The following is a 72,089-nucleotide window of genomic DNA, read 5'->3' on the forward strand; positions in this document are numbered from 1 at the left end:
TTTGATTTTATTTAAAGGGGTGGTCCAGGCTGAAAATATTTATGTCTGAATACACAGAGTAGGATTCACTTAGCAAAACGTTGAAAATTTCATCAAATTTGGATAACAAATAATAAAGTGATTGAAGATTAAATTTTAGCAATATTTTGTGAAAACAGTCATAATGAATATTCAGTAGGCGAGCTGATGATGTCACATCTCCACTTTCCGGTTTCCTATGTTATTACATAAAATCATATTTTTTCATTATTTCATACTTGTGTGAATAATATGTCTCCCTTGTAATGAAATAAGTTGCAGCGATAAATATCTATTGCACTAAATCAGTTGTCAATCCAATTTTTCTAGTTCTTGGAGGAAAAAAATTGAATAAACCTAATTTCATATAATAAAATACAAAAGAATAAGTGGAGATGTGACATCATCAGCCCACCTAATGAATATTCATGACGACTGTTTTTAAAAAATATTACTAAACTTTAGATTTCAATAACTTTGATATTTGTTGTCCGATTTTGACGATTTTGCTCAGTGAATTCTACTCTATATAAATGCTTTCAGCCTGGACCACCCCTTTAATATATTCACCAATCGATATCTTTATCATTTACAGTGTATCAATGGGATCTGTTTTTGTCAATATGGTACAGCGGTAGACCTTTTAGCCAAATAGTTCTAGTTTGATAGTAGTTTGGTGTATTATAGTTGAATTTATTTCAAATAATTTTCCATAACCATGCAAATATTTTTCTTCTTCTTTCTTGTGGATGAAATAATACACCGTTGTATGTATATGTAATTCGAGGTGAGCATTTTTTCAATAAGTGCCATCCATTGGATAGTAAAAATTGCTCATTTGATGAATAATAAGCACAACACTGAAAATTTCATCAAAATCGGATGGAAAATAAAAAAATATGACAATTTTAAGTTTTGCTTAATTTCACAAGTTATATTCACATCCTGGTCGGTATGCAAATGAGGAAACTGACGACATCACACACTCACTATTTCTTTCGTATTTCATTATATGAAATATGAAATATTCTAGTTTTCTTCTCATTGTTCTGTGAAACAAAGATTTATTTTACCCTGAACATGTGGCATTACTATTGTTTAACATTTTATGTTTCAGTCAAGTTGGTCTTTATTTTCAAATCTTACAAAATGAAATATTGTACGATTCAAACAATAAAAAAACAAAGGAAATCGTGAGGGACATCATCGATTCTCTCATTTGCATTTGACTAAATTGTGCATATAAAATAAGCAAAACTTTAAAATGTCATAACTTTCTTTTATTTTACATCCGATTTTGATGAAATTTTCAGCATTATGCTTGTCTGGGTCTTGACCTTTTTAATGAACACGCAAGATTTGACACCGTATCCCCCATGACTTTGATTATTTTCTGTCATACATGCCAGGATTCTGATGTACAATGATATCACACGGCTCAGTCAAGGGATGTTCGAGGGTCTTAGCAACCTTGAAGACATGTGAGTATGATAGATGGTACCCATACTACTACTACTACTGCTGCTACTACTACTACTACTACCACCATGACTACTACTACTACTACTACTACTACTACTACTACTACTACTACTACTACTACTACTACTACTACTACTACTACTACTACTACTACTACTACTACTACTACTACCATGACTACTACTACTACTACTACTAGGCCTACTACTACTACTACTGCTGCTACTACTACTACTACCATGACTACTACTACTAGGCCTACTACTATACTGCTGCTGCTATTACTATTACTACTACTACCATGACTACTACTACTACTACTACTCCTATTACTACTACTACTCCCCCTCTCTCCCTCTCTGCCACTCTCTCTCTCTAGTGTGGTCTTGGCGTCCGCAAAATCATTTTTCCCATCGAAGTTCTGGAAGCCCATATGAATAAGAGTACGCATGTGCGTGGACGACCACTGACAATCAATTTCGAAGACGCAAGTCATGAATAGTCATTAGCTTCCAGAACTAAGATGGGAAAAAATAATTTCGCGGGCCGTCCCGGCCCTCTTTTATTCTCCCCTTCATGTGTCCAGTCGAGTGCTAAGAATATGTCCAATCCATTTCTAGAGGCGTCGATCCGGGGGATGGGGGGGGGGGGCAATCGCCCCACTAATGAAAATATAGGCAAACATATGGTTTTGCCCCCCCCCCCCCAATAATTCCACATGTGCAAATAAAAAATTAAATAAGATTGTAATGTTACACTGAAATCAGCAAGCGAGATTGGGATATCAGCTCTTTCTTGATTTAAAATAATGCTCAAAATGTCCGCTTTTCAGATTAGAATATAAAAATTTTCACCTCCCGCTTCGCGCTCGCATCATCTCTGTAGCAAAACCCATACTTTTCATCATTAAATTGTTTTTGATGATGATCCTTAAATGTCAGGATTTGATAACAATAAACTTTTTGAATTGATTAGATAGGTGAATAGAATGTCCCGTTTTCAGTTCTAAACCTCAAAAGAACTTCCGCTTCGATTTGCAATAATCTTTTGTTCGAGATATATCTTGTAATTTATCAAAAGCGTTCATCAAACTGTCATTTTTTTCAGATCGAAATATCAAAATTTTCAGCTCGAGCTTCGCGCTCGCATCTATTGTTCTTCTAGATATCCATCTTAATCATTGGTACCAAAAATGCTTAGAATATCTAGCTTTCAGGTCAGAATTAAAAGAAATTTCATCTTGCTCTCGGCACTTGCATTATCTATGTTAGTGAGATACATGTATCTATCCTCCTCATGAGTAACTACAAACAAACCTAAACCTATATTTTTCTTGTCTTCATGTCAGTATACTAAAAAATTCCAGCTCGCGCTTCGCGCTCGCATCAATATTATATGTATATATATATATATATGTACATGTAGGTCTGTGTGTGGGTGGGTGGGTGGGTATAGGGGTGTGTGTGGGTGAGTTTGTTCGTTTTGTGTGGTCGAGCGCCTTTGAAAAATTGAATCATGATTTTTGCCCCCCCCCCCGATCCGAAAAATGGATCGACGCCCCGTCCATTTCAATCATCTTTTTAAGGATTATGATTCCCATGTTCACTTCACTGCGACGAACTCTACCTAGAAATCTCTTCAGAGGCGTATTATTGTTTTTATACCTGATTCCGGCTTAAAATCGAGCTGCTATTTCCAGCGCTCAGTCAGAGTATCCGAGGAATTGATCTTGTCAGGTACGGTGTCCCCCACTCGGATTAAGCGCAGCATAATTTCTTACAGAAGGAAAACAAACAATTGTTAAGATTCAAATCCACGATTCTCCGATTGAAATCAGTGGCGTAATGAGGCAAAAAATTGAGAGGGCCAGATATGGTAAATCGGGCAAAATACTTTAAAATGTTGCGAGGGGGCGTTGCAATTGGACTGGCAATAAAACAATTTTTCCCTTGGGGTTCCACCTCTCGGGGAAAAAATGGTAATTGTCAGACCAACCTCGGATGAATAATTCCCACTATTCTTTCTCAACACCTGATATATTTTAGTAACTATAATATCAGAAGAAAATAGCAAGTTGACTTCATAGTTGCAGTACACTGGATCACACGACCCGTAGAGCATTAGACTCATAATTGCAAGGTTGTGGGTTCGAGTCCCACTCTACCATTGTCTTCACTCTGATAAAAAAAACATCCGAGATTAATATATGTCGCCTGTAAGGTCAGCTATCGAGACTGATTAACCTAGACGTAGAATGTTTTCTAGGTAATCGGTTGTAATCCAGCTTGACTTTTACCAGCAAAATGCTGTCCTGGTGAGTTCTTATGGGAGTTACTATAAACAGATTAAGCAAAATAATACATGTGGCTTTGATGTGTGGGTAAAGATAATATGAATTAGAATCTCGGGGAAACAAAGAGGCAGATCACTAATTAAGCAGCCATAAAACAATGGTTTCAGACGGTGTTTTATATGTATTCAGATAATATCCTGAAAGCCCTCGATGATTAATCATCTTAAAAGAGAAACTCTGTCCTAATCAGAAAGTTGTTTGTTTCCTCTCTGTCTTGATGGTCATCAATCCGGTTTCGTATACTCCCTGTCTTACAAAGATTTAAGATTGATCAAGTCAATTTCAATACAGGAAATATGCACAATCTCCTTAGTAAATAAAGAGAATCACACTGAATCTTCAAGAGAACGATGAATGTACACTGTACAAACTGTGGTGTTAAACTGACACCAATTGGTGTTAATAGAGGACCACACCCTGAGGTGTTAAAATAACACCCTAGACTAGAGATTGAACATAACACCAGAGTGTAAATGTAACAACCATAGGTGTTGTAATAACACCTAAACGTGTAACACTAACACCACCAATTTAACACCGGTGTAAAATTACTGGTGTGGTCCTCTATGAACATCGGTTAACACCATAGTTTTTGCTGTGTATGAATATAAATCATATCTAGAAAATATTTGAATGTTGACGTTTCATAGATTAGGTTGATATGATTAGTCGCAAATCTATGTAAGACGGGGCCACGAAGTACAGTATACAAGTATTTGTTCGGCCAGTCCCTCGAAGAATGACCATAATTCTGCACTGAACAGGTGGGTTGGCGAGGGGGCTATCCACATGCTCTCCCGAAATTTTTAGGTCATAATCTTTTTATTTATTTTTATTTCAAACACAATATCCATTTCAAATTGATCCTCGGATCCTTCCATTTCGATTACAACGTATAAGAAACGCCCCCCATGATCAGCTAGCTCGTTTCACTCACTCGCTTGTATAAGACTGCACATTTTGCCAATAGCCCCTCCTCCTACTGATAAAAAAACAATGTCTGCGTAGGACCATGTTTCAAAGCAGTCAAAACTTCTTTGGCACATTCTAACAATGCAAATGTTCAATGAATAGAATACAAATCAATACTTTAACATAAAAATAAATGATATGTGGCCCAGTGGATAAGTCTTCTGACTTTGAAACAGAGGGTCATGGGTTCGAATCCCAGCCATGGCGTAATTTCCTTCAGCAAGAAATTTATCGACGTTGTGCTGCACTCGACCCAGGTGAGGTGAATGGATACCCGGCAGGATTAAGTCCTTGAATGCATGAGCGCTGAAAGGCAGCTCGAGCTAAAGCCGGGGTAATAATAATAACAACGCGCCTCGGAATAGAATATTTCTAGATAGATGGCGCTATATAAATGCCTATTATTATTATTATTAAATGAATAATAATCATTGGTTCAGTGTAATAATTAGTGGGAAATATGAAAATTTGTGCTTCTTAAAACATTTATGAATGTATTTGTTATATTGTTGCTTGGGGGTATAGGTCGTTCCAGAGTAATTCTATTGAAGTGCTGGAGCCGTTAACCTTTATGCACCTGGAATCCCTTTATTACTTGTGAGTATCAATCTATTCATATCTAGAAAAAAAATGTCTTTAAAATATTATATTTTCAAGTAGACAGAGTGAAGCGTGTGTTAGGTAATGCAGATAATTAAAAGCTGTCTTGGATTAATCACATAGAATTATCATATCCATGGAAGCGTGACAGCCATTCCACTGCATGTTGTCTGCACTACTGACTACTAACTGAAAACTATCAATTATCAGTGTATTGCCATTATCTTGCCCAATTCGGATTATAGAAGACTTGTTTGGGGTTGGCCAGCTCGTGTTACAAAAGAAAGGCGTCAGTTTCTGTTTTAATAAGAAACATCCAAACATCTTGTCCATATAGCCTTCTTTTTATAATTTCGGTTATAATGATAGAGCAAATATTAAAACAGTACAGTTTGTGATTATTGTTCTACTCTTTTGCTTATATTTTTTTTTATTATTTCATTGAGTATGAATTCAACATCTTTTATGTAAAGTTAGATTTTTGACAAAACAAATTATTACCGAATAACGCTACACAATATTCCCGTTCGTCTTCCGTTTATTGGCATTGCTTTATAATTGATATACATTTGTCTCCCTAAAAGACATTTCCGATTAAATGGTCAGTGGCGGATCCAGAAGATGCACAGGAAGAGAGCACCCCCTCTTTAATCATTCCTTGAAAAGCCATATCAATACCAATAAATATGATAAATTTATCAACTGTTTCATGCGACCTCCCCCCCTTGGATTTCAACATACAACAATATCACTATGAAAGTGCTTTATTGAAAAAAAAACATATATACCACAAAACAATTTCCATCAGTATTCATGATGGGTAATCAAACATATAGTTATCTTGTTCTTTCCAAAAAAAATAAAAAGAGTGAGCAATCTTTCTTTTATTTATTAAAAATCACAACAAAAACTATTTCTGATCATTATATAGAAAGAGAATAATAGTCATAATTTGACGGTTTTGCCACAGTCATTATCAACCAATCGATATTCATGTCCTTAAAAGTGGCATTCAACCAACATTGTTAAAGATCAATAATAATTCACCTTCTTATTTAAGTTAAACCTATGGGGCGTTGCAAAGATGGTTGCAACCAATTGCAAGTCAAATTTAGGTCACAAAATCAGTCACAAGTCTGGCAATTATTTGCAAATCCACGCTTGATAGCTGGTCTGCTCAATTCTTGCAAGAAGTAGTTAAAATAATTTTGGCATAGTTATATATCAATTGTAGATTTTCAGCAGAAGTTTGCAATCACTTGCAAATATTTTCTTTCAACACCCAATAGATACAGTGTATACAAATTATCAATAACTTTCTCTTCGTAGAAGCAATATAGAACATTATAAGCAACATAATTTCTTCATAAAATTGAAAATGCGGATTTGTTATTTTGTGTGACTTTTCGTATTTCACAGAGATCTTCAGTCGAATCACATATCATCGTTGCCTAAGGGAGTTTTCAATGGTCTGGGAAATTTAGATTCATTGTAAGTAGATATTTTTCAAGAGTACTAAAGGATTGAAAGTCCAGACTGAAACGATAATTTTAGCTAACCACTTTATAGAATATCTTCTTTATCCAATATTCAAGAAAAAAAACATGCTCATCCTCGCTTGGTATTCTTCATATTTTGCCAAATTGATATTTGGGACATGATTCAACACAGATTACCAAAAGACTAAACTGGCAAATAATCCATCCACATCCATAGATGTGCAAGATCCATATTTTGTTATAGACAAACTACCTATTTTAAGAGATGTGACTATGATAGTTCCGTAGCCTATGAAGATTGAATTTGGCCATCCTATTTAGCGCTATTTCGGGCACATTTGAGAAAATCTGTACCTCTATTTTGAATAAAACTAGTACAAATTGGCCTTTAAAACACACTCCTGTATTCCGAGTTTCAAGCGATACCCTTGATATTAAGGGACAAGTCCACAGTCCACCCCAACAAAAAGTTGATTTGAATAAAAAAGAGAAAAATCAAATAAGCATAACACTGAAAATTTCATCAAAATCGGATGTAAAATAAGACAGTTATGACATTTTTAAGTATCGCTTCACAAAACAATTATATGCACATCCTGGTCGGTATGCAAATGAGGGGACTGATGACATCACCCACTCACTATTTCTTTTGTATTTCATTGTATGAAATATGAAATATTTCCATTTTCTCCTTATTGTCATGAGGAACAAGGTTTCATTTCTCCATGAACCTGAGTGTGGAATTACCATTGTTTGAACATATCGTGGTCCAACCAAGAGAAACTTTATTGTCAAATTTGTGAAAATTGAAATTTTGTATAATTCAAACAATAAAAAACAAAAGAAATAGTGAGTGACATCATCAACTCTTTCATTTGCATATCACACCGAGTTGTGCATATCACTGTTTTGTGAAAAGCGAAACTTGAAAATGTCGTAACTTTCTTATTTTACATCCGATTTTGATGAAATCTTCAGTGTTATGCTTTAATGTTTAATTTATCTCTATTTATTCAAATCAACACTTTTCTGGTGTGGACTTGCCCTGTAAGAAAATGACCTAATGAAATACAATCATGTGAAAAACAATTTCTGTATGTAGTCATGATGAACCTGTGTTTTTTTTCCAGACATCTGGGTATTAACAAGATCGCATCCATTAGGAATTCAACATTTATCAGCTTGACGAATCTGACTTACCTGTAAGTTAGGTTTTATAGTGTTCATTTTTGTTTTGATGTGCACACTATGGCCCGTATTCTGAAGTCGGGTTTAACTTAAACTCAGGTTTGAAGTTGTGGTTTAAGTATGGGAAGCCAAAATATCATTTTTTTTATTAAGTTGTATGTTTCTTATGTTTACTGTGCTCTTTCCTGATTCGTCGATGGTGAAGACAATTATCTTTTTATACTTCTTAGACAATTATGAATGATTTGAGAGCAAAATGAGCTGAAGTATGATATCTCTGCTGTTAGTAAATTATCTAACAATCGGCTCGCCATACTTAAACCACAATTTAAAACCTGAGTTTAAGTTAAACCCGACTTCAGAATACCGGCCTATATATCTTTGTAATACATGTATTTCTCATATCCATTCTTAGTACCAACAAGATATCGAGCTGAAAATGATTAATGCAGGCGATTTCTCTTCAGTCAATAATCGAGCACTCTACGAGTCTATAAAAAATATCTGGACAGATTGACCAAGAAACTGAGTCTGTTGGTGCCACACCCTTTTGAACTTCAGAAAATAATCCAGGATAAAGGCTAATGTGACCACTTAAAGACCAGATTTGACCGTTTCATAAAGGGCTTGCAACTGTTCTAACTTTATGGCAGCCACAATGGAAACCTTGATTTTGATTGGCTGCTGACCACTGTTACCATGGTAGTTGCAATTATGGCGAAGTTACAAGTCATTTATGAAAACGCGCCCCTGATCAGACAGTTCTTTGCCTTAATGGCAACTACCATGGTAACGGGGCTCAGGAGCCAATCAGAATCAATGTTACCATGGTAGTTGCCATAATGGCAAAGTTACAACAGTTGCAAGTCCTTTATGCAAGTCCTTTATGAAACAAGCCCCTTCAATTATGAAGTTCTGGTTTTCAGGTCAATGTGATCCGTCAGTTTTTAAAATGTACAATTAATTACTATTTCATTAGTTTTCTTGCAAACCATCTACTTTCATTAGAGACCTAAGTGGAAACCCTTTAGTCCTGATTGACGCCCATGCTTTCAAAGGATTGTCATGCTTAGAAATACTGTAAGTATTAATCATTAAGTTAAATCAATACATGAAATTGTCTCTATTCCTGTATTCATTCATAGGGCTATTTTCCTGTCTTTATACCTTGTTTTATATCTTTACATATTCATAATTTATCAATAACGTGTTAAATTACAAATTTCGATATTCATGTCATTATATATTTTAATTTGAAATCAATATGTGTGTTTTTCCTTATGTTGGTTTATAGGTTTTATTTCGATTTCTTTTCTACTTACTCCGCGTTGTTTATGTTCTTTATTCAGTAATACATTTACCTTCTTTCTTACTGACTGCAGAGTAGGTTTTATATCATATTACATTAAATATTATGATTATAATAATCATTATAATGCAAAACAATGCATAGCCATGTATGTGCCGAACTCTTTTTGCTTCAGGTTAAGTTAACGCTAAAAGCTCGATGTACTAAAACGAGTTGATCATACAATAAAGATGGAGATTTCATCAAAATCTGATAATTAGAAAGTCATGATAGTTCAAAGTTTTGGCTTTGTCACAAAGCAGTTTTACGAACAAGATGCGTGATATGCAAATGATAAAGATTTCTAAAATAAAAGGCCTCACTTGATGAAACTTGATGGAAATAAAATGAAATAAATCTTGATTGAATTGATAAATAGAAAATTAAAAGAGGTAAAATATTTCCATTTGATTTTAGGATAATATCCGAGACACAGCTAGTCAACGTAGGCGAAGATGCTGCTTATGGAACGGACAACTTACTTGAATTGTAAGATACTATAATTTCATATTTTAAATCTGACCACAAGAACAAACCAAGTCTATCATTTGGCCAAATTGAATGTATTATGGGAAATTATTTCATATGCATGAGCAATTCTTGTGCATCCAGTAGTGCCCGAAATACAACAATCACCATTGAACACACAGAGAATGCATTTATTTTTTTGTGTGCATTTGACATGAATTGCCATGGACTTGGATCATTAGGCATTAAAACTTTTTTGTGTGTGTTATATCGCATCTTGTCTTTCTTTGGAAATTATGTCATCTTTGTCTTTCCTAGTAAGAAATTGCTTTGGAGCTCAGCATGTGAAAGAAGTTATTTATTTCATCACTGATACATAGACATATATTACCGGTATGCAAAAAAATGCAATATTTTTTTCAACTGGACTCATCAGCTACCATTTAAATTACTTTTAAATTTTGGTTCTAAAAATTGGACGATGTGCCTAGTTTATAAACATTTTGGAATGCTCTAGATGTTGAAGATTGTAATCGATTTTGAAGTAAGCATAAGTTTTTCTTTAAGGGCGCTTTTGAAACCACTTGATAGATCAATATTCATCGATGTCCATATTCCGTAATTATATCTAAAATATCGCACATTTGTAATAGTTAACATAATGAAAAACATCATATGAACACATGTCTTTGCTCTTTTGCTGTTTCTAGGACGGCAGATGATCCCAAACTTTGTTGCCTGTTCAAGCCATCTGGGGAATGCAACACGCCACCGAATCCTTTCGCTACCTGCGAAGGGTTGTTACGCAACACCTTGTTAAGAATCTGCATCTGGCTGATTGGTATCAGTGCTCTGGTGGGGAATGTACTAGTGATTGCCTGGCGTACCTACAAACGCAAACTAGATCGGAGTGAAAACTCGGTGCAGATGAGTTTTATCACCAACTTGGCGATTGCTGACTTACTTATGGGTGTGTACATGGTATTTATCGGCAGCGCAGATGCCTATTTCGGTGCAGACTACTATCTGCACTCGGCGTCGTGGCGCAAAAGCTTTGCATGCAAGTTGGCAGGTTTCGTTGCCATGGTTTCCAGTGAAGCGTCTGTGTTTCTCCTAGTTCTTATTAGCCTGGATCGTTTCATCTGCATTGTGTTTCCGTTCGGTGTATTCCGTTTCCGGACCCGCTCTTCACGGGTTGCCCTATGCTTGGCATGGTTCCTTGCTATTCTCCTTGCCGTCATTCCAATCACCATTGGGGATCGCATCACAGGTTTCTATGGTTACTCTGATGTCTGCATTGGCTTGCCGCTAGTTACCCCGGCAACTGGCTTTCAGGGCGTCTGGGTTGAGTCCGGCAATGGGGACACCTTTGAACACCATTTTGTCGCGACTGGGAACTCCGGTTGGGCATATTCCACCGCGGTCTTCATTGGTCTCAACCTGATGTGTTTTGCAGCAGTCTTTGTGTTCTATGTAGCCATTTTTGTCTACGCTCGTAAGGCAGCAGCATCGTCCGGACGTAAAACGGAGCGGAAGGATGAGGTCAGAATGGCCATAAAAATGGCAATCATTGTTGGGACAGATTTCCTTTGCTGGATGCCAGTGATCATCATGGGTATCTTATCCCAGAGTGGTTCAGCCGTTATCCCTGTTGTGACGTACGTCTGGACCATTGTCTTTGTCCTCCCGATCAATTCCTCCCTCAACCCATACCTCTACACCATCTCCACCATGATCCAGAAGGGCAGGTCCCGGAAACCGATCACCAGTGGAACGTATCGCTTCTCCGCCTCGTCGTATCGCACAAGCCTTTCAGGGAGTACTAGTCCAGCGCAGGAAAGTTTGAAGACGGCGCAGGTACAGTGATCGGCGATGGAGTTCTGTGAAACCGCAGCCACACCAACATATCAGACTACAGTTTGGCCAATGGTATTGTTTCAAGCAGTACATGATAGCCTTGATTGGTCTTGAGTTAGTCTTGACGACCAAAATGTAACAAACATTTTAAATTGAACTTTCACATTAAAGTTGCATAAATGGCTCTACCTCTCTTCGGTAAAGTACTTTGTGGATTAGACCTCACTAACATTTCTCTCAGTGAATCAAATGGCTCTATCAATCATATACGTGTTGGCTATGTATCTATATTATACATACTTCATTGTAATTTTATGCAGGAGAAAGAATTAGTAATACATGTTTAAATCATGAAATGCATACTTATCAATTCAGGACATGTCAGTTCTTCAAAATATTACCATACTAAGAGTCATGCATTCTAGGGATTCCTTGTCCATTGTTAATACATTGTTAAAGGTCAAGTCCACCTCAGAAAAATGTTGATTTGAATCAATAGAGAAAAATCAGACAAGCACAATGCTGAAGATTTCATCAAAATCGGATGTAAAATGAGAAAGTTATGACATTTAAAAGTTTCGCTTATTTTTAACAAAATAGTTATATGAACGAGCCAGTTACATCCAAATGAGAGAGTCGATGATGTCACTCACTCACTATTTCTTTTGTTTTTTATTGTTTGAATTATACAATATTTCAATTTTTACGAATCTGATGATTAGGACCTCCTTGCCTGAAGCACAAAATGTTAAAATAATGGAATTCCACGTGTTCAGGGAGGAATGAAACTTCATTTCACATGACAATGACGAGAAAATCAAAATATTTCATATAATAAATACAAAAGAAATAGTGAGTGACATCGACTCTCTCATTTGGATGTAACTGGCTCGTTCATATAACTGTTTTGTTAAAAATAAGCAAAACTTTGAAATGTCATAACTTTCTTATTTTACATCCAATTTTGATAAAATTTTCAGTATTATGCTTGTTGAATTTTTCTCTTTTTATTCAAATCAAGTTTTTGTTGGGGTGGACTTGTCCTTTAATACAATGGTTGAATCATTTTGGTTTTGTATATGAATGACTATAATTATCTTTCTATTTCCGATTCAGTTTCTCACTCACATCCCCTTCCTCAATCTCTCCCTCCTCTTCATCCGACCCTCTCTCCGTTGCCACCATCTTTCTTTCTCCTTTCTTTACCACCATTCTTCTCTTTCCTGTTTTTACCTCTCCCTCACTTCCTCCCCATCTCACACGTCCTTTACTTTTTATGTCACTTTTTTTCTCTCCTTATCTTTGATGAAAATATATCTTAATTAGTACAGAAGTCCATGTTCTATTAGGATAATAATCCATATGAATGTCAATATGTTTCTACTTTCTTATACTACGTGTAGGTTGTGCAATCGTCTTGACTATTTATAGAGGTACATGTTTTAATGAGAGTCGCGGAAGTTGTTATCTGTAAATATTGGAAATGTATAAATCTTGAACCATAATTTGTTTCTCAGATTGTTCAGATTGACTTTCTTTCAAAGAAATCTTAATGACTGTGTTGATGTTGTTGATACTGCTATTGCTGCTGATGATGTTGATGATTATAACAAGCCCTTGTACAATTCTTACATGTATTTCAAAATACAAAGACTAATGCAAAGATATCATGTGTGAATTAATGAAAATGATTTAGTTAAAATACCAATCCTGATAAAAAGCATATGTCAACCTCAAAGTACAGCTTCTAGCCAGAAGCACTCTGTTTTGTCTACTCCCAATACATTTCAGTCATTTCAATAAGATCCCTTTTATAGTATGACTCAATTTATTTCAGACATTATATCTTCATGTCCTGTTATTTCAACTTTCTTACATACCCAGGACCAAAATCCAATTGAAACCAGTTGGATTTTCAACTGGTTTTAACTGGAATTTAACAATTTCCAGTTGAAACCAATTGAAACCAGTTGGGCAACTGGAAATCCTAACTGGAACCAGTTGGGTAAATGGATATGACTTCCAACTGGAAATGATTTTTAACTGGAACCAGTTGGGCAACTGGAAATCCTAACTGGAACCAGTTGGGTAACCGGAAATGACTTCAAACTGGAAATGATTTCTAACTGGAACCAGTTGGGTAACTGGAAATCCTAACTGGAACCAGTTGGGCAACTGGAAATCCTAACTGGAAATGACTTCCAACTGAAAATGATTTCTAACTGGAACCAGTTGGGTAACTGAGATGACTTCTATTTTATCACTGCAAGGTCTGGTAAGGCCCTTTGTGATTGGTTTCACATTTTAAACAAGGACGGAGTGGTTGATGGAATGACTGATTTCAAATCTTTGTGATATAAGGACCATGATACTGTTGTAGATACAGTTGCATTTAAATTAAACTCAATTAAATGTCGGACTCACAAGTGCATCTTAACAGTAATGAAGTGACATTTCACTTCTGTTTGATTTCAACGATTTGTGAAATGAGGACAATTCTCAAGCTAAACAATGTAGGACATAAAAGAAAACCAACTAAATCTTTAGGGTATATGCCATATTTTATTCATTGCTCAATAAAGATATACACATTAGCCAATCAATTCATTCCATCAAGAAAGCATAAAAGAAAAATGAATTCACATACATGTTTCATTTTGATATTTCAGCAACATTCTAAAGAAGTTCAAGATTTCAAAAATGAGACTGTAATTTAATTGTCATGTCTTGATGCTGAACATGACAGCTCCCTTGGATACCAATCTCAAATTCTGAAAATTTCAAAGCTACAATAATGTTTTTAACACCATATATTTTATACGGTTTGATGAATATGAACCTCACCCAATGAGAGCTGAACATTGCTTGAAAATAACTTGTACTGGCTAATAACGCACAATGATATACATAACTGATGCACGGTTGCACGAGAGCCGCCATAGCCATCATGTGACGTCACAGGCATGTGAGAGTTCTGAGCACACCAAGGATCGGAGGGGCAGGCCAATGTCTAGTCACAAGGCAACGCCCCTCTAAACATTAACACTGCCATACAGCTCATTGGAATTCCTGACCTGTGTCTGTACATGTATGCGACACCATAATACTATACATATCCACTGTGCTACAGGTACATGTAAAGGTGAAATGTATGATGCTACATGTACATTTGTGACTTTTTCACAAGAACTACATGTATCTCTTTTCGAGCAACGTCGTATAAGTAGATTGCACATTTCTCACAAGCAATCCTTTTGCAGAGAGTTGCCATGGATACTTGCAATAATTAAATTTTTAAAATACCACTTTCTACAATAATTGAGAACATCTGGTCTAAGCCAAAATTTAAGATGTTTGAAGAGTGTGACTGAAAAAAAAAAATCATTTTACAATCGTTTTTTTTTTCTTATTCAAAAACAAAGCCCAAAAGCCCCCTCCTCCCTTTCAATCCCATAATGCATTTCTCCATCCTTTAATGCATTTTATCATCCACAATGGAACATGGAGTGGAGAATAGGTGACAGGATTTGCCTTTGAGCATGACTCCATTTAATTAATTTTATAAGTTGCAGATACATGTACATCATTTCGAACATTCACGAGTGATCTTTTCTTTTCATTAATAAAGGATTCACTTTGTATTAATTTTGAAATCATTGTTTTCATTTGATATTCAGATTAAATTGCCATCACTCCATGGTCAATCAAACCCTTTTTAAAACATGATCCCAGTCTTTGGATCCATAATACACAGGACAAAGCGTTACATTACATATTTCCATGAAGTCCACAAAATTAGTTTTCCTTTCTCCTCTTTTTTTGAGAAGAAGTTCTGTCATATAATATCTTATCTACACAGGGCGGTCGCTTCGGTAGTGAAAATTTCTTTCTGTGGGCCCTCCAACCATGTGTTTGCATGAAAAATTAATTAAAATTCCATAAAAAGTCTACATATTTGACCAACAATAAGTCAATAATCACCTCTGTCAAACACATTATTCAAACCGGATTATGCAACCATGATTAATTTACTTCTTTGAATTTCTCTGAAGGTATATAGATTTCTGAGGTCACAAGAACATTGAATTTGGTAATGCTAACTGTACATATTGTGTATTTTAGTGTTTTTTATAAGTAATTTTTACAGATAAGCACTAATCGTTTGCCACAGACTGAAGCTCTACAACACTTACAGCTAGTCATACACAGTGCAATAGAGGTCTTCTCCTTTGACCTGTGAAAATGTTATGTAAAACTAGAAGGATTTGTTCTCTTCGCACATGATCGTAACTCGTCTTTTTCTTTCAAATGCATATCACCAGAATGGACACCTGTGTAAGACAATGATAGTGAAAAAAAAGATCAATAATAATTCACACATATACTCATTACCTATGATAGATTAATAAAGATATGCAAATCCTATGGCTTACTAATTGTAGATCAGAAAATAAATGCAGTTTATTTGAAAATGTATGCTTGTCTACATCATCATCACTATCATCACCACCAATCATCATCACCACCATCATCATTCTCATCATCTTTATCACCATCATCATCATCACCATCATCATCATCACCATCATCATCACCAATCATCATCACCACCATCATCATCATCACCACCATCATCATCACCACCATCATCATCACCATCATCATCATCATTCTCATCTTTATCACCATCATCATCTTCATCATCATCACCACCATCATCATCATCACCACCATCATCATCATCACCATCATCATCAACATCATCATCATCTCCATCATAATCATCATCCTCCTCCTCACCATCATAAAGATCAGTAGCAGCATCATCACTACCATCATTCTACATGTCTTCCAGTGTCAAGATCATCCCTCCACTCATTTATGGACATCAAAAGTTTAAAAGGCAGATGAAGAATATACTTGTATTATTGTTGCCATGTCCCCTCTTACATGTATATCCCTATTTTCGGTAACCCGACACATGCTCCGGCGACGATTGCTCCGGTAACAAATGCTCCCCAAAATGCGACATTTGCTCCGCGACATTTGCTCCTCGACATTTGCTCCGTCGACATTTGCTCCGCCGACATTTGCTCCGCCGATATTTGCTCCGCCGACTGTTGCTCCACCGAAATTTGCTCCGCCGACTGTTGCTCCGCCGACAGCTGCTCCGCCGACAGTTGCTCCACCGACAATTGCTCCGCCGACAGTTACTCCGCCGGCAGTTGCTCCACCGACAATTGCTCCACATTTAGCGACAAATGCTCCGGCGATAAATGCTACCCGAACGACACATGCTCCGGCGACAATTGCTCCGCCAATATTTGCTCCGCATGTAGGGACAGTTGCTCCGCTGACATTTGCTCCGCATGTAGGGACAAATGCTCCTCTGATAATATCCACTGAATTTTTTTTTTGTGTGTGTAAAACTAACAACGCTTCTTCTCCAAAGCTGTATGGTTTTTATCATTATTCTATACATTTTTAACATTTCTAATAGTTTGGCTGAACTTAAATTTCCCATCAACGCTTTTATCTCGATAATTTCTCCCTTTCTTTCCTTGAAAACCACTTTCTCCCCCGTCCCTCTCTCCTGTACTAAAATTTGTTTCTCTCTCTCTACATTCATGACTTCTGTTCCTTATTTCTTTTACAACCTCTCCCATCTTCTATCTCTTAAGCTAATATGCCTAAGTAGGGCACGAAATCATGGCCTGAAAACCGGACATTTCAAGAACTTTGGTAATTATGAATAAGATGAATGAGTGAATACATTTTAACAATTAATGCAAGCGCAAATCGCGAGCCGAAACTTTTGATAGACTGTCACGAAATGTGGAATTTAAGGAGCTTGTTGTATAATCAATATTGAGACATACATTACTTGCCAATCAAAATGCGAGCGTGCAGCGCTAGCTGATACGTTGACTATCAGACCTGCAAAAGGATACTTTGAAAACTTTATGGAATACACAAAATTAATAAAGGTAACTGATAAGTTAACATTTGCAAGCGTGCAGCACGAGCAGAAAATATTAATGTTCAGATCGTAAAACTAACATTTTTAAAAATCACTTTAAAACAATCAATTTGTAAATCAAACAAATTAATGAAAGTTCGATATCCGCGTCGAAATATATTTTACATATTGACTTCCAAACTTGATATTTAAGCTCCATATTGAACAAGATAATTATGTAAATCAAACAGGCAATGCGAGCACGAAGTGCGAGCGAAAATTTTATATAGTGAAATATGAAAGATTCTTTTTATTTTCCAAGTCTTTCACTTCTTCTTTTTTCTCTCTTTTCCCTGTTTTTTTTATTCTTTTTCCCCCTTTTTCTCTTTTTTTTGCTCCGCCAATAGTGGGGACCCGGGCCCCTCGCCCCTGGATCCGCCTATGATATAAAGTGGCACAACAACTTGAATGGTAAAACAAAACAATACAAAAGAGTATGTAACGCAAAAGGATGTAACAAATATTTTCGTCAGAGCAAGTGTCTTGTCTTCTTTTAGGCCTAGTTAGCAGAGCAATTGTTATTCGAGGAGCATTTGTCGCAGGTATTTTATTTAGGTCTTATATTTATTCTTTTAAAGCAACATGCCGAGAAACTGTCGATGGAGCAATTGTGGACGGAGCAATTATTGGCGGAGCATTTGTCCCTACATGCGGAGCAAATGTCGGTGGAGCAACTAGCTGTTCCTACATGCGGAGCAAATATTGGCGGAGCAATTGTCGCTGGAGCATGTGTCGTTCAGGTAGCATTTGTCGCCGGAGCATTTGTCACTAAATGTGGAGCAATTGTCGGTGGAGCAACTGTCGGCGGAGTAACTGTCGGCGGAGCAACTGTCGGCGGAGCAACAGTCGGCGGAGCAAATGTCGGCGGAGCAACAGTCGGCGGAGCAACAGTCGCCGGAGCAAATATCGGCGGAGCAAATGTCGGCGGAGCAAATGTAGGCGGAGCAAATGTCGAGGAGCAAATGTCGCGGAGCAAATGTCGCATTTTGGGAAGCATTTGTCACCGGAGCAATCGTCGCCGGAGCATGTGTCATGGATTCCTATTTTCATGTATCTTGATGGAAAAAAAAAAACTCCACATCATCGGGCCTTGACCTTTTTTTAATCATGTATGGTGCCTTCTACTAGTTTGACTTACCATCCAATATAGCATTGGCATAGATTCTCATGAGATGTGGCCTGTTGGATTAGGAGCTCTACCTGTGTGGGCACATCTACAGGATCGTTGGTTGAAAAGTCACATCCTGACAAAAGAGGGCAGCATAACCATTAAGCAGTGTTACTAGTTGGGCCAACCATTTAATACACAAAGCATAGCATTTGATATGGTAAATAATGGTAAATGGTGGTGATGTTTTAACCTGATTGCTAAGAACGCATGAAGGACCGACGGCTCTCCGAAGTACCTGGTAATATACAAATAATGCACGTAAACGTGTCCATACAGGGCCAAATAATGAACGATGTGTGAGAAGAGCCAATGGATATACCGCACTGAGGTCCGCAGGACCGAGTGCGGTATATCCATTTGGCGAGTCGAGCAGAGTTCATTGTTTAGGTCCTCCATGCACAAGAATGCGTGCATTGTTTGTTTCATACAACCCCCTCCTTCCCCATGTTACTGGGTTGCCCCGAATGCTATATTTGATCTACATGTAAATTCTAGGTAATTCTAGACCTTGCACTATCCTGCACTCTGACGTAAGAGTACAGGATAGTACTTTTGGTATGACGTCAGGGTGCTTGATAGAGCATTTTGGATGCAATAGTGCGATTCGCTGAATATCATGTGATCCGATTAGGACCAATCAGATTAAAGAACATTCTTGGGAGTTGTATGAGGATTAATGCCTTACCAGCACACAGAACCCGTGTCACCGGAATTCGAGACCCCCACTCTACCGACTAAGCGATCACGCCATTAGTGTCATTCTTGAGATGTTACGGTTTGTTTTATGGTTCTCTTGATTGCTTTCTTGGTCAATACACATCTCTCCTGTAGGAAATTCAGTCCTTTTGTCACTAATCATCCCAAACAAAATAGTGGGATTTCAGGGAACAACTGCTTTCAAAGAAGCTTAGCACTTTTTCTAGAGGGATTCCTATTAAAAGCCATGGCAAAGACTTTTGGTGAGGTGCCTTATAATTACAAAGCGGGCATAAAGATAACATTAAGATGTCTAAAAACATGATTGATTGACATAACTGTGTGTTAGTCTTTGATTCTTGTGATGGAAATGCATGTAACTTAATTTCGGTATACAAACTTTGTACATTGTGTACAATTATATTCTGTATGACATTAATTGACTTTGTACTTGAATAAGCCTTTATTTACAAACAAAGGTTTTGTTTAATTGAAGGAAATTAAGGTTTACATGAATGATATGCTGCACACTTTGGGTGGATATTTCTAAGGTAAAAAAAATTGACAAAAACGTAGGTAATGGAAACTTCGAAGGGTAAGTATGGTTAAGTAACATGCCCAAGAGGCAAGAGTCAAACAATTAATGATTGACATACCTGTGAGTTTATCTTTCACTCTGTTAATGATGGAAATGGCTTTCTTGTTTAATGCCTCGGGTTGGACTCCTGGCTCCCCATCTAGAACAACAATACAATCATGTATGGTAAATGCCAGATTACACATCTCACAAGTGAATACGAAACACTCTCAAAGTCGCAATACAAATTATAGAAATTAACAATAACATAAATGGCAAAGTAATAACATTAATGATATACAGACCTGACCACCGCTTATTTTTCCCATTTTGCCGCAATTATGCAATTTCTACCAGAACCATTTTGAATCAAATTATCTATATTCAAATACAAACACTTGAGTGATCATTGTATTGGATTTCATGCAAACTTGATTACTTCAACTGTCATTTATGTTTAACCCAAAGGAGATTGAATGATTTTGCTATAACACATGTTTTCCATAGACTCCACCAGCTCACATATATGCATTCTCTAATGGGTTAAAGGTCAAGTCAACCCCAGAAAAATGTTGTTTTGATTAATGAGAGAAAAATCAAACTAGCATAACACTGAAAATTTCATCAAAATTGGATGTAAAATAAGAAAGTTATGACATTTTGAAGTTTCGCTTATTTTTCACAAAACAGTGATATGCAGAACTCAGTGACATGTAAATGAGACAGACAATGATGTCCCTTACTATTTCTTTTTAACTTTATTGTTTGAATTATACAATATATCATTTTTTACCAATTTGACAATAAGGACCAACTTGACTGAACCATTTAGTATTAAACATTGCCAATACCACAAGTACAGGGAAAATTAACTGTTATTTTACTTGGCAATGAGGAGAAAAATAAAATATTTCACATTTAATATAATAAAATACAAAAGAAATAGTGAGTGGATGACATCATCAGTCTGCTTATCTGCATACCGACCAGGATGTGCAAATGACTGTTTTGTGAAACTTAGCAAAACTTTAAAATGCCATAACTTTGTTATTTTACATCCGATTTTGATGAAATTTTCAGTGTTATGCTTGTTGGATTTTTTTCTTTTTATTCAAATCAACTTTTTGTTGGGGTGGACTTGTCCTTTAAGTATGAAAACAAGTCACACTTAAATCTATGTGAAACACCCCTTGGCTACTTGCTAAAAGCTTACCCTGGGATTGCACAGACTCAGCTTGTCCAGCAGCCTTCTTCTGTTTGGGGATCTCAAGGTCCATGTCATCAAGTAGGTCTAAAGATATTACAAGAATGTATTATGCTTTGACAGTGTATTCATTATTATTGACATACTCTACCTAATAATATTGAAATGCTTCCTAGTTCATTCTTTAAAAATTAAATTAAAAAAAAACTTCAGGGAATCGTATAATTTGTAACTAACATCTGAACTACATGTTAGTTAATCGTGTGTCTTATGAAATAGAAAATTATAAGAATATTTCATGGGCTCAACAGAGCTACCAAGTCTCACGCATTATGCGTGAGACTCAAGCATATGGACTCTTGTTCATCCCCTCAAATCTCTGTCTCACGCAACTATCACAGCCTATCCCCATATACATTGTACACAATGTCTGTGATCTCACTCAGATTCACAGAAAATCTCACGCATAGCTGGTCTTTGAACTTGGCATCTCTGGCTCAATTCATTGGCTTGACACATTTACATGTACATGTACATGTTATGACTGCTAAAACTGTATTACTTAAAAAAAAAACTATTTCAAAATCTAAAACCTAGCACAGGTCTTATAATATCTATGTTGATACAAAATATTCATACTGATATTACAAATCAAGGATGTCCATACAGTTCTCCAACCAATTATTTGTTGCATCAAGTATAAGAACAGATTAACACACAACTTAAAAACCCACAATTTTTTTGTACAAGAAACAAAGATTTAAAAAAAAGATGCAGTGACACCCTTTTTTGTGTAAATCATTTCATACATAAAGAATAAAAACACACTGAGAATTTACACACAATACATTTCCAATACATTTTCAAAAAAAATATGATTGACATAGTAATGTGGGCACATTAACTGAAGTAACAGCACCAAAAAATAAACTATTGCCTGTACCTGTTTGGCTGGTAGAATATGCTCCTGATCTGGCCTTCGATCTCTTTCCTTTGGGAGCTGTACAGAGTAAAATATGAAAGTATTATGTAGTAATGAAATGACACAGAATAGAAATATAGGTTATGACGATTTATCGATCAATCTTTTATGTCGGTTCACCAATCTATGTACATGTATGTATTTACATCTATCTATCTATTCAGTCTTCTACCTCTCTTTCCATTCACTTGAAAATATCAATATCCAGTTTAGGAGGGAATCATAAATGAAAACTTCCAGTGCAATAATAATGATATCCATTTGCCCAAAGCTCTTTATAAATTTATCGATCCATTCATCCAACCCTTTATCATCCATCCATCTCTCACTCCCTCCACTTACTATCCATCAATCTCCAGTTTAGAAGAGGATCATATACGAATGCTTCTAGTACAGCCATGATGCTATCCTTGTGCTCCCTAAGAACCTGCATTACGCTCTCACATGTGATGCGGTAGTTGCCATCAATCCCAGTCACCTTATTACAAAACATAGACAAAAAATGAATACTTCAAGCAATATAGGTGTAAATATAGATGCTAAGATGATAGAATCTGGCATCGTAAATCTGGGGGGGGGGGGGGGGATTATATCACTGTTTCAATTACTAGATACCCAGTAATCCATATATTACAAGAAGACATTTGTCCTGAACTGAAAATCACTTAGTAAGCTGTTAACCTTACCAAAATTTGAATCTTTAGGGTCAGACAAGAATGAAAATGTAAAAAACTTTAACCCTATCTAGGGTTAAATATGGGCAATATTTTCGCCGTGCGAAATTTTTTGACCGCGCCGTTCACTGAGTTTTTACTTTCAAGTCTTGCGCAACTTTTGAGACCAATTTTGCGTCACCCGGGTACGTGGTTCCGAAATTACGCAACATAATGTAAGTGCATGTCAGACCGAAAATTGCTCAAAAACGTGATTTCGTGTACAAAGTCAATGCAAATTGTGTTTTCAACCAAACTTCATAAATGTATGATTATTTTTAGTTTTGCTAGTCTAAATTTATTCATGTTATGATTTTTATGATCACAGAAGAGTCCCCAACAAATTTCATTGAAAAAACAATGAAAAACAAAAGGTCAAAAAAACAAAGAAATACATAAGAAATTGATCTTAGGGGGGCCTGGGAGGCCCCCCCCCACCGGCCATAGGAACTCCCAAAATACCCCGGCCTAGATAGGGTTAAAAACATACAATAAACAATAGATAATGTAAACATGCAGATTTAACCTGCTAAGATACGATATATACATGTAATTTCCTCACATAATCAACTTTCTAATTGAAGTACTGGACAATGCACAATAAGCTCAAAATACTTGGATATTTCACAAGTTACGTAAATCTCTGGTTTATTCCCATCACTATCATAACCATTGTCAATGTTATAATGCAAAATCAATCATCACTGCAAAAGTTAGTCTAGGTACCCCACCAAAATCAAATCAGTGTTTCTCATACAGGAATCCCGCAAACATCTTTTCATCGCTAATTATCATATGATGCACCACGCCGTACACCGGGGTACCATAGTACCCCGGGGTACGGCGTTGTGCAGCGCCATCTCGTGTTGTAATAGTGTACAGTTACATTGTTGTCATGGTGATCACGGTCGTACGATCGGTGCGACAATCATGACAATGAATGGGGACAATGATCACAACGCCTATTTTCTTTCTTTGATACAATCTAATGCCAATAATAGTAAACAAATAGAATAAAGTTATCATTTGCATGCATTAATTGTTACATAAGATCACTAAAAAGAAAAAAAAATCTGTACAAAACATTAAAATATACTTGTACACAATTTTTGGTAACCCAGGGTACAGCGCAAAAAATAAAATAAATAATTCAACAAAATGGCGGATTACTATTTGGTACCCCAGGGTACCAAATACTGCATCATATTCATCCTAGACAAAACAATGGGGAATGCAGGAAAGGTCTTGCAAATGACACACAGAACCTTTAGATCTCTAGACAGAACCATTACCAATTATTTTGTGAACATAATGAATACGTGGAATAGAGATGAAAAGATGTGCTCCTAAGATTCATGAGTAAAACACACAGCTCTAGGTTCTGGTAAAGTGCTGTAGCTTCAACTCTTGTAGATAACCTTTGATAATAAAGTCAATGAAAGTTTTTTTCAGCCTTCATAATTGTAATTTAATTAAAGGACAAGTCCACCCCAACAAAAACTTCATTTGAATAAACAGAGAAAAATTCAACAAGCATAATACTGAAAATTTCATCAAAATTGGATGTAATATAAGAAACTTATGACATTTCAAAGTTTCGCTTATTTTTAACAAAATAGTTGTATGAATGAGCCAGTTACATCCAAATGAGAGATTCGATGATGTCACTCACTCACTATTTCTTTTGTTTTTTATTGTTTGAAATATGAAATATTTTGATTTTCTCGTCATTGTCATGTGAAATGCGGTTTCATTCCTCCCTGAACACGTGGAATTCCATTATTTTAACAATTTGTGCTTCAGGCGAGGAGGTCCTAATTGTCAAATTCGTAAAAATTGAAATATTGTATAATTCAAACAAAAGAAATAGTGAGTGAGTGACATCATTGACTCTCATTTAGATGTAACTGGCTCGTTCATATAACTATTTTGTTAAAAATAAGAACTATGAAATGTCATAACTTTCTTATTTTACATCCGATTTTGATGAAATTTTCAGCATTGTGCTTGTCTGATTTTTCTCTATTGATTCAAATCAATATTTTTCTGAGGTGGACTTGACCTTTAAGGCTCCTCTCTTCTTAGATGGTTTCCTAATATCCTTTGATATCAAATAAGTATTATATTGTTGTTTTGTTACAACCTTCTCCATGCTTTTTCTGTATTTTCTGTAATTATGTCAGCTTCCCGCAAGAAAGGGACTTTGGTGTAGCTTTTACCATCATTTCCTTTTATTTAAAATATTGAAAGAATACAATGCTATTCAATGATGCAAAAATAATTTCAAAATTTCAAGTGTAAGTCAAAAGTATATTCAAAAGGGCATAATGAAAAAGAAATAATCATAAAAATGATCCAAGTCCCTTTTCAACCTGCATAACTGTAAGCTTATTAAACTAATGAATTTTTACCTCCATAGCATTGATGAGCATCCTGGTTAATCTGAAAGGAATCTTTTCAGGAAACTTCTCTCTTGTCATTGCAACCTGCAAAAACAGGATATGTCCAATGACACATGAAATCATAAATAGGAAAAACATAGAAAACAAACATCGCTGAGCATGATTAACAACACCCACCCCTTTATTGAGTTAACTTGAAGCATTCAAAGTACAGGAGCTTCAATTATGTAAAAAGTAAAGACCTCAATTACATGTAGAACATCAACAGGCCTTGATGGTAAAATTTATATAATACTGACTAGCCTTGAAGGGAACATCAAATATGTTGCCCTATGTTGCCCGCAACAGAATCATATTGGCCTGAGCCTTTAGGCGAGGGCAATATGGTTCTATAAAGGGCAATATATTTGATGATTCCCGAAAGAAGAGCCAGTCAATATCATTATAATCACCTTGAATCGAATAATGTGTGCATGTAATTCAAGCTATAATTTGGAATGATTTATGTGCCTCTTTGCCTACCACTACTTATGATGTCGGATTATTCATGAACTTGGCGAATTAATCCTTGCTAAACAATTGTGATGTAAATTGTTACACCGCAGTCGCACATCATACATGGCACGCACATACAGTTAACATGTAAAAAATCTTGCGCTTGGATCTGATCAGTTGGGAATGTGTATGCACTCACCGAGTCCTGTATTATCTACAATGAGTTGGTTCACAAACTGGTTCCAATCGGATTTCGAAAATACTGAAATTAGCCATTAAAATTGGCTCCTTCTGTGCAAGCGCACTAGCGGAAATATGGCAAATATATCCCTGTTTTTGTACAGTATTCCTATCTATGTTTACCCCGTTGGTCTCAGATTGAAAGTAGCGACCGAAATATGTCATTTATTTAAATGCTAAAATGCCTTGAATAGGTAATAATAAATAATATATGAATTATGGCATGTGGAAACTACTGCAAAATGTTTCAGGTAAAGTGAAAGAAATCCAAAGAAATTCACTGAGAATCTAAGGCATAATTAATGAAAGAATACACGTAGGAAGCATAAAATAGGTGCATCTTCAGTTTATGTTTAATCTATCACAAATTGAAGTCTAATGCAACCATAGGGAGAGTAAAGGTATATCAATGTGTGCCAAATCCTGTATCCCCCCCCCCATTCTTGTCTTGACCGATGTATGCACTAAATTTTATATAACAACTTCCTTTCACTGATTTCATTTGAAGTGTATAGCCACTGGCACTCAGATGATTACGTTACATTTTAATAACAAGGTCATGTTGTACTACATTTGTAATGGCATGATGATCATGGCTTGCATTCTTTCTGTGAGTAGACAGTGGAGAGGATGCTGATGCATGTGGAATGTGTTAAAGGAGAATGAAACCATTGGAACAAGATAGCTTGTGTGCAAACAGAAAAATCAAAGAAACAGATCAACGAAAGTTTGAGAAAAATCGGACTAATAATGAGAAAGTTATGAGCATTTGAATATTGCGATCACTAATGCTATGGAGATAGCAAATTGGCAATGAGATGTGTGATGTCACTTGTGAACAACTCTCCCCATTACTTTAGTATATATTTCTCTTGAATTGCCTCTTTTATCACATCTATCCATAAATCATGTGTTCTTTCTACATGAGGGCATGTAATACATATTTTTTAAGAATACATCATGGATAAAGAGTTTGTATCATCATAAGAAAAAGCAAAAAGAGACATTTTGAGGGTATTTTATAGTCCACCAAAGGGAAAGTTGTTCATCAGTGACATCACACATCCTTGTCGCATTGCCAATGTGAGGATCTCCATAGCATTAGTGATTGCAATATTCAAATGCTCATAACTTTCTCACTATTTGTCCGATTTTTCTCAAACTTTCTTTATTCTTATTCTTTGATTTTTCTGTTTCTACACAAGCATATTTGTTCCAAAGGTTTCATTCCCCTTTAAAATGGTGTCACCATTTATGCAATATATTGTGTTGATATGCAAATTCAAAACCCCATTCTAATAGCTTTCCAAATGGCTTATTGAGTATTTTAGCCCTGCACATTGGAATATTTCAGTGCCTAAAGCTCTAAGCATATCTTAATATTTGAGGTCTTACATTGATTTATAATTTCCTTTGTCTTCTTTAATCAACTAATTTTGATGAATTATCAAGCTCATGCAACCAGTTAAGTATGCCTTTCTTTGTAACCTGTTTGACCCACCTCTCACTAATTCTCTTGTTATTCATCTCTTCCTCATACCCTCTATTATTGTTTCATTCTAGATCCTGTTTGATGTTGCCTGCCTCATTATCTTAATCCCTCTTAGCTTGAGGTCTTTCATTGGCCTTACTTGTTTGATGTTGCCTGTCTCATTATCTTAATCCCTCTTAGCTTGAGGTCTTTCATTAGCCTTATTTACACTAACTTCCCTTTGTGTCTGCCTACTCCTTTTCTTTCATCCCCTTCACTAACCTGATTGGTCATCTCTACTCCCTAATGCCCTTTTTGTCTCCTTGTTTCTAGTGTTACTGTTGCATGTCTGTGGTCTATATTATGGTTGTTCCACTTTATACATGTATGTTTGTATTTTGCCTCCACTACGAAGATTCTGCTAGGATCGAAAGCTTAGGCCCCTTTTGACTCTCTAATTTACTCCATTGGCTCTTTTTTTTTTAGATAAGCAGTTTTCAGCAGCTTCTCTTTGCCACAAATTTTCAAGCTTTTTATTTTTTATTTTTTTTCTAATAACAGGGCTTTATGGATGATTGTTGATTTTGGTATGAACTATGGTGACCCTAAAAATAACAGATACAAATAAATACTAAGATAAAATGAGTATGCAAACCATTCCATACCTCAAAGCAATCTCCAAAATCAATGTGGATAATCTTGCCTGTTAACCTATCCAACATCAAGTTAGAAGGATGCCTGGAAATCAAAAAAGAGAGATACAAAACCCAAAATCAAATTACTTCTTCTTCTTTCAACAAGCATTGGTTTTGGTATAGTACACATTAGTATGAATAGGTCGGCATACAGGCAAGTCTTCTACAGATTGAATACTTACCAAATTCCAAGCAAGTTTTCAGACCTTAAATAATATGCAAATTTAGTGTTATTTTGCATCTTCTAAGTCGAACAGATAATTGTGGTCCCAGGTTATTGACGTAGGCAGATTCACCAGTAATTATTTGTCAATTTCTCATGACAACAATAGTTTGATAATATCAAATCAATAAAAACACACAGATTTTGGTATAATAATAATTTGCAACATTTATACATGTAAAGTGCTGCCTACTATTACCCTGGCTTTGAAGCCTCATCAAAGTATGCAAGAGCTCTAGTGGGATTTGAACCCCGGACCTTGTGGTTCAAGGTCCATAGTCCATGAGTATAGTACATTATTATGACGTTGGATAACAAATACTTGCTGAATTGTCACCTCACATTAAAGCCTGTTGATTAGTACGAGGTAAAGAATAATGGGTAAGTCAAAGTAAATACTGTGAAACCGATGTGTTGCTCAGTTGGTAGAGCGTCCGTCTCACAACCCCGACCGCGTCAGACTAAAAGATGTTAAAAGATGGGAGTTGCGGCTACCCTGTTTGGCATTCAACGATTAATGGGATAGAACCTCGTCGTTCTGGCACTGCACAGCGGCTGCCGGGCCCACGATCAATTGGGCACAGCCAATTTTCGGAATATTTCATTTCATGTCTATTTCAAATAAGAAAAAATAGAAATAAATATGGACACTCACCTATCTCCTAGACCAAGGATATATCCTACCATGGACATAACTGCAAGAGATCTTGTGTAGTTGGTCCTTCTCTCAAACCAAACCTTCGATCAAAAAACAACAAATACTGCATATTAAATGGGTCATTTTTGTAAAGCGATTGGAGGCATCATGTATTAAATACTTACTTATACACATACTTTATTTTTATCATTCATTTAACCAATACATGTACCTTCATTTTTTTTTGGGGGGGGTTACATATTTGTATTGCATGTCATTACTATATGAAACCACAAAATTCAATCTTCAAATATGAATCACAAAGTTATTTTACAACGTATATTTTTGTTATTGTTCGTATTCATTTTCATCCTACATGTAAATATATACGTCAACTGTAAAAATTGCACAAGTTATCATATTGACATGATTTACTTTACTGCAATATCTTGATTGCTGAATTTAAATAAATTAATGAAAAATAAAAGTTATTAATCGTGTTATTGTAAACATCGCTGTATTGGCTTCTCCAATTCCAGGGAAGCATTTCATGAAGAAATTTGTCATAGATTTTAACTTATGGATGTTATAAGCTACTGAAAATCTTTGCACCTGATTGGCCGAGAGGCAGTAGTGGACCGTGACCCGGAGGCGACAAAGCATATTGGAGAGGCACTGTATTGTTCATTACGAAAATTTGTGCTTAAAGGAGAATGAAACCATTGGAACAAGATAGCTTGTGTGAAAACAGAAAAATCAAAGAAACAGATCAACAAAAGTTTGAGAAAAATCGGACAAATAATGAGAAAGTTATGAGCATTTGAATATTGTGATCACTAATGTTATGGAGATAGCAAATTGGCAATACGACAAAGATGTATCATAGAGCTCTCTGTTAGCTCCATGGATGTATGATGTCACTTGTGAACAACTCTCCCCATTACTTTAGTATATATTTCACTTGAATTGCCTCTTTTATCACATCTATCCATAGATCATGTGTTCTTTCTACATGAGGGCATGTAATACATATTTTTTAAGAATACATCATGGATAAAGAGTTTGTATCATCATAAGAAAAAGCAAAAAGAGACATTTTGCGGGTATTTTATAGTCCACCAAAGGGAAAGTTGTTCATCAGTGACATCACACATCCTTGTCGCATTGCCAATGTGAGGATCTCCATAGCATTAGTGATTGCAATATTCAAATGCTCATAACTTTCTCATTATTTGTCCGATTTTTCTCAAACTTTCTTCATTCTTATTCTTTGATTTTTCTGTTTCTACACAAGCCTATTTGTTCCAAAGGTTTCATTCGCCTTTAAGAATGGATCTCATCCGACACCCCAATTTCAAATTCCAAGCTACTTTTACTCGCCCCCCCCCCCCATCAGCAAAGGCTACTAAACCTTTGCCTGAATGGTAATCCTTAAGTAAACCACACACTCTCCCAGTTAATCCACCTTCCCCCAAGGAGAAGTGACTTTCATATGGCCTGGCAGAGAGAGAGAGAGGGAGTTAACTGGGGTGATTTTTTTTTTACTTTTGATATTTCGGCAATTGTGGGTCATTTTGCATCGTTCAAAATTTCATTTCGATCTTCATCTAAATTCTGAATCGCTTTTAGATATGCAAATGTCCTAAAACAAATAGAATACAAATTCATTCTTTCAAGATTACTGTCAGCCAGGAAGCTCTGAAGGGTTTGTTTATACTATTACGTAACAAGGACAGCTGCAATCTCACTCCATGCTGTTGTGGTGGCATGCGCTGGGTTCTCGGCTCTTATCAGCAGCTGCAGTCACTAAATCGACCCCACCCCAGTTTAAACAGAGAAATCGAAGCTCTCCCAAAATCTGAAATTGGGGTTTCAGATTCCCCACTTGAGCTCCCATTGACACAACACGCAGGGCAATGGGGTTCCTGTGTTATAAGCTGGTGGGGTATTTTTTAAACACTGGAATCGCGTAATGTTTGTGAACAATGCTGTGCCCCTCCCAAGCTATGTCTCCTCCGGGTCACGGTCCGCCACGCCACTGCCGAGAGGTGGTGGGAATGACTGAAATGCAACCCAGACGTACCTCTGAGCTAGGACTCTTGAGCCATAGCAGCTTGGCTAGATCATCACCCTGGGTGTAATCCAAAGCATGCTCAAATACCTCAACCTTCTGCATCAACGTCAAGTGCTCATAGTCTGGCGCCATCTAAAGTTTACAGGAAACAATTGAGAAAATCAATTTCTTATCAATCAAGACAGCGATAAATGATTAATATTAAAATACATTTGTCAGAGACTTTTTTTAAGCTGCAGCCCCCTTACATTCTATTCTTCTTTCTATATTCCGACTTCCTCTAGCTCTTATCATGTAATAGTAAATAAAATGGTGATCGAGCATATGAAAAGGTTGATTACTCGAGAAGTTTGCCCCTAATATTCCTAGCCATTCCATCTCCTCCTCCTTACCTGGCTACTTGTACTTACCCTCAACATGATGCAATGTCCAATGATTAATAGGATCTTCTTCTTGTCTATTTAATCCCTGATGAGTGTATGAAGTCTGTCACAGTGAGACACCCAACCAATATGACCAGAGTCTTGGTCCCCCACCCATTCTCCTCCTCTAGGTGTAACTGCTACTCCTACTTACCCTCAACATGATGCGATGTTCAATGTTTAATAGAATCTTCTTCTTGTCTCTGTAATCCCTGATGAGGGTATGAAGTGTGTCACAATGGCGTACCCATCCAATAAGACCAGAATTTGTGGAGAGGGGTATGGCTGCATACCTCTGAATACTGGATACACACACAAAAAAAAGATTTTTATCATTTCAAGTGAAGAGTAATTAAATGTACAAAACCTTTTTAAACATACAGTGTTAACAATAGCACAATTGTAAGAAGCATGTTACAGATTAGTTTTAAAATTATAAAACAAATACATGGTTTGAGCCGTTACATAAACCATGGATTCCTGAGTAGCACAAATAGCACATAAATATTCATAATTCCAATGATAGTCACTCTATGGAGGCTATGGTTATCCTCTATACACAGGTAGTTTTCTGTACAAGACAACGTTTATTTCTATAGAGTAGGAGCTACATCAAAGACAACATACTTGAGATGTCTTCTGAAAGTATCAGGGTTGTTAGCAAGTAGGGTGTTGACGAGTCCAAAGAGCTGCATCACCCTCTCATCTTGCCTGAGGTCTTCATGACCTTTCAACAGGTACATGAACTCAGCACCATCACTTCCTGTAGGTCAAAGAAAAGGCAAGAATTTAAATTGACTTGTAAAGAAAGATGGAAAGACGACTTACTGCCATATTAAAAATTCAGATCAGAGTAGCCAACCTCAATATACCAAAAAAAAATTGCCTGCTCTTAACCAGATAGAGACCAACTTATTGGCCCATATTTTGAACCAGGGTTTAATTTTAACTCATGGTCTAAAGTTGTGGTTTAACTATGCAAAGACAAATATGACACAACAACAATACAAGTCAGATGTTGTTTGAAGGTTTGCATGGTGGCATATACAATCGCTGATGTGGTTTACGGTACACCTTGTGGAGTGTTATAGAAACAGTGGATAGAAGAAGAGAAGAAGTGGATAGGCGAGAAAGTGGAGATTTGAGAGTAGAGTATTCTTTCTTGAAAATAGTCCTGAAAAGGACTGTAAACCAGAAGGAATCTTGAGTGAGAACAGCTTGAGTAGTAGAGCTGATGAGGAGATGCTGGCTTGAGTCGGCGAGTAGAGATGATGAGTAGTAGAGAGACTCGACGTTTCGGACAGGTTGACTCTCCGTCTTCAGGAGACTGTCCATCTTCAAGAAAGAATACTCTACTCTCAATTCTCCACTTTCTCGCCTATCCACTTCTTCTATAACACTCCACAAGGTGTACCGTAAACCACATCAGCGATTGTACATGCCACCATGCAAACTTCAAACAACATCTGACTTCACCACTATCACATGATGAAAAAGCACAGGTGAACTCAAGAAATATACAATGCCAACAAGATTTTAAATTTTTTTTGCTTCACACAATTTTAGCGCAGAGTTAGATACGCTACACCTGACTACAGAATACAGGTCATTGTGCTTAACACAGAGCCCTCATATATGCAATGCCAATCTCTCAGGGTTTGATATGTTCTATTGTTGGTAATGAAGCCAAAGTCCTTTACATGACTCAAATTAATTTTCCATGATCAATTTCTTACCGAAAATGCTTAACTTTCGAGGGCGCTGTTTGGATGTGATGACTTGCAGCGTTGACTGGACCCTCTGGATCTTAGCGACAGGTCGGTTGGGGTCGTAGGTTCCTGGAACAGCTAGCTCCAGGTCTCGACACATCAGAAGCTTAGGAGACACAAGCTGGAGCTCCAGCTGGGTGAGCTGGATAACGATTACAAATTGAACAAGACAGAAATGAAAAACAAACAATTACCAAATCATTATTACATTGACCTCAACATACATACATCAAAACTACTATACATACATAAAAATGTCAATATCCAATTTCTGCAAGAGACTGGATAAAAAATATGGATGCCTCATCAGAGCTCAATAGTAAGCATTAGAAATAAAACACATGGCCCGTATTCAGAAGTCAGGTTTAGCTTAAACTCAGATTTAAAGTTATGGTTTAAGTATGGACAGCCAATTGTTTCATAATCACTTACAGTAGAGATATCATACTTTCAGCTCATTCGGCTCTCATATTATTCATAATTGTGTAGGAAGTACAAGTAGATGATTGTCTTCACCATGGATGAATCAGGAAAGAGCACAGTACACATAAGAAACATACAACTTGATAAAATTGTTTGTACTTTTGGCTTCCCATACTTAAACCACAACTTTAAACCCGACTTCAGAATACGGGCCATGGAGCTAAAGGGGAATAGTATATAAGCTATGTACATAATTTGCAAATGACTACTGTAGTTCTGTCATAAGGTCTTTTAAAAGGTTAATTTATGAACACAATATGCTTGTCTTTTGGCTTCTGATTAGTTCACCCTTTTATTCATTGTAAACAATGTCTTCTTAAGTTGATAAGAAGCCAATTTACAAAAAATACCAGGGGCCTGTTGCAGAAAGAGTTGCAATCAATCGCAACTCTAAAAATCAAGCGCAACTTGATTTTCAACCAATCAGCAGCGCGCATTTTGGACTTGCGATTTTTTTTACTTGCGTTTAAACACAACTCTTTCTGCAACGGGCCCCAGTTGTAGTGGTAATGATCTCAAAATGAGTTTGGACAGAATCCAATGAAATTACCACCAAAGTGTTTGTATGTATGAATAAAAAATATGTGCCAAAATATCTCTGGAAGAAAATGCGTAATAGCTGAGAAATGATCAAAATAAGCGAAGAATTCCATCAAATGTTGGGCATTTTTCTAAGCAATATTAATTATACACTGTCCCGCATATACTTTTCTGCAATAGTGAACAGCAGAATTATCGATTTTGAAAAAAGATTTTATGACTTTATAAATATAAGATTACATCATTGTATCAGATCTAGATGTATGATAATATTTTGACAATTAACCACGATTCTCATGAAATAACCGTTTGCTGCAACTACTGTCTTTAACCTTTCAGCAATTAACTTTACTACATGTGTAAATAAAACCCCTTTGCTTGAGGCTTTCTCTCAAAAAGACAATTCAGTGTGACCAATCGGAGTGGACTAAAATGTAGACTGGATGGTGCACATTAAACAATTGTTTCTAACCCAGGCCATCAGATAACAAATGGTAGAATGAAGTCTTTGTACCATGTTAGGACAGCATTTGAAATCCCCTTTCATCATCAATGAAACTACCCCCTCTACTGTTCATGATGTTCACTGACCTATAAACATGTTTACTCCGAGCCAAATGAGAACTGATTTCCTCCCCTCCATAAAAGCTCTCAGTACTTTTATCCCTTGACTCTTAACCCCCACTTTCTCTCTTTCTTTCTCTTGGCCCGTTTTCTTCTATCCTCCCCAACCATCTAAATTTCCCTACCTTTTCAATCGGATTCCCCTTTCCCCTCCCTCCTCCCATTCCCTTGGTCCTGTACGAGTCCTTTCTCTCTTTCTTTCTCTCTACATTTTCTGATCATCTCTCCTCTTTCAGACTGTGGCACCCCGTCCCATTTTTAAACCTTTCCTCTCCTTTCTGCTCCTTCTCTCCTTCACTTATCTTTGACTCTTCATTATCCCTTTTTCTCCTTGTCTATTTACAGATTGTTATTCTTCATCTCTCCTCCCCCACCCCTCCCCCACCAGTAACCAATATCCTGCCTCTCCTATCAAAAAATAAATCCCTCCAAAACATTTCTCCTTAAAATACTTCCTCTAGGAAAATATAGACCGAAGCAGATGAACCTGTCACATCCTCTAATAGCTCCCACTCACAGGAATCCCGTACCAGCCTCGGGTCATGAAATCTGTTACTATTCCTAGCTGGAGGGTGTTATAAAGGTATCATATCCACTCATTTACTCTTCCCCAGAACTCATCAGAGGAGATATTTCTCGATTGATTTCATGCTATCTTGAGATGTCTAAGCAAGTAGAGCATGCCTAGGTTGTGTTCAACTGAGCCAACTGTGACACAGATATATAACAGTAGAGGTTGAATTCATCAGCTCATTTTACACTAAATTCATTCAAAACTGTCTGAGAATTATAACTGAAATGGTTTTCTTCTACACTAAAGATTGGGAAAAGAACACACAAAGCACAAGAAAATACATTATGTACAATGTAAATAACACCTAGACATATTTGGCATCCCAGAGATTTGGCAGAGTTAGACCCTGGACTATGTCAAACCAGTCTTAGGAAAATGAAAACAATTTGGGCTATTGGATGGTATTTTCATGACCAAGGTTTAGTTAATTATTGGTTTATTTTTATGGAGTGCCATTGGCCACTCATTCATAAAGAAATCATTTTAATCATGCAGTGAAAAGATGTTCAGAAAATGAACTGAAGCATAAAATAGGAAGGGCAAGACAAGCAAGAGAGAGAGAATAAAGGGGATATAAAAATACAGAAATGTAAGCAGGTACAATGTAGGAATGCTGGTGTGGATTAACCACAAAGCTTGCAAATAACTTTCTCTATAAAATACACAAATACATGACAGTTTAGACTACATGTACACATAGGTCCTGATATTAGAGCCTGAGGATGATATTAACAGGATGAATTGAAAAAAGTTCACTAATTTCTTGTATAACAACGTTTACCTGTGGCAATTGTTTAGAAATCCTTCTGAAGACATGATAATAGAGATCCCATGCCTGTGTCAAATCCTTCACATTCCTAGATCTTGTATACTTCCTACACCACTCCTGTGCTTCCATCAGGTCTCGACCGTATGCCTGAAAAAAAAATCATTGATCAAAAATCAATGTCGAAGATGAAGTAAGAATATAACCCACAAAATCTACATCTCCATCTAAAATATTGACAAGTAATTCTACTCATTTCAGTGAGCATTTAAAGAAAAGCTTCACACAATTTCCCCTTTTCCAACAGGATAACTTTTGAAAAATTACACAAATGATACAAAATAGCATAATAGGGTTTCTTAATACAAAATGATTTTTTTTTCATGTTTTTTTAAGAGTGAGCAAAAACAATGTTTCCTTGGATTTGCCATCTCTTAAACTGAAATTTTAGAGATGGCAAAATACAAATCCAAGGAAGCATCATTCACAACCCCAAATCTAACTTTCAAACATCCCAAATGCCAATAACCCCTGCATATATAATATGAGCACATTTAGAATAATAAAGGTATATGTGTATCCATTGAACCGAGAGGTAAAAGAACTACACATGCCTCATATGTTCCAAGGTGGGGGAAAAATCTCATACTTCCCTTCAAACAAACTAGTTGTTACACTTTATCATAATCTTATTGTGATAAACTCTAAAAGAGAATAATTGAAAGGTTAAAACACTTTGAACACATGATTTAGGCGAAGTTAATCTGTTATCACAACTTCGCACATGACGTTTGAATTTTCAATGACTATCCAAGAGCAACAACATCTATCATAACTAAATAATAAAAGTATGAATACGTTGAATTACACTTTGACTTGTATAGAAATGCTGCAGGGAAAGTCAGGGGCTAGAAAAATTCATCAATAATTTTTTTTCTTTAGAGGCGGCCAAATGTCAAACATGAAAAGTCCTTTCACCCCCGTGCCACATTCAAGTTAAAGTAACATTTTTTCTGTGGTTGAGTTGAATAAAGGCCTGTTCACACTGAAATATTTGTGGAACACAATAATGACTAATCCCTGTTTCAGTATGGGATGTATTAAAACAGTGGAAATAACTTGTTTATACACTTTATATTCCAACTACTGTATTCCATAAGGATCGTTCACATCAAACATACACCATGTCATGGTTACTGAAATGGCACTGGGACAGGTCTTGAAGGGATTGTTGCTCTTTTGTGGTTTTCACACAACTCTGGATACGGTGAACCAGACCAAATTTGATGTGTCTAGGACCACATGTATGTTCTAAGAAGAAAAATACATCCAGCTGCTGGTTTGAAGTGACAGAGTTTGTGACGGCAGCATTGCTGCTGCTGCCAATGTTCTTTCACAACAACAATAACTAGAGATCAGTTCCGTTATTTATTTATTAATATCAAACTAACATTTCTGTTAAGATTTTTCATGCAAAAAATTTTACATATATATTTATCGGGTCGTGTGGTCCAGTGGTTTGAGCATTGGACTCATAATCGCAAGGTTGTGAGTTCGAATCCCAACTCTGCCATTGTGTCCACTTTGATAAAAAGGCCCAAGAGTGATATCTGTCATCTATTATGTCAGCCACTATGGCTGATTAACCTAGACGTAAAATGTTTCCAAGGTAATTGGTTATATACCAGCTTGGCGTTTACCAGCAAAAAATGCTGTCCTGCCGAGTTCCTATGGGAGTTACCACAACAGAAACATACGGACATATACATAGTCACATTTCTTTTATAATCAGGAGGCTGATATTCCCCGAATCATGATATTCATTTGTTGTAAAAATCCTGAGTAAATTCATGAACATCTTCATCAAAGAGGCACTAGTAAGGGATAGCTAGAGTTGCATTAGGGTCACTTCTTCTCAATGAGCCTCTGAATTTGGACTCCCCAGCCACAAGCAGTTTTGACTTTGACCTAGGACAATAAAAATATTTTCTCTCTTTATTCAGAGAAATTTCTTTCCTTTCTCTTTACATTCTGGAGAAAACAGTAGTGCTTCAATCTTCTGATTTAGGGTAACCATATGCCCATAAAATTATGCATCTCTCATCGATCAATGATGACTTGGGGATGTTTCAAGCCTGTAGGGCCAAGCCTGTACCCTAAATAATGAAATATAATAAATAATGACAAATTGATTATATTTTAATATTTGAACATAATGCAGTCACTGGCTTATGATTAATTATGAAATTGATTTTATCTTTTAATAACAGGGTCCTGGATTGTACCTGATTGAATGATGTTTCCTTCATGGTCTGTGGTCCACGTTCCATCATGGCATGGAGCGGTTCCAGGACTGCAAACATCCCTTTGACGTTCCTCTCGCCAAAGTAGAGTCTTGACGCTTCTTCGAGACCCTCGTGCCATAGCTCATGCCACAGGATAGCTACTCGTATCAACTCTTCACTCACCTGGGGAGAGGAGAGGGGGAAAGAAAGAGAGAAGGGGATAGGATGAAGGAGAGGGGCGCAGAGAGAAAGAAAAAAAAGAAGGGAATGAGGAAGGAGGGAAGGTAGGAAAGCTGGAAGGAAAGGTAGGGAGAATGGGGAGAGGATGAAAGTGTTTCAGAGAGAGGGAAAAAAGAGAGAGGGAGCGAGAAAGGAGGGTAGAAAAGCAGAAAGGAAAATGGGGAGGGAAAGTGGAAGAGAGAGAGGACAAAATGGGATGGAAAGAATGAGAATGAGGGAAGGTATAAATACCAGTAGTTTTCAAGTTGATACATCAGAAAAAAATAATAAACTTAAATTTTCTTTTAAAATTCTAAATAATCATCTGCTGCCATTTTTATACACGTTCTATTTTTTTTTTATTTACCTGATGTAACTGACCATCAACAGCAGCTTAGCGGTTTTTTGTTATAATCTTAACACAAATTTGAGATTTGGTTTCATTTTTAAAGATGATGACAGGGCACTTACCATCATAGCCTGTTGTACCAGTGTATTACTGTGTTCACACATGTTATTAAGCACCTTGTTGGCGGCATTGTGTCTAGCCGAGCTCTGAGACTTGGATGCAACAGTCAGAGGGTAGATCAAAGCCTAATGATTCAAGAAAAAATTATGATAAAATAAATGTTGTACATAGACATACTGTGACAATGCATTCTAGATTTGAAGGACATGTAAGCAAAACTTTAAAATGCCATAACTTCCTTATTTTACATCTGATTTGGATTAAATTTTCAGCGTTATGCTAGTTTGATTTTTTCTTATTTCTTCAAATCAACATTCTCCTTGGGTGGACTTGATCTTTAATATGAAAAATAGAAATGGATGCCTATCAACACAAAAGTCTACAAAATTAGTGTTAAATCAATCAATTAATCAAATACAAGTGGGAGGGGGAGTAAGGCTTCACATATGCTAGACCAAAGATAACATATGCCCTGACATAGGAGCATACATGGCTCTCCCATGACCAAGTGGACATGTTTTTGTTCTTGTTTGGAAGCCTACCCATCCCACCCTTAATTACAGTACTCTGAAATTTGATTAATCTGTGTTCATCGTTCGGTGAAAGATATAACATCATATATGTAAATGACATTAGGAATCTTAAACAACATTTAGATCGAAAGTATCCTTAAATAAATATGACATTTTGATATCTATAAGCAATGGTTATACTTGCTTATATAGTGCTTAATACTTACTTTGTCAGAGGTCTCTAAGCGCTCTACAGTATGCAGCATAATTACCCTGGCCTTAGCAGTGCAGCTGTTACGTGCGCTGCGTTTCAAGGAATAAATTCCTGCCAGGTACCCATTTACCTCACCTGGGTTGAGTGCAGCACATTGTGGATCAATTTCTTGCAGCAATGATATCCATGTATAAAGTAATGCCACCTACCTGAGGATGATGTTTTCCAATGTCAATAAGCAATTCTTGGATGAGACGTCCGACGAGCTGCCTGGTGTCAATGCGAGCAATCAACTGAGGTATCACCTGGATAGATAAAACAAGGGAATAATTTTCTTTATTTTTGTACATAAATAATGATATGATTGTTTTCATATTTATTATTTTTGTACATAATAATAATATGCAGCACTTATACCAATAGATCTGCGGCACTTATTATAATGTTTCTTAGTGATGCACATTATACCTCCACTGCGGTGATTAGGTGCTTGAGCATTCACGTAATTCATTCTTTCCAGGTATACATATACTAAACCTGGGTGGAGAGTGACAAATGTAGATAAAAGCCTTGAAAAGGATGTGAGTGCCCTGTAGTGGGATGTGAACACTGGAACAGATAATAAAGAACCATAGTGTATTCATTCCTCTAATTGAACATTAAATGGGCTGGTTTTTAAGATAGGTACAATCTTTAATTGTTGATAATATTCACTTAAATTTTCACCCAAATACTCACTTCTCAATTTGCATGTAAGGAATCGATTTATCATTCAATATATTGCAGTTCGATGGGCCACAGATTTTAAGATAATTTTTTTAGTATCATTATGGTGTTACATAAATTTACCTTTTGTAATAGCTCATTTAATTATTATCATTTCCTTCAGTTTATTTTACCATCAATCCTACTAATTCTACACATAAAACTTCTAACTTTCCAAATTTTCCAAGATGTAGAACAGATTGAAACCTCTCTTTTCACATTTGCAATTCATGCTTTCCTGCCTGGAACTGATATGCTCCAATAGCCCTTTCTCTTCTCCACTGAGGGGTATACTGTTTTCAAATGGACGGAAATCACATTTATATGGACTCCAGTCCTATCAACTCTCTTGAAAATCTCTTCAATTGAAACTATTACAAGAAAATGAGGACTCATGGACACTTCGCATTTTCAACATCCATACAGCTTCTAAAAATACATGGATTGCATCAATCATTTTTATTTGCTGATTAAGCTTTTCTTGATACAATCTATGATTCATATGTGTAAATTTGATAAATGTCTCAATGGCTCCTAAGCAATCTCACAAATACAAGAATATTAAAAAAATACTTGGGATCTGCTTTGGTAATGAATCCATTACGGATACCCAACAAGTTTTTTCCTGCCACCTAATACCAAAACACCCCTCGATTTCCATCTGCGACAAATTTACAGATTTGCCTGTTTGGCTAGTCCCCCCTGTTCAGACGACCAACATTCGCATCAGAGTCGATCACTATAACTAGACTTATATGCAGAACTGAATTGTACAAAAGATATCACATATAAGAAATCTCAGTTCAGTGAAAAAGATCGTAACAGGACAATTTCAGAAAAGCAAAAAAAAAAGTTCTTCATAAAGGGGAGAGAGGGGGGGAAGAGGGGGGGAGGGGGCATGCTCCTTTAGCTCCGCTTGGATCCTTCCATGCCTGGATCCATGCTCGGGAAAAGAAATTTATTTCAACCCTAGCCCCCACTCACCCCCTCCAAATAAAATAGAATAAATTTATTGATGGGTTTGTGGATGAATGGATGGATAAATAAATAAATACATGAATAAAAAATATATATAAACAAATGACTGACTGAATGAATAAATAAGGAGATACATAAATATATATACAGATAATTCAAAAATCAAATAAATAAACAAATCCATTAATGACTTTTTGTTGAATACACATTCAATGCTTAAATGATACTACCTTCTTCATGTACTTACAATCCCTTTTTTCATAAACAAGGATTCTTTAATTCTCGTGTTATCTACCCATGATCCTTCTTTCTTGTAGTCTGAACTGAACGTAAATCAGTTACGATCAAACCGATGGCTAAATGTCACACTTTGACAAATCTATTAGTACAGCCGTAATCTGAAGGTTCCTCTAAGCTGCCAATTTAATTTTCAATCTGGGACTGATTGTTGATGGCCGTGACAACGGGGATTTAACCATCAAGGTACAGTGCTAGGGAGCATTCTTTGAAACAAATTCCAATGATTATATGTTATAAGCTACTGAAATCCTTGCATCTAATTGGTTCATAGTAAATGTGGTAGAGAAAATCACTATTTGCATTGTGGAATGCTTCCTGATCGTAAAGGGATGAAAAGCCAAGTGCTCCAAGAAAAAAAAATAAGTAAAGAGAAGCAAAAACTGGAAATACAATTCAAGAAGCAAAACCCCATCATTCAAGTAAACACAATTATTTTTTTTAAATAAACATATTTTTTTTAATATTATGGACATATTGGTCATTAACCTTTTCACTCGAATGCCATTGATAAATAGTCTTAAAAGCTTATCAAAACACTACAAATGCAATTAATGTAATTCTATATAAATGCATGCACTTTTTGACCAATGTAAAGAATAGTATTCTTCAAAGGATGAATAATTCTTTTAAATTTAAATATTAGGTCCCGATGATCACTTATTTTCATTCAGATTACTTAAATATTCCCAAGTGGGGGATGGGGTAAGAAAATGGGATAAAAATTTTCACACACATAAGTGGGCCTAAATCTGCTTCAACAAAGCATATACATCAATAAGCAAAATCCATTGAAGGGCCAAAAGTGGGAGGGGGCATTATTTTAATAGGTAAAGCATCATAACTCATAATTGAACAATACAGATTTTAACCAATAAAATGATTAAGAAAGCTTTATGATAGATTTAAATATAGTACAATTCATCATCTACAACCCTTTCTCAAAGATTTACACTGGCTTAGCCCATTCCTCACAAATATCTGGAAATTTCAACCACAATCAAGGATGGCTCTCTGATAAATGGAAACATAAAATTTACAATGATTTATTTCATCAACGTCTGTTGCTATATATCACTTTCTTTAAGCCCTTATATTAAAAAAAAATGCAACTTGCTGAAATTATACAAACAGAACCAGAAAATCCATAATTTATAGCAGTATGACAAGCATTCTTTATGTATATATTTCACAATACCAAAACCAAGATAAACAACAGGTGTCCCGAAAAAAGGACACTTTCTATCCTAAATACATGCAAAAGAAATTTCATTTGATCTGGTTTCTGTTGAAAGTATAAATCTAATTACAACCCTGCAAATCAACAGAAGAAAATACCTTGGGATTTTGCCAGAACTTCAAAGATTAATACTTCCATGTTTCGAGTGGGAGATTGGGGTCTAGACATAGCGTAAATCAAAGATATTGTGAATTTTGTGATTTTCTTCTATAAAATTGCCCAATATGCCCAAAAGTACATGTAGGAGCAAACTGGTTAAGGGGTGCATCGATAATATGTTGGTGGCCGGGTGGGAGAACTTTGTGTAGTTAATCATTTTACATTTTACAACAGTAAATCATAGAAACATTGCAGACCTGCTAAAATATTTCATGCAGTATAAATACATATTTTAAGTGTAATTCCCCCCCTCCAAATCACCATGACATCTTTTGTGTTCTAATTTTGATTTGTGATACTAGCTAAAGAAAATCAATTCAGTGTAAGACATCCACACTCTTCCTGGAATGTGGTGACCAGGTCAAGCTCACAGGGAGCCTGTCATGGTTAATCAGTGGTCAGTCTGTCACCATCGCCCCTCTCTCAAGCGACCCATAAAGTCATTCCATCTGTCTCAATCTATCTCATCTCTTGTCATCTTTAAGATGGGGAGTGTCCTCAAGGAAGTTGTATCATCATGGTATCGCCCCTCCCCAACCACACCCTAGATGAATAAGCACAAAAGGACCAGAGAGGGGGAGGGGATCCCAGAGAAACTTGCATATCACCACCACCCCCACCATCACCACCACACATCACACAAATCAATTATTGGATGATTGTATGGGGGGCGAAGTAAGTTGTATCATGATTGCATCACCCCTCCCCCAACCTTACCTCACATAAAAACAAGCATTGGTAGATCCTAAAGGGAGGAGAGAGCACCCCTACCCTCAAGGAGGAGGAATTTCATTCATCCATATTCCAGTTGTCGTTTTTATTCCAATTTGCATTCCCACACCTTCGTTGTTACAGTTTTCTTTCATTTTGGCTATCACTCAGATTACCCCCCCCCCCAAAAAAAAAAAATTGTTCCATCCTTACATTTTTGAGAATCCATTGATAATTTACAATAGTAATTATTTTAAGCATTTTTACTCATTGCATCAGAAATGAAATTATATAGTCCATACATAGCAGTAGAATATGGGGGGGCGCTTTGTCAAGGAGGCAAAAACACAAAAATGTGAGAAGAAAACGAACATGAATCTCAACATCCTGAATATATGGGGTCTTTTTTTACAAGGTAATCAACTTAAAAACAATGCCATCCCATGGAATATTTCATCATTTCAAGTACAGGTCAATTTATGATGTATTAACTATTGATATTAAAAGCTTGTTATTCCCATGTAGACATGACCATCCTTGGTTAACCTCACAGGAGGTGAAAGATTGATCCTTACACCACCAAAAATATGGCATCCATCATTATTCAAAACACAAAATCATTTTATTTCATTTTTTCAAACTTGTTGTGTGGGAGGAAGATGAAATTGATAGTGAACAACTGGCCTGGCATTGACTTCTTATTGAGAGAGGGAACCACCAAGAATCTGCATGCCCCCCCCCCCCAAAAAAAAAAAAAAAAAAATATAAAAAACCTTTTAAAAATCTGAAAAAATCTAAATAAAAAAAAAATCAAACTTGTTTTAACATTACAAAAAAGGCAATCACAATCTTAATTTCTTTCTCCTTGATTGGTTTTAAATGCAAAGAGGGCAAGTCAAAATATTGTCCCATGAGAAAAACTAAAGCAAACAAGAAATTTCCAGAAAAATGAATGGCAGTCCCACAAATTTAACCCATAGGAAAACTTCCTCAGGATCATATTTGGAGTGCCTAAACATTCATTCAATATATCCTGGAAAGGGAATTATCAAAAATAACAATTCCCCTTACAATGCAAAAGCACTGTGGTTGAAAGATAACACTATTATGAAAAGTCCCTATTCATATAATTGCTCAATCTGGTTTAAAACTTGTTTTGATGAGCAATCCGTAAATTTTTAAAAAAAGTTCTAGATAGCTCTACCTCAGTGGCAATTTCATTTAAAGGACAAGTCAACCCCAACAAAAACTTAATTTGAATAAAAAGAGAAAAATTCAACAAGCATAACACTGAAAATTTCATCAAAATCGGATGTAAAATAAGAAAGTTATGAAAATACTTACCTGATTTTCTTATTTACGAGATAACTCATACATCTACTTGATTTGCTAGTTCAGCCCTCTGGACTGCCATACCCGAAAAGAACTCCCAAGAATTTAAAAAGCGCGAGCGCGCCCTCTCCCGTTCAGGCTTACTACCCATGATCACCGCACAATTAGCGTCCATCTTCCTCACCTTTCGCAAGCCCATACGTTGAAACATGTTGCTGCGCAAGGCGGAGGGTCGGTGGGAGGGTATCAAGTAGATGTATGAGTTATCTCGTAAATAAGAAAATCAGGTAAGTATTTTCATAATTTACTTCAATAACTCCATACATCTACTTGATTTGCTAGACCAGCACGGACTCAAACCGTAGGGAGGCATGTTTTCAATTGTAAGCCTAAGAAAATTTGAAAAAACAAAAACAACGAAATTTAGGGAGAGGGGGAAAAAGCCGCAGCTGCTTTAAGCGCCGAAGCAGCAAATCTCGCCTCGCTGGACGGAATGTCCTTCAAGTAGAAAGAAGTGAAGGAGTTAGTTGAGCGCCAAAAGGCGGCCCTCAAAAATGTCCTCGAGAGGAATGCCCTGTATACTCAGGAATACTAAGTATCATGGGCCCTCGGCCTAGTGTCAGGAGAACAACATCACCTGCTGACTAGAGCGTAAGAATCGGAATTTGTTGAAAATTTCAACAAGAATCGTGATCGGAAAACTGAAGCTTTTAAGGCTCAGTAAGTGATCAATCGACCAATCTGAGAAGGCGAGATATCTCAGAATTAAGCCTCCGCGTGGGAGAAAGCGCCCAGAATTCGATATCTGTCTCAAATGCGTGAGGGCAGAAAATCTGCAGAATTCTGATAGAGAGCTGTGGTAAAAAGTTACTAGCGGTCCGAAGGTGACCAGGAACGACGGAGAGTAGGGATTTAGGAAGAAAACCACTCGTAAGGCAGACAAGGGTCGAGAAAGCGACTGAGTGCCATCCTGTTAATAAGGAATGCCGCGGACATGTTGCCTATGTAGAATAGAGCAGTCTGGTCAAAAAAGCTCAACCGGGCGTGTCAGGGAAACAGCGCGGTACACATCACGACAAAAGTGTGTTAGACCGAGTGATCGAGAGAGAACTCAGGATCCCCTTTCTCCCATACTGATTGAAGCACCCATCTGAGGGTGCAGTGCCCGCGGTGGAAGAGGTGGCTTGGCTCAAGCCACCATCGCCGAGAGAGCCCGTGAGGCTAGGCTGCGATGGCTGTCCGCTGGGCGGGGGAATCCCTAGCAGCAGCAAGCGTACGCCAGAGGGAGCTGGCGAAAAAAATCTGTCACGATATTACGTGTAAACGACCATCAAGAGATGCTCTAAACGGACAGACATCGCCAGATATACCTCAACCGTTACATTCCCAACGGAATCGAATGAGGTAGCAACGGCCCTGTCCTATCAAGTTAGGGACGGAAACTGGCTAAGAGTGTCGAAGTCCTCGCTTGAAGAAACAAGCGAAGGAGACTTGAGGAAGTAATCACAAAATTTCCATCAGTCTGCGGTGAGAACCAGTTGTTTATGAAAAAAGTCACAAGGCCTGTTTCTCAGGTGATCGTGAGAGCAAGCACCGCCGGCGCCGGTTGCGGCAGCGTGGAACAGTCCGATATCGGTAAGATAAGGAGCTCCAAAAAGCTGCGGGGGGCGGCAAAAATAAGCAGCGGGGGATGAGAATCTAAATTTCTAAAAGAAGAACTCCAGTGAAGTAAATCACTTACATGGAGAGACTCATCCACAGTCGGCCCGAGAGAAGGCGGGTCGTAGTGATCGTGGTTAGGAAGGCATAAGCATACATCCATCCACGGTTACATCATCCTCGGTCGTGCGGTGACCCTGGCCACATGCATTGCATGGAAGGAGGATGAAAGCAGCATGCGGGGCGACTCGAGTGTGCCGTGAAAAAATTTCTAAGAAAGAAGCCGATTCGACAAACGGGCACGGTAAAGCCATCCACCGTAGAACACTCCGCACAAGGAGGGAACGGCGGAGACGCCCGCAAGATTGGCCCACATAGAGGGCAGTCTATAAGATAGACAGTTAGAGCTCGACCGATGGTCTGGCGGTGTATAGTTTGGTGTGAACTCGCCGACCCGGTACGGTGGGTGTGCCCAGAAATTAGACATAGAATGCCAACAGAGAGTCCTGGGGCTTTAAACAAGTTTGAACGCACGTACATAGCCAACAATCTCATGAGATGTACGGTGGTTACTTTCCTCCGAGATGATGTTTACCCAACCGGGAAAGACTCGGGGAACAGCTGTGAATGTCAACAGGAGGGATATCTAGCATATGAAAGCTGATTCCTTCCACGTATTCGGTGCGGGTGCTGCCGGCGGTGTCCGGGGGGACGACCGGTGATGGCAGCTCGGGCAGGGTTCGTACGAGCCGCCCGAATACGAGACAAATAGGTTAACATAATCATAATGTACCGGGTGGTGAAGGCATAGCGATTATTAAGCACAGGAGAACTTTTAATCGCCGTGACATTCAGATCCGAAATACATACTCATAAGCTCGGAGAGCTATGAGATAGTGAGACATACCGCTGAGCGGTGATGGTGCTCATATCAGAGTCGCCCTCTCTTCAGCGGCGATCGCTGGAGAACGGGTGTCTGTACTAGCCCTGACTCTGGCGTTGCAAGGGTAGGAGCTAAGTAAGGCAGGGCACCCTTACTTTCGAATAGAAAGTGAGGTTCAGGCCAGAAAAAACGACGGTCCCGTCGCCTGGGCGAACGGTCCGCGGACGTGGTAGGTTGCCCTCTCAAAGCAGCCAAACATTCTCACGAGAGAAGTGCGGCATGCGGTATGTAAGAGATTCATACCTCCAATCTACGGGCCCGCTTAGGGGGAAGAATGGAGAGAGTTACCGCTGAAGGAGTCGTCGCCGTATGTGAGCTTGACGTAGAGGGCGAATTCGGGAGTACCTGCATAATAATCGCCCCCCCCCCTGCCTCTGCCTTCTCGCTAGCCTCGAGAGGCTTGAAAATTTCGAGACGGCGGCGCCGGAGCCTGGCGCTTCCGGGCAGCAGCAGAGCGGGGGTGGGTTTACACCCTCGGAGCTGGCGGCTTCCTCGTCGTAGGAGCCGCCTCGTCTAGAGCGACCCCGTCACTCTCCGAGACCCCCAATTCGGCCGATTGAGCTCGGAGCGCCTGAAGAGGCGGGGCGAGAAAATATGGACTCCCTTGCTTCATCAATACCCCCGCTCGGAGGGTAGATGTGAGGTAGATACTTGTCAAGCAGCGCCTGAGCGCTTACTGAAAAGTCGACCGCGGGATAGGGGTTGTCCTCGCACTGTCCGCCTTCGAGAGACTCCTCGTAAAGGGAGTCTCGCTCTATGGACTGAACCAGGGGGTTGTCCAGTAGGCGCCGGGGTGGCCCCGCGTGTCGGCTGGGACACGTGCACTGGCTGGCGATTTAACAGAATCGCTCGAGGATTTCCCGGGTGTCTGGTGGTTATTGCCCACTTGTCTCGCTTGATGCTCAGGGGCATCAGCGGGGTGAGTAGACGTCGAGGGTGGGGTGAACCCGCACTACTCGAAAGCAGAATGTAGCAGCATGAATAGCTGTGACATCTGACCACCGACACAAGGGTCTGAAGGAGGGACGCCCATGGCAACAGGGCTGGCCGACCTCACCTTCGACCTCTTCTTCTTCGCGGCCTCCGCCGGCGTAGCCGGGGCAGAAGAAGGCACAAGAGGCACGGGTGATTTCTTACGATTTGCCGCCCCTGGCAGGGCGGCCGTCAACAACGAAACTTCACCCGAATCTGACGGGGTCAGATTGTGGTCACAGTCTGATGTGTGACGCCTCTCGCGGTAGCAGAATGTAGCAGCATGAATAGCTGTAACATCTGACCACCGACACAAGGGTCTGAAGGAGGAACGCCCATGGCAGCAGGGCTGGCCAACCTCTCCTTCGACCTCTTCTTCTTCTTCTCTTTCTGCGGGCTCCGCCGGCGTGGCCGGGGCAGAAGAAGGCATGAGAGGCACGGGTGATTTCTTACGATTTGCCGCCCCTGGCAGGGCGGCCGCCGACAACGAAACTTCACCCGAATCTGACGGGGTCAGATTGTGGTCACAGCCTGATGTGTGACGCCTCTCGCGGTAGCAGAATATAGCAGCATAACATGTATGACTGTAACATCTGGCCACCGATAAGAGGGTCTGAAGGAGGAACGCCCATGGCAACAGGGCTGGCCGACCTCTCCTTCGACCTCTTCTTCTTATTATTATTTTGCGGGCTCTGCCGGCGTGGCCGGAGCAGAAGAAGGCACAAGAGGCACGGGTGATCTCTTACGATTTGCCGCCCCTGGCAGGGCGGCCGCCAACAACGAAACTTCACCCGAATCTGACGGGGTCAGATTGTGGTCACGATCAGATTGTGGTTACAGTCTGTGTGACGCCTCTCGCGGTCAGGGGCTGGGCGATCTCTCCCGATGCTGTCAACGGAGGACGACTTATACAGCAGAGATCCTGACCTGTGCCGGGGGGAGAGAACCGCACTCTCCCTCCGGACTTCTGGTGACCCGGTAGCCGGTGGGTCGCATAGCCCTATGGGTGCTGCGGCGGCAGGACCTAGTTTAGGCTTGGAAGCCTTGGCTACCACTTTTTCCTTTGTCCGAGACCGTGGCACCACAGTCTCGGCCTTCCTTCTCTTAGCATCCGACCGCAAATTCGGAATGCTGATCGACGCACCCTCATACTCACCGCCGCCGGGCGCTCACCGCGGCGTCCCTCCTACTCGCCTGGAGGCGGCCGACTTCTGTAACTTGCAATCGGGACGGTCCCCGTGGAGGGCACCAGGTCCTCTGGGGCTGTGTTAGTCCCATTCAAAGGTACCTCTCTCTACCCTGAAAAAGGAAAAACAAGAATTTTTCTTTTTTTTTTTTTTTTACAAAGATCTCGCTTAGATTAAAAGTGGAGACCGGAGTGGTCTTTCCCTCCTCCTAAAAGGAGTTTGTTTGAGCAAACAGAACAAAACAAGAGGGGAGGGGTAGGGAGGAAGAAGAACCTAAGAATAGTTTAGGTATCTGCCTGTAAGAAAATAAAAAGGAGGTCGGAGACTTTGAAAAAAGAAACTCCTACAAGGTTCCCCTACTATATTCTCTTTTTTGTGCCCGAAGGAAAAATTCGAAACAAAAATTCAAAAATGAATGCAAGTTCAGAAGAGAACGAAGTTTCCACCTGCGAAGAAACACAAAAACAAGCATTTCAGAGCAGGAAGAAAAGGGATTGAGAGACAAATAATTCCAGATAAGAGAAATTTTACGATAATTTCCAAGAGGAAAAAAAGTAACCTCCTGTGGAAAGGTAAAGAAATTCAGAACAGGAGGAAGGAGGAACGTCTCTAGTAACGATTCCAAGAGGAAGAACGACACAGTAAATCCTCAAAGGGAAATCGTAGAGCCCGCCTGTCGAAGTAAAAAAAAAATATAAGACTAGGAGGGAAGAGGGAATTGAACGAAGAAAACAATTCCGGGAAAGGTCAAAAAAATTTCTAACAGGAAGGAGACCCCACCTGTAAAGAACAAAAATTTTTTTTTTTTTTTTTTTTGGGGGGGGATTGAATAACCAATCAATCAAGGTATAATTGCGTAAGCCGAATTAAACAATCCCCGAAGCGTCTGTGAATAAAATATTAATCAAGAATTTTATTCAGAACAGAAAGGAAAAGGAATTGAGCTTTAAGATCCGCCTGTGAATAAAATATCAATCAAGAAATTTATTCAGAACAGAAGGAAAAGGAATTGAGCTTTAAGATCCGCCTGTGAATAAAATATCAATCAAGAAATTTATTCAGAACAGAAGGAAAAGGAATTGAGCTTTAAGATCCGCCTGTGAATAAAATATCAATCAAGAAATTTATTCAGAACAGAAAGGAAAGAGAATTGAAGAATTAATCAATCAATAATCAATCGAAAATCTTAATAAATCAATTCCAGAAAGCAAGGAAGGAACAGAGTTGAAGATCCCAACCTGCAAAAAGAAATAACAATAACACCCTCGACAACAAAGTGTAGAGGCTGTCTAGAATTTAATTCAAAAACGGCACCAAAAGCCACCACGCTTTGAACGTGAAGAACAATAACCATGACAGGTGGTGAAGGCTTGCTGCCACGTAGGCAGGCCAAGCCCGGTGCCTCGCGAACGCGCTAGCGATGCGGCGCGACGAGAACTCAAACGTTAGAAAAACAATTTAAGTGTCACCAAAAACACGTCTAAAAAGTCACGCCATGTGTAAATTCTGAACACAATCTTACACACAAATGGAAAGATTGAAATTAAAAGGGAGAATGCACCACAGATAAGCGAAAATAATATACCAAAGCTCAAAAAAGATTTGAGCTCTTAGGAGACTTATCTGAGCACGTCTTGACAGGTGGCTTGCCGAAAGCAAAAGAGGAAGATGGACGCTAATTGCGCGGTGATCATGGGTAGTAAGCCTGAACGGGAGAGGGCGCGCTCGCGCTTTTTAAATTCTTGGGAGTTCTTTTCGGGTATGGCAGTCCAGAGGGCTGAACTAGCAAATCAAGTAGATGTATGGAGTTATTGAAGTAAATTATGATATTTCAAAGTTTCGCTTATTTTTAACAAAATAGTTATATGAACGAGCCAGTTACATCCAAATGAGAGAGTCGATGATGTCACTCACTTACTATTTCTTTTGTATTTTATTATATAAAAATGAAATATTTTTATTTTCTCGTCATTGTTGTATGAAATGAAGTTTCATTCCTCCCTGAACACGTGGAATTCCATTATTTTAACATTTTGTGCTTCAGGCAAGGAGGTCCTAATCGTCAAATTTGTAAAAATTGAAATATTGTATAATTCAAACAATAAAAAACAAAAGAAATAGTGAGTGACATCATCGACTCTCTCATTTGGATGTAACTGGCTCGTTCATATAACTATTTTGTTAAAAATAAGCGAAAGTTTGAAATGTCATAACTTTCTTATTTTACATCCGATTTTTTTCAGCATTGTGCTTGTCTAATTTTTCTCTATTGATTCAAATTACCGGTAACATTTTTCTGAGGTGGACTTGACCTTTAAATTTTAATACTGTTTCTTTGTATCTTTTCGCATCTGACTTAAGTTGGACTTGTCTTGATCTTCTCTATGGGGTGTCAAAAAGCACCCTAAACACATATTTTCCATATTCTGAAAATGCAGTATTGGCATGTGAAACCCTACCCTTAACTAGTATTGGAAACAAAAAGAAACTCTTGGCAAGTATTCCCTAAATTGAACCCCTAAACAAGTACAGCGATATTTTAATTGTTATCATTGGGTTTAGTATAGCCCCACCTCCCACACCTCGCGTAAATCGTACTCTAAACACGTAGTGCTGACTGTTGGGTTAAAAAGTACATTCTTTATAAAACATTTTCGTTCTAATTTTCTATACCCTCGCAAATTTGACCCTGAACACGTACTTTTCCTAGTGAAAATAGATACCCTATTTTAATTATTTTAGTGTTTTTGACACCCTTATTACATTACATACGTAACATGCCTTATCTCAAAAAAGACATCCTTTCAATACATGTTTTTTGAGTCGCGCATGGTATCCACTCGTCAATGTAAGTGCCCCCCCCCCCAGGTATTTTCTGATCGAGAAATTTGCCCCCATCACAAAATATCAGGGAATTTTGGCAGTGTGAAAGCAAATTATACAAACTTTTTTTAGCCCAGCACATAGTTTGGCATGGGCTAAGTGGTTGGCTGCTTAGCTAGCAAAATTGAATCTCATGCCTTATCAGACCATACAGCGCATGATCGTAACTTCAAGAACTTACACCGAATGGGTCTTCTTTGGGTCCATATAAATGTAGAAAACAATTATCAGGTATTTCAAGATCTGAACAAGTTCTCATAATTTAGCGGCACTATAGTGATCAAGGCAGTCTGAACATGCCTATTGGCATACATTCAGAGAACACTCCTAAACAAAATTTGGACATGACTCCATCTATCTCTGAGGCTGTTCTCACTACGTTCCTAAAACTAGTTTACTGGAAACTAGTTTAGTGGAAACTAGTTTAACGCGTAGTGAGAACGGTCAAAGCGGTCTTAGAAGCGATCTTCCAAACCAGTTTGGAAAACCACCTCGCGATGTAGTTTTCAAGATCGCTTTGCCTCGTTAAACTGGTTTTAGCGTAAGTGAGGACACAACCGTTCTTCGGGAAGCGATCTTCGCACATTTTGAGCGCGCTACTCCACACGACAGGTGTAGAATGCCTATGCTGCGGTTTCGAATTTCGCGCGAAACATGTCACCCCACTGAGAGCATTTCCATAGCAACAAGAGCGCTTTACGTGAAGTGATTTTGAAAACCACTTTCGTGTGATCAAGTGGGAACGCTAGCAAAGCGATCTTCCAAAGTGGTTTCCTGAATCGGTTTCCAGTAAACTAGTTTCAGAAAGTGTAATGAGAACGGCCTCTCTGACTCTGAGTCCAAGACTGACTATATTTCATTGGTCACATGCATTCTCTCAATAAAGAATTATTTTCTCAGTCCGTCAGTCTCATGAATTCATAGAAAAAAAATGAAATAAAAAAGGATAATGAAATAAGACACACTCTCTCTTGGATCTTACCAATAACCAGAGGCATAATTAGGAATGGGAGAATGAGACAAGAAAGCTTCATACTTCTCTTTCCGTTTTTTAAAAGAGCATTTTCCCTCCTCTTCTCTTTCTTCTGTTTTTTGCACATGGATTAATAATCTTCCTGTCCATGAATGTTATCGAAAATTGCATAAATCTATGAATAGGAAGAACATATCAGGCAAACAGCATGGGGCCGTAGAAAGAGGAAAACACAGATCAACATTACATCATATAAATGCCATAGAATGTAATAAATAATACAACTTAACAATGAAAAGGGCCCGGACTATTAATATGAAGAAAATCAAACACCAACATTTGTGCAGATGGCCAGAGATCAGAATTATGTAAGCCTGTTACCCATAGGTGGCGGAAGCGGGGGAGGCGGCGGAAGCGGGGGGGACGGGGGGGGGGACCTTAGTTGATGACCTTTTTTTTTTTTTTTGCTTGTCAATTTATTTTCCTACGCGTCCCCCGTATAATTTTAGGTTGAGAACCTTTTTTTTTTTTTTTGCTTTCAAATTTTTTTCTTGGGTTGTCCCCTCCTAAAATTTTTGGCTTCCACCGCCAATGCTGTTACCCTTTTTAGCCTGTCTAAAAATTTCCTTAACCCCGTACTATTGGTGGGGCTAAATGGCAATTTAGCCCCACCTATAGTACGGGGTTAAGCTTAGCCCACTTTCGTTTTACACAGCGTTTTTGCAAAGTGGGCTAACCCCACCTATAGTACGGGATTATTTGGCCCTGCAAAAAAGCAGGGTTATCCCACCAATTGCGGTGCTAAGAGCAATAGTACGGGGTTAAGATCGCATGTGTAAAACGAAAGTGGGCTAAGCTTAACCCCGTACTATAGGTGGGGCTAAATGGCAATTTGGCCCTACCTATAGTACGGGGTTAAGGAAATTGTAGCGTGTGTAAAAAGTGTACGAGTGAAGCACTTGTACTACGAATGATCGACAACCACTAGTCCGGGGTTAGCGAGTTTCGTGTGTAAAAAGCAAGCATTCCTTATCCGGGGTTAGCGATAACAATTTGGCATGTGTGAAAAGGAAAAAAAATAGTACGGGGTTAAGGATAGTACGGGGTTAGCGATAGTCCGGGGTTAAGAAAATCCTGTGTAAAAAGGGCAAGTGTGTGCCACATCTTATGAATAATTTTTATCTTATGAATAATTGCAAACCCTTAAAAACTCAGAAAATTAAAGGCTCACAGGTGTTTTTGTAATCAATTGCAACATGAATGGTTGCAATGGATATCACAATGCAATGCAGGCCATATCAACTTGGGTTCTTATTCTTTGTTATCAGGGAATCTTTGTAGGCAAATAACAGCTATTTCTTCTCTTATATCTATTTTCTTTCATTTTTTTTGGGGGGGGAGGGGTGGGGTGAGGAGACATTAAACAAGGTATGCTTTTGAGCCTTGAGGGAATTGCCCATATCCAAAAGATACTTATATTTCTATTCAAAATATGTTTGCAAATCATAACTTCTTAACAAAAGTATCCTGTTTTACATTTCTTTTCATTTAAATTTCTAGTTTTCAATATTATTAAAAATGCAATGATTTTGCATGATAATTTGTCCTGCTGTAATTATATTGAATTTGAAAAGACAATCTGTTACAAACAAAAGTGTAGAAGATAGTATGAGGACCATATAAGATATGAAATCAATTACTATATCATCCCAACTTTCTTTCAAAACTAAAGGGGTATTAATATCTCCAGACAGTATCCCATACAATGGAGGTAGAAATTTCTACAGACATGGAAGCAGATGGTCTCAAGTCTAATCAATCACCACTGGTCAAAGAATACATCATCAGTTGAAAGAAGAAAACAAGTTCTTGATCAACGGCGTGTACCTTAGAATAACATGCAAATCATCATCGACAAACCAATGATGATCTTTATTACTGGTGTAGAGATAATTGAATGTTAATGGAGTGTTTCAGCTTCAGGCATCTTTGATGGATGATAATAAATGGAGGTGAAAGATGGTGGAAAGGGATGAGAGATTGGTATATGAAGAGGGTGATGGAATAGAGAAGAAAAGATAATCATCAAAGGTGCTTTGATAAAAACCTGATAAAAAAAACTCCTGAACTTTTCTATGGCCTGTTTCATAAACAACTTACAACTGGGCCCTGTTGCATAAAATCTACCATTACGGTAACTTTGCCATCCAATGGTAACTATCATGGAATTCTTGATTTCATGACAACTGGGCTCAGCAGCCAATCACAATCAAGGTTTCCATGGTAGTTAAAATACTTGCACTGTTACAAGAATCGTTACTCTTTATGAAACAGCCTCTGATTAGAAATTCTTCCATTTGATTGGTATTGAACAACAACCACATCACAGGCAAATTTTCTTGGATTGCCACAAATAATTTCTCTCCAACAGGCCAAACCAATATGTATAACCACCCATTAAGGCAAACATTACCCCCCCCCCCAAAAAAAAAAAAACAATAATAATAATAATAATAAAATGAAATAAAAAAATAAAATAAAGTAAAATAAAAATAAAATAAAAAATAAATAAATGAATAAAAAATATATAATGATTAAATAAATATATAAATGAATGAATGAAAATTAAAAAATAAATAAACAAAATAATGAAATAAATAAATAAATATAAATGAATAAGAATTGATCACAATTACCTGATAAGTGTAAAGATGAACAGGAATTCATCAAAAGCAGCACATGAAAAGAAAAATAAGAAACAATGAAAATATGTTACAATTATATATTGATTATTAGAATTTGCTTATTAAAAATGTAAGACTATACCCTTTCAAGAATTTTCTGAACATATATAAAAAGGAAGTAAATCTTCTCAATGGCAATGAATGATCTTTTTACATTTTATTTTCAGAATTATATTCCCACTTTTTAAAACAAGAAGTAAATATTTTCAATAGAAAAATTACAATTCGTAAAAAATGTCATTCACATATTATATAGTAAGTACAGCTTTCAAACAATAACTATCTTTTATTACAAGTTATCTAATATTTTTATTACTTTGCATAAAAATGAAATACCAAGTCATTAGGCACTTTATATCTACATACTCAATACTTCACCAAACAGACTTATCTCACACAAGAACTCATTCACAAAAGGTGGTTTCAGACCGCCTCGAAGTTCGCCAGTTCCAGGTATTCTCTGATCGGGAAATTTACCCCGATCAGAAAATACCAGGTATTTTGGTAATGTGAAAGCAAACTACGAGTAATTTCCCCGAAAGAAAATACCCGCTAAATAGTAGGTACTTGGCGAAATTACGAGAACTTTCGTGGGGATTTTTCCAAGGTCGCAGGTATTTTGGCAAATTACGGGAACTTTTAGCCCAGCGTGTCGTTGGGCGCGGCGGCGTGGGTGGCTGTTGGGCTAGTGATTTTGAATCTCGCGCCTTGCCTGCTTATCAGACCACACTGCGCATGCTCGTAACTTCGGGAACTTATCCCGAAGGATGTGTTTCGGGGCGGTGTGAATGCAGGAATAATTAACGGGTATTTTTTAGCCTTAAAAAGTTCTCGGAATTTAACGGGGATTCTTGTGATCGAGGCGGTTTGAAACCACCTAAAGAAATTTTTATCCCTTTCAGATCAAGATCATATAGCTGAGATCTGTAGTATTAACTCTTGACATAAATGCACTCAGGCCAGCCAGGGTTGGCCTTAATCTGAAGTCAGTATGCACTCTTCAGAAGATGACATTGGTAGTTTTGTGAATTCTATAATCTTCATTTTACAATTAATTGTTGTTCTAACTCAACAAGCTATAGGGCGATTCCACACTAGAACTTCAAAAATATCATAAATTTCAACATGCTTTCAATAAGTCATAAGTAGTGTAATATTTTACTATGATACCTAAATTTTATGAAAATTATGAGTTTTAACCAAAAGTGAAGACAGATATAGTTTTTTTGGGGGAGAACAATGGAATTTTGAATTTTCAATAATTTTGCTCATTGAAATAGTCAAGTACTAATTCCACCTGAAACAATTATTTGCAAAGCAAGAGAAGATTGAAAATATTGCAGGTCAGTAGAATAATATATCATTGATGGTTCCAAATAATATCTACAACATTTTCATGATCCATAATAGGGGCAGCCCTGATTTTTCCGAACCTATTTTTGGCAATGTCCCGTACGACACATGACAATGCAAAAGTTTTTCCTACAATTTTATTTTTGATGATGCAATTTCATAAAATGAGTTTCTCTTTGTTTGACCCATGGGTGATCGATTTATCCCATAAGGATCTAATTACTGCCCTTCATTTTTCAATTATTGTCCTATTAAAAAATGTCCCGTACGACACACGCTGTGTCGTACGGGACATGTCCCGTACGACACACAATATAATAATGCATTTAATTGCAGGATTTGGATTCAGAAACCATAAACAGTAGGCATATTTAAATTCATTTAATTGATTTAACATAAATTGAACTGAAAAAGTACTTTGTTTATCTCCACAGAACATGAAATAGGTGATTCTAAACATTTTAATTGATTTCATGTAGGCTTATTCTTTTGTGAATCCCTTCAGCTAAACTGGTGATTTTCACTGATCAGAGCAGGTTAATTTCTTTTCATTGAGCATGAAAAGAAAACTTTTATAATTATTTCAACCTAGCCTGGAAGATGACTCCCTTTTGCATGCTAATGTGGAATTATTATAAGATGTAAAAAAAATACATATCAATCATCATGATCATCTATTTGGACTTCCCTTGATGATCACTATTTTTTATATACAGTACTGGAACTCCTTACTTTTTTCAAGATGTAAAAAAATCTGGAAAATAAGACAAACCATATGGTTTCATGAAATGCAGATGGGTTTGAAAAAGTAGAACCGCATTTCTTTAGAAAAAAATTGTTACCAAAAAAAGCAAAAAAGGTGACAGTTGTGACATATATCATGTAGATATACATTTTATATAAAAAAAATCATAACATCATCATTTTAGCCCCATAATTTATACAAAGTTTCATTCATTTATTGTTTAGTGTTTGGAAATCATCAATTAGTTCCCTAAAATATAACTTCACACAAAACCTGAAGTTTTTCAGCTCGTAAAAATGCTGTGAACACTTGTACATTTCCCATCATGAAAAAATTATAACATATTGCTCCCAATTGTATATATTGAGGTTACTTAATTGTATTGTCCTGAATGACTGCTTATTAAAAGATTATTCATAAATAAGCAAGAATTTAGGGGTAATGCTCCTTCTGATTGATAAAAAGTTCATGTTTATTTATTCAGGCTGCCCAGTACAACACGCAAGTGCCTGTACAACACACAAGTGTCCCGTACGACACACAAGTGTCCCGTACGACACAGAAGTGTCCTGTACGACACACAATTGTCCCGTACGACATATTCTTTTGTTTATGATATATTGACAGAAATATTCACCTAATAGCGGTTTCTAACTTATTGAATGTCTTAGTTTGATAAAATTATCATTATCATCAGCCAAATAATGTAATTGAAGAAGTCAAAGTGACATAAAGTAAGAAAGTTTGGCTTCAATTTAGAGATGTCCCGTACGACACATTTTGAATGTCCCGTACGCCACAATGTTCTCGAAAATTATTATTTGCTTTATTTATTCATGAATGTTTATTTTGCTTTCTTTTATAAATGTGTTTGTTCTTGGGTAATTGAGTGTCAATTTGAGTTCAGTTTCTATGAAATTTATCTGCCCAACTCACAGACTTTTGAGTACAAACTTGAGGTTTCTAAAAAAGCCACTTTTTCTGCGTCCGTACGACACATTACTATTTTTAATCTGTATTATACAGGATGTGAATTCAAGTCATGTTAAGTCTTGGTTTTTCTTACACTCTGGTAGTAGTTGATGACCACCTATTGTTACTGGAATATTTTTTGTTTTTTCTTGTCAAAAACTGTCAAATGTTCTCTAAATGTCCCGTACGACACGTATGGAATCACCCTATATTTGTCTGTCTTCTATATTTTCCCCTCTTTTTTATTAATCTTTCTGTCTTTCATTCAAGCAAAAATGTCATCTTTGCCCCCCCCCCCTTTTACTCTCCCTCTCTATCTCTCACTGTCTCCTTTCCTTTTCACCACTTGGTGTTGACAGAGATATATTCAATTTTACTTAAAAGTAAATAAAATATTTGATTGTAATACGATCCACTTTTTAATCATGATCCTTAATCTCAGAAAATGAACATAACCCTGTTACTGAAAATAGTACTACTATCACTTGATAACCAGATAACCTCGTTCAATGTTTAATCAGAAATTCAGAGGATTTGCGTTCCAGTTATGTCAGTTTTTCAGCCACACTCCTTCAGAACCGTTTCCAAATCAGGAAAAGTAAATACTCGCTGACACGATAACCTTCTTTCACCTTGCACAAACTTGAACTAAACATCTAGGCTCAATAAAATTTTAAGTCTGAATCAAAATCAATGCTTGCAGTTTATATTTTCCTGACTGCCTCCCAATACTTAAAATCATGCACTTGAAACTTGGAAGATAAGATGTCAATTTTAGTTAGAGGTATTACAGCTGTATGGAATGTATTGTGGGATGAAATGTGGTATCATGGAATTGCTATTTCATCCCAAAATAAAAAAAAATATGTCCTTATTTTTTATACAGGTCTAAAAATGTTAATACCATTTAAATGTTCTAAATTCTAATCTTACAATAGTGTATCAACTGTTCCATTGTTTTCCTTTGACCAACCGTTCATGACCCAGCCCCCCCCCCCCCCTAAACCCAGTCTCTCTCCATAGGCTAGGCTTGATTTTGTACATTTTCAAAATAAAGGCCAAAATTAAGGCCATGATTTTATGTTGGGATCCTGCAAGTGACTTTTCAAAATTAATTTGCAATCTTATCAAAGATGGGGCAATGGGGAAAGCTGCTTGCAAAAAGATGCCTGCTGAGAGGTACAGCGATGACTGTTGACTTTCGCGTAGCCAAACCCATGCAAGCCTAGATATTCAGTGTTATATTTCCTAGATACCTTTAAGTAATTCAACTTTATTCAATTAAATTCCAGAGACTTGTGGGCTGGGGGTAATAACTGATACCCAATGGAACATGATGTAAATTATTAGGTATGTTTACGGTTGCCTAGCAACAGGATAGCAGGATGAAAACTTGGATGACTCTCCAGGGAAAGAATTTTGGCAAAAAAAAAAAACTGAGCTCAGGAGGTTGCAAGAGAGTGGTGCGAGACACCAAAAGAGAGAGGATGAAAAAGGGGACTGACACAGAGAGACTCATTCGTTTATTTATTTACAGAAACATATTTATTCTAGGGCATGAGAGGGCACAAGTGCTGTATTACCACCCTACAGTAGTCATACCTGTAAAGTGTGGTCAGGAGATCAAAAATATTCTGAAGACTACAAAAGAACAAAGTCGAGGTGATTCTTTGAAGCATTTTCCTCAGCCCAAAATTGTCTGAAAAGCAACAAATTCTGCCAAGGAGGGCGAGCATTCTGTCTCCATTGCCCTCCACCTCTCCGCCCCTTCCATTGCCCCCTACCACCGTATCCCACTGCCTCAATTTACCATTTTCATTTTTTTAGAAATGACAATAAAACCCTAATATTATTAAAGCTCTCTATTATCATGATTATCTATTATATTCCTTTGTACCATAGAGGTCCCTGATTGTATCATAATATAATTTAAGGTATCATCTATTGCACTTTTTCTTTGTATTTGTATGCACACAGGCTTATATAGTTACACAAGTGCCATGCTTGATAGCCAAAAGTATGTTCTAGGAAGCTCCCATATAAATTGTCAGCATCATTTACACATCAAACATCAGTAGAAAAGAATACTTTTTGACATTGAAATATGAAACTGCACTCTTTAGCTTTTATTCCAAAAATAAAAAAAAATTAACAAAAGCATTAGAGAAGATAATCAAAACCCTCAGGAAGGATGGATAAATAGATATATTACAAGTTTAAGATAAATTAACACACTTTTTCATTCAACCACACAGGTACAGTATGGCCTAACATATGAAAAGATGGAATGCAATGAAATGGAAACCTTCTAGTTATAAGTAGGTCTAATCAATCAAAATCAACATTTCAATAGACCTCCCAATTACTGGCCAATCCCTTTTTGATGCTCATCACTCATAAAATGTCTTTTGTATGGTATTGACAAAGTATTTGAAGAAGTACAAGAATTCAAGGGGTTACTTCTGGACTGAAACCACTGGCTAGAATACTACCCAGGGATCGGAGAATGTGCATGTTATATGTAAATCATGGCTAATAACATATGTTGACCAGGGTAATAGTAATGATAATAATGATTTCAAATCTAAACTTAAGTCTAACCTTTTCTTACAAGCAGTATTAGTTTTTGGCACTTTGACACTAATCCTAACTCTCTTATTTTGTGTGCTTGTGTGCCTCGGAATAGAATATTTCTAAATAGATGGCACCATTGTCCATATAAATGCCTATTTTTATTATCATCATATCCTCAAAGCGTTTACAGATACTAGCCACAAACAGAGGTCTAACTATTGTTACCAATGATCATCATCATCTTAATCTTTTCAAACTTATTTTCATTATTATCATGATCATAAATCTTTAGGATTAAGTTAAAATCCATAGTTACAGCTGTACTATCCACATTCTATCTAGATTTCTTTTTAAATCCCTGTAATCTAGAGTAAAAGTAAATGGGCATAATGAGTACAACCTATGATATCTTTTTTGGTTGATGTCATCATTACCAACACGACCAAAATCTGAGAGGGGAAAGAATGGATTTCCCTGCAGATTAGGCACAGACAATGTTATGAAACAATCTCCTCATCATCTAACCTACTTACGTCAATTAAAGGAAAATTAACATTAAGAGGATTGCAGATATTGGCTATATACTGTACTGCAAAACTAAATTCAAAAGATAAATTTCAAATAAATTTTTTTTAATGGTTCTTGAAGTTCAATTGCCACCCCTGAAAATGAACTAGATGATTTCAATTAAAATTCTTACAATGCATATTTGCCCTTATTCACCATAAAAAGAAAATAAAGATGAAAATCCATATTTCATTGATCAAAATACACATCAGAATGAAATAGTCAGAAAATTTGTTTTGCCCAATTGATTGTGGGCCCGGCAGCCGCTGTGCAGCGCCAGATCACAAGGCTCTATCCCTTTGTTGAATGCCAAACGGGGTAGCAGCAACTCCCATCTTTTGGTCTGATGTGGCCAGGGTTTGAACTCCAGACCTCCCAGTTCTGACAAGACTCTACCAACTGAGCTAACACACCATACCAACTTCCTTGACATTAATGTGCTATCTTGCAATGTTTTTTTCTTGTGTGTGGTCCTTTTAAATATTGATAAACTATTTTCATCATTGTTTATAAAACAAGTACATGTAGGTCCTCTGCTTGTGTGCTGATCGAGGCCAGAAAAAGTTCTTAAACTGGTGGGTGTTTCACAAAGCTATATTCGTAAGTTACGAGCAACTTTAAGAATGACTTGTGACCCTTTCTTAGGAACTAAATCAATGCCAATGAATCACTTCAGGATGACCAGTCATTCGAAAGTTGCTCGTAATTTATGAACAGCTTTATGAAACACCCACCAGGGGGCTGTTTCATGAAGCTGTTTGCAAGTTAGGAACGACTTTTAAGAACGATTGGTGATCCTTTCTTACATGCTAAACCATCACCAATTTATTATACCATTTACCAAAAAGAAATCTCACCAGTCGTTCTTAAAGTCACTCTTACCGTACGAACAGCTTTATAAATCACCCACCTGATATTTTTGGTGATCGGACGGGTCTGAAACTGAAAGCATTCATATGATATCCCACTTTCCCAGCATGATAGCCCACATACAAAATAGAACATGGGTACATTTCATTAAAGCACCTGTTACTCAACAATATCATTAGCAGTCAAGGCAATGTAGACCATGTCCTCGTCGGGGTTACAGGGGTTAATACAATCTTCCTGCATGGTCCCCGCCTGACAAATGATTATTGGTGAACTTCACAACCACATGAGGACTCCATGCCACTTGCTCTGGCTAAAATTACTTCAAATGAAAAACACTGCATTGTCCAGTCGGAAGGAATTAAAGCAAAAAGGGCCCTCTGTCATTACAATGTGGACACTATGCTCATACAAAAGAGCATGTAATAGGGGTTGCTTTTAATGTCCAGGGGCCCGTTTCATAAAGCTGTTCGTAAGTTAAGATTGACTTTAAGAACGACTGGTGACCCTTGTGGTAAATGATATTTACCATTATGGTGATTATTTAGCGCATAGAAAGGATCACCAGTCGTTCTTAAAGTCGCTCTTAATTTACGAACAGCTTTATGAAACACCCACCTGGTGATTTATGCATACATGTACGGAGAAAAGGGTATCAAATTTACCAAATTAGGGAAAAGGGTTAGGCCTATACAACTTTATTATAGAATTGAATACTTAGGGCAGTATTTAGGAAAGAGGAAATACAACAGAAACTTGTTTAGGTTACTTTGAGATGATTGGATGGGTCAATTTTAAAAGAAAAAAAATACATGTATAAGCATGGTGTCCATGGTGTAATGAGTGCCCCCCCCCCTTCTCGCCCCAGAAACTAAATTGATTATAAACCCATCTGTAACTAACCCTAATTCAGTCAAATCCAGCGGTATACCTAGCAAAATCAAAACACTGCCAAGGCAAGTTCGACAGATGAGGGGGGGGGAGGGTCATGTTGAAAACATGCCTCTACCAATTTGTGATGAAGAGAACTTGTTTGTTTGTGTTAAAACAAATTTTCAAGCTTGATTTTGCCCTTTTAGTACTCCTCCCCTGAAAGTCTCATCTGGAGCACATGTCTTCTTCACACCTCTCAGATACACCACTGAAACAATCATAAAACTGGCCCGAACTTCCAAGAAATTTCAAAAGGAACGACTATCAAGGGTGATAATTTTGTGCAAACCAAGAAAAAGAGACAGAGAGAGTTTGAAAAACTTTCAAACCAGTAATGAACATAAAATGCCATGAAAACGAACTAGACACTATTAAAGAAGAATATGGCTTTACAGTGGGAATTGAAACTATTGAACAAATGTGTCTCATTTTACAGAAATTCTTTCAAACAAGACTGAATAAAGGAGGCAACTCCTTACAGGTCTTAACCAAAGTTAAGATACACCTGCATCTATTAACTTATCATGCATGGAATATGGAAATATTTAATTTGTGGCTGGCATACTCAATTACAGTATGGCACTTTGAGACCTTAGAAACTGTCTAACTGGGGGGTCCCTGGAGATGTGAATCAATTATACGAGGTAGGTAAATTAGAGTCCCAGACTAAACATTTCCTTGTTTGGGTGAAGATTACCCTAGCCTGACCCAATAAAAACAAAACATTGAACATGCTTTCCTTCAAATCACTGAAAACATTTTAAAAAGAAGTGTTGTGGTACAGCTGCTTCTATAAATATCTTTGCCTCTCATTCAGGAGGTCCATGATTCAAGCCTCTACCCATTGAGTTAACCATTCAAATATGCACACTAATTTTTTCACCCTTCATCAACACAGTCTGAGCAGAATGAATATCGACTATTAAAGCTAGCCCTCTTTCTTCAAATAAGTTTGTACTCAAATGTTTGTTTACATTGATAATTATTTGGAACTCATAACCTTAGATAACAGTTATGTTGGCCTTGCTTTATTAGTAACCTACCTCCCCCTTCTATTATAATGTCAGATTGGAGTTTCTCTCTTTTTGTTATTCTTTTTTTTTGAGGCAGAGGAAAGTGCGTGTGCATGCTAAATAGAATGCTATAAGCAGCTCAAATTACAATCAACGAAATAATTCTTGGAGGAATCAGTCAATCTGGAAATCAACAATTAGGATTGATCCAAACTTATAGTCATCTAAAGATGGACTTACGTTTTGTGTCAGGATCAAGAATCTGTTTCCGTCTTTTCTTGGCTTTGCTGTCCAGGTTTTGACACCCACATCCTGCCTATATATTTCCTCCCATTAAATTTCATGTGGAAGAGCCTAAACTATGCCTCCTTTCTCTCACACTTGAAATAATGAGAAGAAACTGCAAGCTATTCCTTGTCCTATGTCGACAGAGCAGGGCCTCGTCTTAAGCAAGGTTTCCACTTTGGCGAGTTAACATCGCGAGTTATGGCGAGTTCTAGCGAGTTGCCAAAATGAGGCACTCGCGATAACTCGCATAAAGCTCACCATGAAACTCGGGATAACTCGCGACAACTCGGCATGACTCGGCGGAACTCGTTCAAGCTCGGGACAACTCTCCTTGAAGTCGTGAGCAGTTTCAAAATTTTTGAACATGTTCAAAAATTTTGCTAACTCGCTGTAACTCGTGCTGAACTCACCTAAACTCGTTGTATACTCGCAGTACTCGTAATAACTCGTAAGAAGCTCGAGATAAACTCACAATAACTCGTAATAACTCGCCACATCTGAGTATACGCGAGTGCGTTCCGAGTTTTCAAGAGCGAGATACGAGCATTGCGATCGTTTTACGAGTCAAGTGGAGGTGCCCACGAGATTAGCGCGACTTTAGATCGAGCACCCCGAGTTACAGCGAGTTTCGAATGAGTTTATTCCGAGTGCGTGGCAAGGGCTCAGAGGCATGCCGACCGGATGATAAATGTCCAGTGATCTATATTTTCCCCACATATAAACCCCTAAAAAAAGTTTGGAAATCTGAGTTTGGCCATTAATTTCTCCCAACTCCAAAATTTACACATTGCATATTTAACATCATTTAAAAGGTCATTTGATTTTCTTTACAATGATACCATGCTTGTTATGATCATGTCATCACGAAAAGAGCAGGATTCAAAAGTGTTGGATGAAGTTTGAATTGAAAAGATGCAAAACGAGCAAAAAAGTTTGGAAATCTGAGTTTGGCCATTAATTTCTCCCGACTCCAAATTTTACACAATGCATATTTGATATCTTTCAAAAGATCATTTGATTCCCTTTATGATCCCATGCTTGTTATGATCATGTCATAAAAAAGAGCAAAATTGAAGTGTTGGATGAAGTTTGAAGTAAAAAGCTGTAAAACGAGCAGAAATAATCATGGAGGGTCAATACAGAACATGATTCTTTTGTCTGTGTCAATACAGATGAAAATCAATTGGCCCTGCTTTTTCATTTCATAATGTTTTCTTGTGGTTTATGTTTGTTTGTTGTGTGTTTGCTTGCACAGAGGTATGTTTGATTCCATTTGAATGTTGATGTTAAGGTGCATGAAAACAATTGCTGAGAATCTCACTCATCATCATGGATGAAAAGAACAGTGACTTTCAATATTATGTCATTTTGCAAATTTTGAATTTTGACCTTGCCCCACAGTTCAAAGCACTGCACCTCCATGTGAGCCAAAATCACATCATGGAAAGTATCATTTTAAAGAAAATTAAATGAACTATTCATTGATATTACTTTAACATTGATATTTACTAAAGCCGAGGCGGGATTACCGATCAAACTCAAAAGAAACCGCTTAAAAAACTCACTCATCACCACGGAAAAAGGAACAGTGACTTTCATTATTGTGTCACTTTGCAACTTAATTTTGAATTTTGACCTTGCCCCACATTTCAAGGCACTGCACCTCCATGTGAACCATAATCATATCATGTAGGGTATCATTTTAAAGAAAATTAGATGATCTAATCATTGATATTAATAACAATTGATATTTATTAAAACTGAGGAGGGAGTTTATTTTAAAGTGAACATTTTAACTGACCCACGCAATGTACAATTACTTTTAAAAAGGCTGTTACCACTGCATTATTACAACTTTAAACAACATGATAAGGAGAGAATTATACCTCGATCCAAAAGATCCAAGAGTTGTGGCCATTCAGGTAGGGAAACAGCGAATGAAGATGACATTCAAACAAGGGTAGAAGAAGTGCAGGAAGAGACAATTGAAACGGAAGAAAAGTTCAATGACGAGCAGAGCCAAGGTAAAAGAACAAGACACCAAACTAGACAAGGTCCAACTGGAGCGCCTCTGGCAGTCTAACCTGCATCACGCTATCCAATATAGTAGCAGTGCTGACTTTGAAAACTACTATAAAATAATTATTCACAAAACACCATTCATACAATGATACAATACTACGTTCACTGACAATAAATGACATTTGACCTTTATCATGTGACCTAAGACTTCAGTTGTCAGTGATACTTGATTACCCTATATCCACATTTTATAAACTGTATCTAAACTTTGAAAGTTATGACAGCAATATAGTATTAATCTCCAAAATGGTCAAAGTTCAATAACCTTAAATGACCTTTGACTTTGGTCATGTGACCTGAAACTGGCATGAGATGTTCGGTGATACTTGACTACTCTAATATCCAAGTTGATGAATCATATCCATAAGCTTTCAAAGTTATGATGGTAATTCCACAAATACCCCCAACATGGCCAAAGTTCGTTGACCTTAAATGACCTTTGACCTTCGTCGTGTGACCTGAAACTCTCACAGGATGTTCAGTAATACTTGATTACTCTTATATCCAAGTTTTATGAATCAGATCTATAAACTTTCTAAGTTATGATGGTAATTCAACAGATCACACGAACATCATAAAGTTCATTGACCTTTAACCTTGGACATGTGACCTGAAATTCGCACAGGATGTTTAGTGATACCTGATTACTCTTATGTTCAAGTTTCATGAATCAGATTCATAAACGTTCAAAGTTATAATGTTAATTTAACAAATACCCCAATTAGCCAAAGTCCATTGACCCTAATTGATCTTTGACCTTAGTCATGTGACTTGAAACTCAAGCAGGATGTTTATATTCTTTAATAACATTATGTCTACGTTTCATGAACTAGGTTCATATATTTTCTAAGTTATGATGACATTTCAAAAACTGAACCGTAGACTAGGTTAAGATTTTGATGTTGATTCCCTCAGTAAACATGGTCTAAGTTCATTGACCGCAAATGACCTCTGACCTTGGTCTTGTGACCTGAAACTCAAGAAGGATGTTCAGTAATGCTTGATAAACCTTATGGTCAAGTTTTATGAACTAGGTCCATATACTTTCTAAGTTATGATGCCATTTAATTTCAAAAACTTAACCTTCGGTTAAGATTTGGTGTTGACGCCAACGCCGCCGGCATCCATCTTTGAGTGCCAAAAATGTGCATATCTCGTCCCTTGGTCGTATGAAACTCTTATCACTCGTAACAAAATCTTGATAACTCGTTCATAGCTCGCTTTAAGTCGTATAAAGGTCACCGCAACTCATACTAAGCTCGGCCTGACTCGTTTCGCGCTCGGTTCACTCGTACAGCGAGCGTAGTGAACTCGATGTTGAGTCTTTTGTCACTGAAGCAAATTCCAGGAAAAAATGTAAATTTCACGCGAGCTTGTGCGAGCTATGGCGAGTTAGAGCTCGCGCAGCTCGCGTATGACTCGCAACTCCAACTCGCCAAAGTGGAAACCTTGCTTTACAAAGAAAATGTGGTATATTCGAATCAAACACAATGTGAAATTGATCTGTACATGTCCCATATTCTACAGTCGAATTTCATTTAAAATCTGGTCTAAAATTTTGGTTTAAAGTGATTAGTTAACATTGGTTTGACTTTTATAAAATCTAAGCTAGAAGGTCACACTTGTCACCTGTGTCTAGGATATGTTACAAAAATGATGCCCAGAAAAAATTGCGTTCGAAAATAATTATTTAGTGCTTCAAAAATTGAAATATAAAGTGACCGGAAACACCATCTTAATTTCATCCCATACACTTATGTGTACTATTTAGGCGTCTACAAGACGCCTATTTACAAAATCGGGCTTTCCCTTGTAGTTTTAGCTTTTCATTCTCAATAATGGTTGTTTTTAGGGTTTATTAGTTCTAATACATGCACTGATACACAAGTTTCATCTTGGTTTGAGAATTTTTTAAATCGGCTGCTCACAAAGTTAAACAATACCTTTAATTATGGATAGCCAATAGTGATGTAAATCTCTCACAGTAGAGGTTCATAGTATCAGCTCATTTGACCCTCTAATCATTCTTAACTGTCTAGGAAGGATAAATAAAATAATTGTCTTCACCATTAACAAATTAGGAAAGAGTATAGTAAACATAAGAAACATACGTGAATACATTATGACCATAATTTTAGCAGAGTTAGACCACAGTCTAAGCAAGGAGATATCACCTCTAACTGGTCTAAGTTAAACCCAAGTTCAGAATACGGGCCTAAACATGTACGTGTTACACAATTTGAGATCATTCTCAGTTTAAGTTTGATTTCATTCTATTGCAACTCTTAACAGAATGCCCCCAGAAGAACGATAATGTGCTATTTTTTTTTCAAAATACAATTACCATTGTTATTTCAAGTTGGCAGATCATAAATCACACAACAACCTATTTCTACCATATTGGAGAAATAATGGTCAATCTGAGATCTAATACTGTTGTTTTACAGGATAAACAACGTCAATACATATTGCCAAATGTACTCCCACTTAAAAAACTCTGATAGCCAGACTATTTTAAAGTGCTCAATGTCTCGGGTTAGAGTCCATTTAGATTTTCAAGTTGAAGGTACTTTTCCTTTTATGACAGTCTTTTTTTAACATAAGTTTTAAAAATAAACAATACATCGTAGCTTTCTGCACTTTTAACAGAAATGTTTTTGTAAATTATCTAATCACAACTAAATTCTTCCCTACCAAGTTCTCTATAGGGTTTATGGTATATACTTGCTGAGCTGTGGTTAGAAACTCCATAAGGGTTTGAAATTTTTACTCAATATTATCACTTGTCAACGTCAGGAAAATAATCTCTAAAGTATTAAAGAAAATGATGACAAGGACAAATTTATATGAAAAAATTTAGAGATCAATGAGAGCCAAAGGTGAGGTTTTCTCATTTTAAAATTGTTGCCATAAACACCTGCAATTAGGTGAACATTTTTTGCTGTAGTTAAAGTGCATCCCCCCCCTAAAAAATATATAATATAAATAAAATAATAAAAAACTAACCAATTTTGAATTACAAATAAATGATTTGTTTAACAAATTTTTGGCATTACTCCTATTTGTTTAAGATCAGTATGCTCGATCTGTAATGAAAATCATAAGATCAGTATGTTCGATCTGTATGAAAATCATAAATCATAAGTCAGAAAAAATTGGAACCAGTGGGATTCGAACCTGCCATCTACTGCCAGTTGTTAAACAAATTATAATCTCCTCCTATAAAAGCCTCTTAATTTACTAAATAAATGATTATTCCAAATGATGAAGCGAATAAATACAAAATAAATATATAAACAACTAAGTACATAAATAAATGAGAACGTAAAACTTTGAATAATTTTACTTGAATAGATATCAAACAAGCATGGAACTGAAGATTTCATTTGAATCTGATGTTTTTTGTTTGTTTTCATTTATTTCACATAATAGTGAACATAATTCACAACATGAGGGGTTTATAGCTGATAGACAAATAATTGAGAACTGTTGATGTCTCTCATTCACTCTTTCTTTTGCATTTACCCTTACAAGTTACAAATATCACAACTTTAGTCTAATTTTTGTAACATCTATGCATCTTTTTCC

General features: G+C 37.3%; 3 protein-coding genes across 3 annotated transcripts in view; 2 read left to right on the forward strand and 1 right to left on the reverse strand.

Moving 5' to 3' along the window:
* Positions 1 to 1,503, forward strand: part of LOC121427228 (reticulon-4 receptor-like 2) — a 10,411-nt gene extending 8,908 nt beyond the window's left edge. The window contains exon 8 of the mRNA XM_041623529.1: positions 1,428 to 1,503. Within this exon, the coding sequence (XP_041479463.1) occupies positions 1,428 to 1,503 (76 nt within the window). The remainder of the gene's footprint in view (positions 1 to 1,427) is intronic.
* Positions 1,504 to 6,850: 5,347 nt separating this feature from the next.
* Positions 6,851 to 12,281, forward strand: LOC121427819 (G-protein coupled receptor GRL101-like). The gene is made up of 5 exons (XM_041624383.1): positions 6,851 to 6,916; positions 8,055 to 8,126; positions 9,121 to 9,192; positions 9,878 to 9,949; positions 10,639 to 12,281. Exon 5 carries the CDS (start codon positions 10,856 to 10,858, stop codon positions 11,792 to 11,794), a length of 939 nt encoding a protein of 312 aa, XP_041480317.1. The 5' UTR covers positions 6,851 to 6,916; positions 8,055 to 8,126; positions 9,121 to 9,192; positions 9,878 to 9,949; positions 10,639 to 10,855; the 3' UTR covers positions 11,795 to 12,281.
* A 3,807-nt stretch (positions 12,282 to 16,088) lies between these two features.
* On the reverse strand, positions 16,089 to 40,566 carry LOC121428007 (serine/threonine-protein kinase mTOR-like). Its single transcript, XM_041624581.1, has 17 exons — positions 40,471 to 40,566; positions 39,538 to 39,660; positions 38,848 to 39,030; positions 36,578 to 36,712; positions 33,543 to 33,717; positions 32,434 to 32,569; positions 31,961 to 32,108; positions 31,394 to 31,516; positions 29,329 to 29,411; positions 28,421 to 28,493; positions 25,559 to 25,633; positions 22,777 to 22,912; positions 22,396 to 22,452; positions 21,462 to 21,539; positions 20,328 to 20,408; positions 18,943 to 19,048; positions 16,089 to 16,116 (listed from the first exon to the last, which is right to left on the reverse strand). The coding sequence occupies exons 2-17, from the start codon at positions 39,577 to 39,579 to the stop codon at positions 16,101 to 16,103; spliced, it is 1,647 nt and encodes a 548-aa protein (XP_041480515.1). The 5' UTR covers positions 39,580 to 39,660; positions 40,471 to 40,566; the 3' UTR covers positions 16,089 to 16,100.
* Between the last annotated feature and the right edge of the window lie 31,523 nt (positions 40,567 to 72,089).

Source organism: Lytechinus variegatus, chromosome 14 (genome assembly GCF_018143015.1).
Source record: "Lytechinus variegatus isolate NC3 chromosome 14, Lvar_3.0, whole genome shotgun sequence".
Classification (NCBI taxonomy): Eukaryota; Metazoa; Echinodermata; class Echinoidea; order Temnopleuroida; family Toxopneustidae; genus Lytechinus; species Lytechinus variegatus.

What these genes read in the sequence shown, in the direction of transcription:
- LOC121427819 (XM_041624383.1), top strand. Translation starts at nt 10,856, where the DNA reads ATGAGTTTTATCACCAACTTGGCGATTGCTGACTTACTTATGGGTGTG.
- LOC121428007 (XM_041624581.1), bottom strand. Translation starts at nt 39,579, where the DNA reads ATGTGTGAACACAGTAATACACTGGTACAACAGGCTATGATG. An exon ending in AGGAAACATCATTCAATCAG is followed by an intron (nt 36,713 to 38,847) that starts GTACAATCCAGG and finishes TTTTTTTTTCAG; the next exon opens with GCATACGGTCGAGACCTGAT. An exon ending in ATATTCTACCAGCCAAACAG is followed by an intron (nt 21,540 to 22,395) that starts GTACAGGCAATA and finishes TAATATCTTTAG; the next exon opens with ACCTACTTGATGACATGGAC.